The 64,681-nt window shown below is 36.4% G+C and overlaps 2 protein-coding genes across 3 annotated transcripts; one reads left to right on the top strand and one right to left on the bottom strand.

Moving 5' to 3' along the window:
* The first annotated feature begins 7,856 nt into the window (after positions 1-7,856).
* LOC105048870 (fimbrin-2) lies at positions 7,857-36,920 on the top strand. The gene is made up of 14 exons (XM_010928340.4): positions 7,857-8,450; positions 8,537-8,713; positions 8,803-9,032; positions 9,122-9,293; positions 11,337-11,375; positions 11,607-11,675; positions 11,793-11,909; positions 32,299-32,513; positions 33,601-33,756; positions 33,832-34,031; positions 34,203-34,360; positions 34,704-34,800; positions 36,237-36,328; positions 36,447-36,920. Exons 1-14 carry the CDS (start codon positions 8,364-8,366, stop codon positions 36,627-36,629), a joined length of 1,992 nt encoding a protein of 663 aa, XP_010926642.2. The 5' UTR covers positions 7,857-8,363; the 3' UTR covers positions 36,630-36,920.
* A 1,165-nt stretch (positions 36,921-38,085) lies between these two features.
* On the bottom strand, positions 38,086-40,503 carry LOC105048871 (rho GDP-dissociation inhibitor 1). Of its 2 annotated transcripts, XM_019851736.3 has the most exons (6): positions 40,061-40,503; positions 39,857-39,923; positions 38,784-39,002; positions 38,486-38,610; positions 38,281-38,400; positions 38,086-38,187 (listed from the first exon to the last, which is right to left on the bottom strand). In XM_019851736.3, exons 1-5 carry the CDS (start codon positions 40,328-40,330, stop codon positions 38,320-38,322), a joined length of 762 nt encoding a protein of 253 aa, XP_019707295.2. In that variant the 5' UTR covers positions 40,331-40,503; the 3' UTR covers positions 38,086-38,187; positions 38,281-38,319. The 2 variants fall into 2 exon arrangements, with proteins under 2 accessions (XP_019707295.2, XP_010926646.2); XM_010928344.4 differs by having other exon boundaries at positions 38,086-38,400.
* Positions 40,504-64,681: the final 24,178 nt, after the last annotated feature.

The raw sequence follows: 64,681 nt of genomic DNA, 5'->3' as shown, positions 1-64,681 counted from the left end.
TTTTTTTGGTGAACTTAAGAAATTTTGATTGTTAGATCAGAGTGCGCAGCGGAAGCATGATAATCTGGATTATTTTGAGTAAGTCAGGAATGTTGACCCTTTGAGTTAAAGAATTATGATAGATGATATGGTTTGATACAAGAAATTTATTGATATTAGAAAGAATAATATTTTAAAATTTTGAATTATTTTAGATATCCTAATGTGATTTTTAAAAGTAGTGCTTCTACCTACTATGCTACAAAAATATTTAGCATCCTGATTTTAGGATGAGTGGACCCTTGATTTTTGATTTTAGATTCAGAATATTTTGAGATAAAATTTTTTTTATCCTAGAATTAAATTTTATAATTCTCTATTTATTAGGAAGAATTTGAGATTGTTTATTGAATAATAATTTTGATCTTAGATTATTATACTCAAATATTTATCTCTAAGGTATAATAAAATTTGAAGTTTGGACTCTTTTGATCATTATTATTTCTCTGACTGAATAGAAAAGATTGAGGTTATCTATTGATATTGATGATTATTCTATAAAAGATAGATTGGAGTTATTTATAATTTAATTTGATAATGAATCGATTAATTAAGAGTTGTTAATGTTTAGATAAAGAAAATTGGTATACTTACTTATAATAGAGATATTGATTTTGATTATAAGAAAAATCTAGTTTTGATTTAGATCAATTTTTGAGTTATTGATTTTTATTATGGAATGACTTAATGATAAAATTTGCTTCAAGAATTAGAATATTTAAGAGTTTGAGGGTTTGAGTAAGAAAATTTCGATGACTAGAAATAGTGATATTGATTCAATCAACAATAGTGATATTGATCTTTATGAAATGACTTAATGATGAAGTTGTATCGAGAATTAAAATATCAAAAATTCAAGAATGAGATTGAAATGATAAATCTTCAATCTTTGAAAGTACGAATAAGAGAAAATATTTTTGAATTTTGATTGATTGGGATGTCATCATATGATTCACATAAGTATGTTTTTCTTATCTTATGATGGGTTGAAATTAAAAGTAGATAATATTTAAAAAAAATGATGAATGATGATGATGAATGAAATTCTTATGCAAGAATAGAGACATTGATTTTTCTTCTACCTACAAGAGATGGATTTAATTTTAATTTGAGTCGTGAGATATTGAACATGATTTTTATAAGAAATGAGATCATAATTTCGAAATCTGAAATATTGAAAATTTTTGAGATTTGATCTTGATAAATAAGAAAATGAATGGTTTCGTTTCAGATTAATATTTGATGTATTGATTTTTTCCTTATAAAATAATTTAAGAATGAATTTTATATCAAGAATTAGAATATTGAAAAACTTGTGGATGAGATTCAAGTAAGAAACTTTGAAGACTCAAATAAGAAAAATTTCGGAGATGAAATTTCTTTTAGAGGGAAAGAATGTGATGGTCCGATCCGAGTAAACAATCCCAGCCCACCAAAGCCCAAACAAAAAAAAAAAAAACAGAGGAGAAGACTCCCAAAGGGAGTCTTCTTCCTCCGTTCACCGGCTCCCAATCGGAGTCGGAAAAGAGCCCCTCTGGCTCTATTTAAGGAGGAGATCCCTCCTCTCTCCCTTCCACCAAAGACCAGAGATCCAGTCAGCGGCAATCGTCGGAAAACCACCGCGGAGACCCGTCCCTATGCCCGTCCAATTGCTCGTTGGAAAAGTCTCGCCGGCGTCGGAGGTAAGCCTCCTCCCCTTCCTCTCTTCTTCCCTTTCCTTCCCATGCCTGTGTGCACGCTCGCCGGCGACCGGAGTTGCCGAATTTTGTTACGGAAGAAATCTTTATTTTTATCATTTTTCTTTGATTTTCCGATGTCGGTGGTCACCGCCGACCACCGGTTTGGTCCCTCCGGGCCATGGGATCGTCGGCCCTTGTCGCCGGCCACCGCCATGCCGGCTACGGCCCTTGGTCGGCCGAGCAAAGGAGGGGATCACCTCGTCCCCTGTTTCGGCCCAAGTTAAAATTGAGAAGAAGAAAAGAAGAAGAAGAAGAAGGAAAAGAAAAGAAAAAGAAAAAGAAAAAGAAAAGAAAAAGAAAAGAAGAAGAAAGAAAAGAAAAGAAAAAGAAGAAGAAGAAAGAAGAAAAGAAAAGAAGAAAAAAAAGAAAAGAAAAAGAATAAAAAAGAAAAGAAAAGAAAAAAAAAGAAGAAGAAAAATAAAATAATAATAATATAATAATAATAAATAGGATTTTCTCTCCTCTCTCTTTCATGAAGAAAAAGAAAAAAAAAGAAAGAAAAGAAGAAAAAAAATAAAATTAATTAATTAATAAAAAATAATATAAATAATAAAATATGAGAAAGAGAGTTTCTCTCTCTTTCTTCTCTTTTTTCAGCCTGAACTAGTATTTTTTCCTCTAAAATTGAACTTTTTCTCTCTACTTTCTCTCTCTAAAATTCTCTCTCTAGATTATTTCTCTCTTCTAAGATTTTTTAGAATTTTGAGAAGAATGATGATGAATTTAAATGATCCTATGATGGATTTTTGATCTGGATCATCGGACGGTACACCGACACCCACTTTGATCATATTAGGTATTTTTAAGATTCTATTTTTTATGATTTTATTGAATTATCCATATGATAATCTTAGCATGATTTGATCCAATCGATCGAATTTGTAGAATCATATCGTCTGAGGAGTTCAAGATGAATTTTCTCTCTCTAAAGCTATTTCTCTCTCTATCGATTTTTTTCTCTTGATTGATTTATCAATGAAAGTTTCTTTTAATATTTCTGATCTAATGAAGAATTCTGATCTATGATTGTCAGACAGCGTACTGGCATCCACCTTGATCAGACCATGAATCTTTAGATTTGATCATTCATGATTCCGATCTAGTCATGACTTGATTTGATCATATTGATTTCATCAATCGAGATATTGGATCAATCGTAATATTGGATTGTGTCATCTGATCAATTCGAATTGTACCTCATGAATTCTCTCTCTTCTGATTTTTTTTCTCCACTTGATTTTATGAAATCGATGAAGAAACCTCGGTCCTATCACTTCTTATCCAATTTGATCTGATAGTCAAACTTTGGATCGTTTAGGTCCTAATTAAATTTTGATTAGATGAAATTAGATGATCGGACTCAATCTAAATTGTTGAAATATGATATTCAAATTTTTTCTAATTATTGAAATTGATTTTGTATAGGATTGTGGATGTTTGATCATGGGATATCGCGATATGATCTACGAATAAAATTTTTGAAAAAAAAATTATAGAATTATGTGGATTTATTGGAATGCGTTCGAGGTAAGTAATATTTTATTTTTTCTAGATTTATCGATAAATTATAATATATTTTTCTGACATGATTTGTGAAACGATGCATGAATTGGATGAATGGTATTTTGTTATAAAAATATGTTATTTGAAATGTTATGATGAAGCATGATTGAATATATTAATTTCATGATGCATTATAATGATTGATTTCGATACTACATGATTATATATTTTATTATCGAAATTAGAATATGAAATATGATTTATGAAGAATTATGATATAAGAAACATTATAAATTGACAACCTGACTATGTAAAGGACCCTGCCAATGGGGGTATATACGTTGGCAATTGATTTATCCTGAGGGTTTACGTCGCCAGAGAGACCAGCGATAAACCACCAGAGAGACCAGCAGTTCCGAAGGACTTTGCTGCCAGATGATTCGCAGCTCATCGCAAGAAGATACGCGGTGTTATGACCCTGCCACAGAAAAAATATGGTCATAGCTCATGGTTGACGAAAAGAATTTAAGAACGAAAGAAATTAAAATTTGAAAAGAAACTTGAATTTTCGAAAAAGAAATGAATTTGGCATGAATTATGTTGCATAATTGAAATTAATTTTGAATTGATGAACTCTATATGCTTATTTTCTATAAATGATTATTTACTTAAATACCTGATGAAATCTGTTGAAAAGTAATCATTGCTTACTGGGCTGTCTAGCTCATTACCTCCTATTTTACTGTTTTTACAGATATTAAGGAATTAAGATGATACAAGATATGAATGGAAGAATGATCAGAAGCAGAATTCTATACTTTTATTTTCGGTTGAAAGTCTTATTGAATTTGATGTAAGGACTATGAATCATTGTTGAATTTATTGAGATATTAAAGAAGAAATTTAGATCGTTATATTTTGGATTTAAATTATTGTCTAATTATTTTACTGTTGTTTTAGGATAGTATGATAAGATGTCTTGTATGCTTATGGAAAGAGTTTTCTATGAGTATGCGGTGGTTGCCATGACCCTCGATTTACAATCTTGGGTCGGAGGCATGACAATATTGATTCAGAGTTTCTTTTTTCCATGATCGCTTGATTTGCCTTTTTTTTTAAAAAAAAAAATCTTGATTTGTCTTTTTTTAAAAAAAATGATAATATGACCCATGCGGTGATTCTTTGATTCCGTTTTGCCTTTCAGGTATTAATCGAGATTGCGTTAATGGAGGTATTGCATTAAAGACATGAGTCATTAACAAATAAAAAGATGATGGTGTGTTTGCATTTATTAGGGCCAAGCATGGGTGTTGGGTGAAAGAAAAATTTCATCCAATCGAATCTAATTAAATTAAAAAAAAATTAACTACTACCGACCATTTATCATATATAAATCATTTGAAATCATAGTGAATGATTTGTAGTAGATTTGGATAGGCCCTATTGATTTGGGCTTTAATGTTGACTAAGTGTTGATTTTAAGTTCAATATTGACCCACTTAAGTTTATTTATTTTTTTTATCAATTTAATATAAAAAAAAATATAAATCTTATAAGTTACAAATTTTAGATTTATTTTTGAACTTGTATAAAATAAAATAGAAAAAGAAAAGTTTTACTCATCTGAAAGTAACCATATCTGAAAGCTTTCACTTCATAATTGTCTCAAATTGATGTGCTTCCATCAACATTCAACATTAATATTTTTATGAATCCAAATAAGTGATGGGGTATTTTTTAGAATAAAGTATTGAAGTCTAAATGATGCCGTCCCAAAATAAAAATAAGTTTATGAAATACTATATCAGTCGAGTTCAGTTTCATATGAATTAAAACTGTAGGAATCGAATCTGATCGTTAATAATCGACTTTTTACAAATCCCAATCCAATTTCACACCTGATTTATGTTTTAATTTCAACCAACCGAAACCGATGTCTATTGGGTTGAATTAGGTGGGTTTCTTTAGGTTTCGATTATTTGCTCAGCCCTAGCCCTTTAATTACAAAGCTCAGTTGGAATCAAGATGAATTTTAGTTTCAAGGACCAACTACACTTTGCTTCTGAATCTAGTTTTCATAAGAAAATAAATACCTTGCTGTTATCATTCGATCTTTGTTTGGTGGAGGATTTCTTGATGAAGGACTTTCTTCTTGCTATAGGTGAATCAATAGAAAAATTATATGGAAAAGATGGAGGTAGCTCATGGAGAGTATCACTTGAATGCAGGTATTAATTCCTTCCATACTCTATGCTGTCAAATTTGGTTGATATTGTGTTCATGTTCATATTGATTTTGGTGATTGAATTCTATTGCTTGAGCTTTTAGTGAAATGTTTTGCAACTAGAGAAGAGAGACTTACATGAATGCAGAATTGAGTTTGAGCCAAGATTAGTTTTGGTTTCAAGCACATATCACAATTGGCTTTTAAATCTGATTTTCAGAAGAAAACAAATCCTTGCTATTATTGTTTGATCTATATATTGTGGGGGATTTCATGATATGGGGACATGTGATGTGGGTCCTTTTGTTTGCTATAAGTGCATGGGATTGATCATAAATAAATCAGTAGAGAAATTAAATCGAGAAAGATAGAGGTGGCTCCTATAGGGCCGATCATGATATAAGTATTAATCCTTTCAATCTTCCCTACCAGTAGATTTTAAAATTGTGATTGGTTGATGTTGCATTTGTGTTAATGATAATTTAGTGATTATGTTCTAATTTTATAGTTTTAAGTAAAAAAAAAAATAAAACTAGAGAACAAAGAATGCACGCACGTTGAATTTGAATGAAACATAATTCGATAATGTAAAAGAAAACTTGTCAGCAAGCGATAATGTCTAATAGTCAAGTTGGTATAGAATTGATGATAATAATATTGCTCAAATTTGATCAGATTAGCTTCTCGAAAAGTATATATGACCAATTACCATGCTAATACGATTATCTATCAAGAAATATATAAATTACAATATAATTTTGGACCTTTATGAGATATTATGATAAATTTTGTATGTATTTATAATTATTTATTGAGAAAACATGTACTTATAATATAAAGGTAATATGTCATAATACATATACCCTTTTCAAAGTACAAATTAAATTATTATGTTGATATCGATTGCTTTATGTTAAGATCAATATGATATGTAAATCCAAACTCTTAAACAGATACAAGCCCGGATACCGTCCAGGCGAGCTAGTTTTCTTTTATTATAATTGATAAACTTATTGGATGCTCTACAAGTCCACTATTATCTATTATGCTAAGAGACTTTGGGAATGAACTATTTGATTGTGAAGATAAGGATTTTTAGGCCTGCATGTCCGATAGGTTGAGCCTAATTGGATATTCATATGTTGCATAGGTTGTGTAGTTGGGTTGAGGGTTTAAACCTTTTCATCGTCTAGGTATTGTTAACCACATATCACATATTGAAATCATAATAAGGGATGGTAAGACCTTTTACTCATAAAATATAAAGGCATTGTTTCCAAGATGTCGAGCATGCCTAGTTTCATAGATGTTCAAATTGGTCACATTAAATTAGTTAATCAAGATTTTGAAGATTCCTACTCATAATGCTGCCCATATTGAATACCTTTGCCAACATACCTGATTATACCACTCCCACACATGCGTGATACTTCTATTTTTTTTTGCCGGGTTTCTACAAGAAAGTGTCCCTACAATGTTAAAAGATTATGATCCTGTGACCCATGGTGACATCACTTGCTTTCTTGGTAGCATTTGGCACATGAGAAGTACTTGCAAACTAAGCCACAGGGAGACATACAATTGATATCAATCCCATATCCATCATCTACCCAAATTTATTATGCTCTACGGTACCTTTTGTACTCCAATGTCTAGCCCAACTGATCGTTATCAGAATTAGCATCCATTTAGCCTGGGTCCCTACTAATCCTATTCATAGTTAAGTAATAAATAAAACAGTAAATAAGATTTATATTTATTTCAGGATCATTTGGTCATGGAAAAAAATTTTCTCCACAGAAAACATTTCACAAGAAGATACTTCTGCAATATTATTTTTTCAAAATAAAATTTTAATATATTTATTTGATTATAAAAAATAATTTATTAAAAAATAATTTATATTTGATTGAGCACTTATTTTTCTGAGAACACGATATAGAATATTATTATATCCTTAATAATATAAGACCATACATTTTACTCTTAAATCTTATATAAATAATAATATTATATTAATATAAATTTATATTGATATTAATAAAAATATTATAATAATATAAATATTAAAATATAATAAATATTATAATATTAATATAATATCATATTATTATTATTATTTAGTATTTCATCCTAACTATCCATAATATTTTATAAAATATTATCGTAGATTGTAAAAAAATATTTTAGACAAGAAGAAAGTATCATTTTTTATTCATAAAAAATATCAAAACCATCTTTCCATGAATTTTTACTTCTATACGAAAGATAATTTTTATAAATTTTTTTTTTTCAATCCCGCTTCCCTTGAAACTCTAAGAAATATGAGTCCAGGAACTGCTTTTTCTTCCCTCCACCTCTCGAACCAAATGAGTCTTGGTTAAACTATTAGCTGTCCCTATCCCCACAAAACTAAACTCAAATATTCCATCCATAACAGTTTCCAAATTCGAAGTTTAGTCCCAAACCTTATCAATTAAACTGTTTCTCCCAGATTTCCTTCTTGTTTTCCACCGGGCTACGATGGATTGCAGCTTTTAATAGTAACGGCTTCAATTTTAAATCCTCACAAGCCTCACCCTCTACGCTTCCGTGATACTACTTTCCGTTACGCTCCCCTCTTCTCTCTCTTCTCCAACTGCAAACTTAGCTGACCTCTGAGCTGCAACCAGCCCCACCCTCTCTCGCTCTCTATCACTTTTTCTCCAACTCCATCTCCATCTCCCTTCACTCCATTGCATTGCTCCATGAAGACTGAAGGGATCAAGAAAAGGAGAAGGACCACATTTACCAACCCAAGTCCAGCAAAAGAGAAGCACAAGAAAGCCCCGAAAGCCAACAGCTAAAGAAGATAAAGAATGGCCGGTTTCGTAGGAGTTGTGGTCTCCGATCCCTGGCTCCAGAACCAGTTCACCCAGGTCGAGCTCCGCTCCCTCAAATCCCAGGTAACCAAGAAACCAACTTCCCCCCCTCCTTTCTTCCTCTCTTTCGATTGTTAACCACATTCTTCTCATGGGACGATCCCTCGTAGTTCCTCTCGATGAGGGATCATGGCTCTGGCGGCGGTTTGAAGCTCCGTGACCTGGCCGCCGCGATGTCGGAGCTCAAGATCGGCGGTGACGGCCTCACGGAGACCCAGAAGAGCTCTTTCGTCCAAGAATCCTTCCCCAACCTCGACGACAATGTCGACTTCGAGCTCTTTCTTCGGGTTCGGTACCACCCGTTCTTTCTTTCTTCCTCAGGTGGAAGACTTGTTTCGGTGTTCGGTAATTTGTGTTTTTGGGGATTGTTTTGAAGGTTTATTTGAAGATGCAAGGGCAGATTGGGGCGAGGAGGTCGTCGTCGGCGGCGTTCCTCAAGGTCGCCACCACCACTCTGCTTCATACGATCAGTGAGTCGGAGAAGGCTGCCTACGTTGCTCACATCAATAGCTATCTGGAAGGAGATGGGTCGTTGGGAAGGTATCTACCGATCGATCCAATGACGGATGATCTCTTTGAGAAATCCAAGGATGGTGTGCTTCTATGGTGAGGGACTGCTGCTTCACCTTCTGCTTTTCTGGTTAAAACTTGTTGAGCAGCGTGTGAAGCTAAGGATTGGTGCTGTGTGTGTGAAGCAAACTCATTAATGTGGCTGTCCCTGGGACCATCGATGAGCGGGCGATCAATACGAAGAGGGTGCTGAACCCGTGGGAGAAGAACGAGAACCATACGCTGTGCCTCAACTCGGCCAAGGCCATCGGATGTACCGTGGTCAATATTGGGACACAGGACCTTGCTGAGGGGAGGGTGAGTATACCTGTTTCTTATTCGTTAATGCTGGTGGAACAGCTAAAGATATCTTTTTAGAGTTATTATATGAAATATTTTAGAAGAATGAAGATTAATGTATTTTCTAGCTTGATTTGAATGTGCTTTGGAGCATGTGAATACCATTCCGGGAGTTATTGGTTCCATTCGACTTTGTTTTGGTAAATTGTTTCTTGTGATAAAGTCTAATCTGGGTTATTTTATAATTTTGCATCTTTGTTTTTGATATGTTTGCTTTCTTCTGTTTTCATATTTGCATGTAGACGAGAGCCTCCTTTGTCATTCTTGAGGGTATTAGCCTGTGGATGTTATCATACTGTAGCCTAGGGGTTAGAATATTTTGATATGCATGCAAACTCTATTTCTGTGTGTGTGTGTTGGTTGTCTACAAGATTTTAAGATTCTGAGCTATTTATGGAATGCGTTTTGATTTACTTTTTTTCCCAGTGAAAGGCTGAACTTCTGCTTTGCTTTTCATGAGAACAAGTTGGCCTGTTTGCATTTTTTGCTGTTGTTGAAATGATTGCAGCTGAAAGAACGGGTGCTTTGTCCATTTATTTAGAGATTTTGTCATGAAAAGAAGAACAATCCTGACCTTCTCAAAAGACAATTTTACTCGAAAAGATACTTGATTTGGCTTCTACTTAACTTTTATGTGCAAGTGAAGCAGTGGTATTATGCATCTCAACTACCAATAAATTTGTGTTTTTACTGCATGGTGTTGGTATTTTGAATCTTAATTTATACATGGTTCAGCTGCATTGTTTGTTGAAAAGCTTGGGTTGAGTACATGTAATATGTGACCTCCTTAGTCCAGTTATATTGTTTGTTATTAATCACTTTTCATCTTATTTGCAAATATCTTTAATGTCTGATGGAGGTGGGCCATCTTCTCTGGCATTCCTTGTACACTATCTCTTAAACAAATGCATGCATGTGCACATGAATGTACCTGAAATGGTCTTGAGGACAGATAGGCTTAAATACCTAGAGTGCAAATATCACCAAATATGAACCCTTGAACCTCTGAGTAAGACCATTTTGTCATGGCAAACTGGAACTGATATAGGTTGGTGGTGTATGAGGATCAGGTGTGTTGCCAAACCTGAGCACATCTGAGGCTGGACTTTATTGGTTACCAGGGTTCCTACAAAAAATGGGTTCCAACCCTCACTCGTGGATCATACATAACTAAAATGTAACAAACCAAGTCTTCTGCCTTAGGAGGAGGAGAACTTGAACTTCTCTCTCATTTATTTCTGTATCCCTTGCTTGCAAATGCTTAAGTAGTCTTCCTTTATAGACTAAAGTAAAGGCAAACTGAATTGTTTCATCTTTATTTCAAAACAACAAAAATATAAAAGAATGCAACTTTTAACTTGTTTCAGGTTTAAAATTCCCATTTATTATGCTAGATGCATCTCAAACTCCAATGCTAACGCCTAGGTTTTAGCTCCAAATAAGGTCATTATAATAAAGATTTCAGATTTTGAAGCATTTATTCCATATAACTCCCATGGTGTGATCAGTGTTTAGCTGGGATTGACCTTTTTTTTTTTCCGAGAGAGAGAAAAGGGATGGACTGAGGTTGTAACCTAAATGATGACTGTTGGATGCAATTTGATCTCCTAGTCTTTCCATCCCAGATACATCAAAAACATGGTATTAGATGAACGGACTTCTGACAGTTCCATCAATGTTGAAATTGACTTGGCTGGTATACATCAATATGCTCCATGCTCATGCTCTGGATTCCACTGCATTTAGTTTCTGTCCTGTGGATGCTTTGTGATCTCTTGTTGAAATGATGATCATTAGGTCTGTTTTGCTGATAATATTATAATCAAGTTGGACTATATTGTACATACATGGAATGATCTTAAGTGAAATTCTTTTGATTATGGGTCTCCAGCTCTATACACAAATGCTTAAAGAGACTTTCTTTTCACTTGTAGACTTGTGGTACATCTTTTCTGAAAATTGTTTCTGCCATCTTTACTTACCACTCACATACACTTGCAGCCTCATCTGGTTCTTGGATTGATATCTCAAATTATTAAGGTATGTCTGGTGATCTCAGAAGACTTTAATTCTATCTTGAATATTCAAAATTCCAAAAGGCAGTGCTTGTATTTACAGTCTCAAATTCCTGTCTCATTCAAAAAAAGATTAAAATAATTAATATATATATTAGAAAAGCAGAACTGTTTGGTTGTTGAGATTTTCTTTCAATATTTTATTATATTATTGGAAAAAGGATTTAACCATGTGTTTATCATAATGCCACTACAGATACAACTTCTGGCAGATGTTAACCTGAAGAAAACTCCTCAATTAGTAGAATTGGTTGATGACAGCAAGGTGTGTCACAACATCTTATTCATAGTAATAATTTCCTTTCAGAAATTTTGATTGGCTTTCTTAATTAAAGTTTCAAAAAATTTGCATCAAGTGCCTTGAATTCTCTTGGTTTTACAGGACGTTGAAGAGCTGATGAGTCTACCACCAGAGAAGATATTACTGAGATGGATGAACTTTCAGCTGAAGAAAAGTAGCTTTAAGAGACAGATAACAAATTTCTCATCAGATGTAAAGGTAGGTTCATGTGACTATTAAAGTTAAATAATTCTAAATATATTTTGCATATTTCAACTTTGAATTTCATAACCAGTAATCCTTTTTATTTTTTCAAAATGTTGTATGTTATATAATTTCTTTTTAGTCTGCAACAGAACTATCTGAAAAACATGGTGAATATCAACCTACCAACTTTTCATGAATTTTGTTCAGGAAATTCATAAAGCATATGTTCACTATTAAATTAATTTGTCTTCACTGCCAAAAGTATATTTGCTTTTCAATTCTTTGATTTTTTGGTAAATAAATTCTTAGCTTTATCCAATATAATTTATGTTGTTCCTATATCGCTTTTAATGTGTTGCTAGTTATCAACTAAAACTGTTAATCATGATTGAAACATCTAAAAGCACGCATGGTCCCAAAATTATGTATTATGCGACCGATTGGTAGATGGGTAAGAATCCAGCTATATATTCTAGGGTTGCGACCATTTTAGATGCTATGGATCATGAATTCACAATTGAAATGTCCCGGTGTACATATGCTTATGCGCAGATACGCCCATAAGTGCTTCATGCATATATTTGAGCTTGCACATATGTTTCTCCAGTTTTGATCGAATCAATGTTGAAGGTTCCAAATGAAATATACAATGTTAGCATGTTTGAATGATGTTTAGAGTGCTTAGAAGCTAAAAACTTGTGTTTTTCAGAGGTCTCCTTGCTTATGTACCAAATTCTTCTAAAATTTTCTAGTTTTAATGGCGATACAATGTTTTATTTTTGTTTAATGGTTAGTAACATCCAAAATTGTTGTATTTTGGCTTGTATTTGCTTTAAGATGCCTATACTAAGATCAGCATTTTGGATTCTTAATTTAAAAACCTACAACAGTTTTAGAACACTAACTCTATTAATGTTGTCTAGTTTAAGATGACTTGATATATAGTCAAGTAACCTCCAAACATTCATTTCCTAGTTTCAAGGAATTTCAGATGTATTTTGTCACGCCCCAAATCCGAGACATAACACAGCCATGCTACCGAGGGATGGGGCCCACGATAACACGAAGACAAAATTCATCTTCTTAAATATAATAATAGGTGCATCATAAATAAATGTAATAATAAAGTTCAATTCAAATATTTAATTAAACCAAAACTGGTTCAGAGCATCTAAATCCAAAGGTAAAAAAAATAATCCAAGCCTCAAAATTCATAATAGCTACAATCCATAAACATAAACTGAATTCCTAGTACAAAATTTTCAAGCTTGCTTTGTTGATCCTCAAGCCTGGATTCCTTTTCACCAGTCCTAGCCTTATTTCTCTGTACATGAAAAAGAAAACAAAAAGAATATGAGCTACACTAGCTTAGTAAGTAGACTTCCGCTTCCTTACCGGATCAAGCATAAATTTTCTATGATAATGCATCATTTAGCCAAGATTTGCTGAACCGGTACCATCGCCATTTGGCCGGCCGACGGTATGGTTCGGTATGGTTTCATACCATACCGAACCGACGACCTGAACCGGAAGAAGAAAGTGAGAAATTGAGAGAAATAGAGAGAGAGAGAAAGAGGGAGGGGAAGGAGCGGCGGGGCCGCCGGACGGTCTCCGACTGGCCGCCGTGGCCGTCGGAGGGCGCTGTCCACGCGCGCGGTGCCGCAGGCGTGAAACAGGGGCATCGGATGCCCCTGTTTCGCAAATTTTTTTAAAAACGTGGTTTTAAGTGAAGTCGGCAAACGATTTGCCGGCTTCACGATTTTTATTTTTTTTAAAAAAATTCTTAAGTCGCAATCCAGTTGCCGACTTCATAAGTTTAAAACAAAAAAAAAAAATCGAAACAGACGACGTCTCTTTCGAAAAAGAAGGGGGCGGAGCCGCGGAGGGGCTCCGCCTGCTCGACCGTCCTCAGGCCATCGGCGTCGGCTCGCCGGCCATCGGGAGCCTCGCAACGGAGGTGTCGTGTCACGCTCCAAACCCGGGACATAACACGGCCATGCTACCGAGGGATGGACCCACGATAACACGAAGCCAAAATTCATCTTCTTAAATATAATAACAGGTGTATCTCAAATAAATGTAATAATAAAGTTCAATTCAATTATTTAATTAAACCAAAACTGGTTCAGAGCATCTAAATCCAAAGATGAAATAATCAAAGTCTTAAAATTCATAATGACTACAATCCATAAACATAAACTGAATTCCTAGTGCAAAATTTCCAAGCTTGCTTTGCTGATCCCCAAGCCTGGATTCCCTTTTCTTCGGTCCTAGCCTTATTTCTCTGTACATGAAAAAGAAAACAAAAAGAATATGAGCTACACTAGCTCAGTAAGTAGACTTCTGCTTCCTTACCGGATCAAGCATAAGTTTTCTATGATAATGCATCATTTAGCAAATAACAATTATTGCAAAAATAAATATTTCATAGAGCATATAATAAAACAAGTTATAAGCTCATCATGCATGCATAAATCATGTATATTTCACAATTATGAATCGTAAATCATTTTCATCATGTATTCATGTCATGTTTCAAAACATTGCTCACAGATATTCGTGCTAAGGTCACTATTATACCCGTGACAGGGCCATGTTTCTTAATCACAGAGTTCTTAATTCATGTGCCAACTTTATACCCCTGGCAGGGCCATATTTCATGTGGATGCTAGCTCCGGATGTCGACCTTCCCGTAGGGATTCATTCATAGCCATCTGAGAGTCTTTGAAATCATTATATCTTTTCCTTAAAGCATACATATACATAGATGGAAAAATAATGAAATTCATACTTCATAATCATGCTATTTTCATAAGACATATTCATGAAATCAATGATCGTAATAAAACATGCTTTTTCATATCACATATACCGATCCTTATTTTATGAAAATTTATGATTTCATCAATATCAATTCTTTGCATAAAAATATGATCATTTTAAAAAAAATAAATAAGGAGCATAAGATCTACTTACCTCGATCGTCCTGGACCTTTTAATCTTCTTAAAAGAATCAGACAGTCCTAATTAAAATATTAAATCATTAATAAATTTATATTTTTAATAAAATTACATAATATAAAGAAATGACCGATTTGATGATCAGTCCAATAAATCTCTCCCTTCGGCTCTAACTCGATTTAAGGTCATAGGTCCCTAGAAGTGAAGAAGATAGCCTAATAAGGGATTCATAGGATTTCTTGGAGAGAGATTTTTTTTTTAGAGAGAGAAAGAAAGTAGAGAGAGAACGAATCCAATTCTAGAGAGAGAAAGACTTTAGAGAGGGATGAGCGAAACTCTCTCTTTTTTTTTTAAATTCTTATTATTTTATATATTTTTCTTTTCTTTTCTTTTTTTTCTTCTTTTCTTTTCTTTATTATTATTATTATTATTATTATTATTTGACTATATATTTTTTTTTTTTTTTCTTTTTCTTCTTTTTTTTTTTTTTTTTTCTTTTTCCTTTTCTTTTTCTTTTTCTTTTCCTTTTTCTTTTCTTTTTCTTTTTCTTTTCCTTTTTCTTTTCTTTTTCTTTTCCTTCCCGTGGCCTTCTTTGGCCGGAACAGGGGACCTAAAGGTCCCCGTTCCCCACGTCGGCCGATCACGGCCACCCCTTGCCCGGCGGTGGCCGGCGGCAAGGGCGGCCTTCCCCCGAGTTCGGAGGACCTGTATCGGCGGTCGGTGATGACCGTCGGTGCCGGAAAATCGAGAAAAGAGGCCGGACAGAGGTTCTCTTTTCCAACAAAATCCGGCGACACCCATCGCCGGCAATCGTGCCCACAGGCACAGGAAAGAAGGGAGAGAAGAGAGGGAGAGGAAGGAGACCTTACCACAACCTCCGGTGACCCCCACCGGCGTGAAATCACGGCGAGCACAGGTCGAGGGCCGCGGCTTCAAACGAGAAAATCGGAGAAAAATCTCCGGTAATCGTCGTGACTGAAGGGTCTACCCATAGAGGAGAGGGGGGTTCTTATAGAGTTCGTCCTAGGGTCTTTTAATGGCCCTAGGACTCCGATTTTTGATCGAAAACGGGGGAAGAGGGAGACTTCGATCGGGAGTCTTCCTGCTCTGTTTTTGTTTTTGTTTTTTTTTTTTTTTACAGGGCTTAGTGGGCCGGGCTTTCACATTCTACCCCCTTAAAAAAAAATTTCGTCCTCGAAATTTAACATACCTTCATTTTCAAATAAGTGTGGATATTTCGTCTTCATATCGTCTTCAAGCTCCCAAGTAGCCTCTCTCTCTTCATGATTACTCCAATGAATCTTTACGTATGGAATGGTACGCCGTCTTAGAACTTGCTCTTTTCGGTCAATAATTCACAGAGGAAATTCTTCATAGGTTAGATCTTCATGAACTTGCAATGGCTCATACTTTATCACACTGTTTGGATCAGGTACAAACTTCCTCAGTAGTGAAATATGAAAGTCATTGTGCACTTTGGATAAATCTGGTGGTAAGGCTAGTTCGTATGCAACATCTCCTACTCGATTTAAAATTTCAAAAGGTCCAATATATCGCGGACTCAGCTTGCCATGTCTCCCGAACCTCATGACACCCTTAGTAGGTGATACTTTTAGAAAAACATGATTACCGACCTGAAATTCTAATTCTCTTTTTTTTCTATCTGCCCAACTCTTTTGTCTATCCTGTGCTGCCTTGAGTCTTCTCTTGATTAGATAAATTTTGTCTCTGGCATCTTGAACTAACTCGGGACCAATTAATTTCTTTTCACCCACTTCATCCCAATACAGAGGGGATCTACACTTTCTTCCATATAGGGCTTCATAGGGTGCCATCTGGATACTAGAATGAAAACTGTTATTATATGCAAATTCAATCAATGCCACATGATTATCCCAATGTCCTCCGAAGTCAAAAGCACAAGCTCTTAACATATCTTCCAGAGTTTGAATTGTCCTTTCAGATTGGCCATCGGTCTGAGGATGGAATGCAGTACTAAGCCTCAATTCTGTTCCCAAGGCATCTTGAAAACTTTTCCAAAATCTAGATACAAATCGTGGGTCTCGATCAGATACAATACTTATTGGAACACCATGCAGACGTACAATTCCATCAATATACATCTGGGCTAACTTATCAAGCGGAGTGCCAACTCGAAAAGGTAGAAAGTGAGCTGATTTAGTAAGCCGATCAACAATCACCCACACTGCATCATTTTTTCTTGTTGTCCTTGGAAGTCCAGTAACGAAATCCATCGTGATATGTTTCCATTTCCATTCTGGTATCTCTAATGGTCTTAGCAGACCAGCAGGTCTTTGATGTTCGGCTTTCACTTGTTGGCATACCAAGCATTGAGATACAAACCGAGCTATCTCCTGCTTCATTCCATTCCACCAGAAGAGTTGTTTTAAATCTCTATACATCTTTGTACTACCGGGATGAAAAGAGAAACGGGATTTATGGGCTTCTTCCAAAATTTTTCTTTTTAGTTCATGATCACCTGGTATACATAATCTGTTCCCAAAATAAAGAGTTCCATCTGTATGGAGTCTAAACTCAGTTCGTAATCCTTTCTCCATGTCCTTCTTAATCTGACATACATGAATATCACTTTGTTGAGCCGTTTTATCTGTTCGATCAATGCTGGTTGTACCATTAAATTTGCTAACACATTCTTAACATCAGAACAAGTCACTTCAATTTGCAAATTTTAAGATCCCTAAGAATTTGTTGCTGAAAGGATAGCAGAGTCATCACATTCGCTGAAGACTTCCTACTAAGTGCATCTGCCACCACATTAGCTTTTCCAGGGTGATATTTAATATTTAGATCATAATCTTTTAATAGTTCAAGCCACCTTCTTTGCCTCATATTCAGCTCTTTTTGAGTAAATAAGTATTTCAAGCTTTTATGATCAGTAAAGATTTTACATGATTCTCCATATAAATAGTGTCGCCAAATTTTTAAAGCAAAAATAATAGCTGCTAACTCCAAATCATGGGTCGGATAATTCTGCTCATAGGCTTTTAATTGTCGAGAAGCATAAGCTATGACCTTATCATTCTGCATCAACACACAACCTAATCCTTTCTTAGAAGCATCACTATAAAGGACAAATCCTCCTTCATTAGATGGTAGGGTAAGAACTGGGGCAGATATCAATCGTTGCTTCAAATCTTGAAAACTCTGCTCACATTCACTGCTCCATTCAAATTTTATTCGTTTCTGAGTTAAGCGAGTCAGAGGAATTGCAATTTGAGAAAATCTTTTGACGAATCTTCTATAATAACCAGCTAAGCCTAAGAAGCTTCTAACTTCCGTCACATTAGTCGGACGAGGCCAATTTACCACGGCTTCTATCTTCTTTGGATCGACTGAGATTCCTTCCTTAGATATTACATGGCCGAGGAAGAAAACACTATCCAACCAGAATTCACACTTGCTAAGCTTGGCGAAGAGCTTCTCTTTTCTCAAGGTCTGAAATACGATCCTCAGATGTCTCTCATGTTCCTCAATATTTTTAGAATACACTAGGATATCATCAATAAAAACAACAACGAATTGATCCAGATACGGCTTGAAAATCCTGTTCATCATATCCATAAAAGCAGCCGGTGCATTGGTTAGTCCAAAAGGCATTACTAAAAATTCATAATGGCCATACCTGGTTCTAAATGCAGTCTTAGGTACATCTTCATCTCTAATTCTTAGTTGATGATAGCCTGATCGTAAGTCAATTTTGGAGAAAACTTGAGCACCCTGAAGTTGATCAAATAAGTCATCTATTCGTGGAAGAGGATATTTGTTCTTTATGGTTACCTTGTTCAACTCCCGATAGTTAATGCATAATCGCATGCTTCCATCTTTCTTTTTCACAAATAACACAGGAGCTCCCCAGGGTGATGTACTTGGCCGGACAAACTTTTTATTCAAAAGTTCTTGCAATTGATCCTTTAATTCTCGTAATTCTACGGGAGCCATCCGGTAAGGAGGTTTCGAAATAGGTCCGGTTCCTGGGGTGATATCAATTTTAAATTCAACTTCACGCTCTGGGGGCAATCCGGGTAGTTCATCTGGAAAAATATCAGAAAATTCTTTGACAATTGGGATATCATCCAGCTTTATCTTTTCCTTCTCGACGTCTATTACATGGGCCAAAAATGCTTTGCATCCTTTCCTTAAAGCTTTTCTTGCGTTCATGATTGAGATAATACCCAAAGATTGTTTGGATTCCGTATTATGGACTTCGCCTTGAAAGAAGAATTGCGATTCATCCGGAATTTGAAATACCACTCTTTTTTCAAAACAATCAATATGTGCATGGTATGAAGATAACCAGTTCATCCCAAGAATAACATCAAAATCATACATATTTAGCTGAATCAAATCTGCTGCTAATTCTTTTTCTTCTATTTGGATTATGCAATTCTTGAAAATAATGTCAGCAACAACAATATTTTTAAAAGGTGTGCTAACATATAATGGTTCATTTAGTTTTCCAGGCACACAATTCAAAGAAGTAGCAAACTTGAGAGATAAAAGAGTGTGAAGAGCCAGAATCGAATAACACACGAGCATAAATAGAATTGATTGGGATAATACCTGTCACCACTTGATCATTTGCATTGGCCTCCTGCTGGTTTAAAGTAAACACTCGTGCGTTTCCTTTTTGTTTTTGATCAACTGGTTTGCTAGATCTAGAGTCATCTCTTTTCTTATTTGGGCAATCACGAGCCATATGTCCTTTTTCACCACATAAGAAGCATGCTCCAATCCTTTGAGACAAGGTCCATTGTGATTTTTTCCACAGTAGGAGCAGGATGAAGATTCTTTCTTCTTATCAGAGTTATTATTTTTGAAATTTTTCTGCTGATCCTTTAGATTTCCTGCTGATCTCGGTCTCTTCTTATCTCCTCTTTCTAGTTCTGCTCTTTTCAATTCAGATTCCACTTTCAAAGCTCGCTCCAGTACGTCCTTGTAGTTATTGAAAATATGAGAAAACAGACGGGATCGAATTCCATATCTTAGACCTTGTTCAAATATGTTAGCTTTACTCCTTTCGAATTCCATAAGTTGGGGGCAGAAGCGGCCTAGCTCATTAAACTTGTTAGCATATTCTAGCACCGTCATATCATCCTTTTGCTTTAAGGCTAGAAACTCATTTTCTTTTACCAATCTCATTGTCCCGGAAAGTACTGATCATAAAATATCTCTTTGAATTCTTCCCAAGTGAGCTGATCATCATTGTTCCCATAGGCAGCTTTTATTGCAGTCCACCAAAACTCGGCATTTCCTTTTAACATAGGAATGGCTAATCGGACCTTCACATTCTCAGGGTATTGCAGGGCATCAAACATCTTTTTCATCTCTCGAATCCATGTCTCTGTAGCCATAGGATCAGATCCACCCTCAAATAGAGGTGGGTTGAGCCTTCTGAATCTCTCGTAGTATGACTCCATAGATAATGTCGGTCGAGGAGCAGTCTGTGCTTGCTGCTGAATAAGCTGAGCCACCACTTGACATACACCAGCAATGTCCGCCTGTGTGGCCGGTGCGTCAGGAGCCCGCTCAGCTGGTTGATTGTCAGCTCCTCGTGACGTCAGTCTTGCTCCTTTGCTCCTCTTGTCCTAGCGGCCATATTTGCCAAAGTCTCGCCCTCCCTATCGCTCATCGCTTCCTATTCAAATGCCAATCATTATTACGTTATTTTTAACAGAGTTACAGTACAGTTAATAATTTAAGTCAGAGTCTAACTATGCGTAACCTAGCTACTCACTGTTAGGTTTTAAGTTCTATCCTTGATTAAACCTATTGCTCTGATACCATAAAATGGCACGCCCCAAACCCGGGACATAACACGGCCATGCTACCGAGGGGGACCCACGATAACACGAAGCCAAAATTCATCTTCTTAAATATAATAACAGGTGTATCTCAAATAAATGTAATAATAAAGTTCAATTCAATTATTTAATTAAACCAAAACTGGTTCAAAGCATCTAAATCCAAAGATGAAATAATCAAAGTCTTAAAATTCATAATGACTACAATCCATAAACATAAACTGAATTCCTAGTGCAAAATTTTCAAGCTTGCTTTGCTGATCCCCAAGCCTGGATTCCCTTTTCTTCGGTCCTAGCCTTATTTCTCTGTACATGAAAAAGAAAACAAAAAGAATATGAGCTACACTAGCTCAGTAAGTAGACTTCCGCTTCCTTACCGAATCAAGCATAAGTTTTCTATGATAATGCATCATTTAGCAAATAACAATTATTGAAAAATAAATATTTCATAGAGCATATAATAAAACAAGTTATAAGCTCATCATGTATGCATAAATCATGTATATTTCACAATTATGAATCGTAAATCATTTTCATCATGTATTCATGTCATGTTTCAAAACATTGCTCACAGATATTCGTGCTAAGGTTACTATTATACCCGTGACAGGGCCATGTTTCTTAATCGACAGAGTTCTTAATTTATGTGCCAACTTTATACCCGCTGGCAGGGCCATGTTTCATGTGGATGCTAGCTCCGGATGTCGACCTTCCCGTAGGGATTCATTCATAGCCATCTGAGAGCCTTTGAAATCATTATATCTTTTTCTTAAAGCATACATATACATAGATGGAAAAATAATGAAATTCATACTTCATAATCATGCTATTTTCATAAGACATATTCATGAAATCAATGATCGTAATAAAACATACTTTTTCATATCACATATGCCGATCCTTATTTTATAAAAATTATGATTTCATCAATATCAATTCTTTGCATAAAAATATGATCATTTTAAAAAAAATAAATAAGGAGCATAAGATCTACTTACCTCGATCATCCTGGACCTTTTAATCTTCCTTAAAAGAATCAGACAGTCCTAATTAAAATATTAAATCATTAATAAATTTCATATTTTTAATAAAATTACATAATATAAAGAAATGACCGATTTGATGATCAGTCCAATAAATCTCTCCCTTCGGCTTTAACCCGATTTAAGGTCATAGGTCCCTAGAAGTGAAGAAGATAGCCTAATAAGAGATTCATAGGATTTCTTGGAGAGAGAAATTTTTTTTAGAGAGAGAAAGTAGAGAGAGAATGAATCCAATTCTAGAGAGAGAAAGACTTTAGAGAGGGATGAGCGAAACTTTCTCTCTTTTTTTTTTTTAATTCTTATTATTTTATATATTTTTCTTTTCTTTTCTTTTCTTTTTTTATTATTATTATTATTATTATTATTTGACTATATATTTTTCTTTTTCTTCTTCTTCTTCTTTTCTTTTTTTTTTTCTTTTTCCTTTTCTTTTTCTTTTTCTTTTCCTTTTTCTTTTCTTTTTCTTTTTCTTTTCCTTTTTCTTTTCTTTTTCTTTTTCTTTTCCTTCCCGTGGCTTCTTTGGCCGGAACAAGGGACCTAAAGGTCCCCGTTCCCCACGTCGGCCGATCACGGCCACCCTTTGCCCGCGGTGGCCGGGGGCAAGGGCGGCCTTCCCCCAGTTCGGAGGGCCTGTACCGGCGGTCGGTGATGACCGTCGGTGCCGGAAAATCAGAGAAAAGAGGCCGGACAGAGGTTCTCTTTTCCAACAAAATCCGGCGACACCCGTCGCCGGCAATCGTGCCCACAGGCACAGGAAAGAAGGGAGAGAAGAGAGGGAGAGGAAGGAGACCTTACCACAACCTCCGGTGACCCCCACCGGCGTGAAATCGCGGCGAGCACAGGTCGAGGGGCCGCGGCTTCAAACGAGAAAATCGGAGAAAAATCTCCGGTAATCGTCGTGACTGAAGGGTCTACCCATAGAGGAGAGGGGGGATTCTTATAGAGTTCGTCCTAGGGTCTTTTAATGGCCCTAGGACTCCGATTTTTGATTGGAAACGGGGGAAGAGGAAGACTCCGATCGGGAGTCTTCCTGCTCTGTTTTTGTTTTTGTTTTTTTTTTTTTTTACAGGGTTTAGTGGGCCGGGCTTTCACACGTCGTCTGTTGCCTCCGTAGGAGTCTGGGCCGTGTCTCAGTCCCAGTGTGGCTGATCATCCTCTCGGACCAGCTACTGATCATCGCCTTGGTAAGCTATTGCCTCACCAACTAGCTAATCAGACGCGAGCCCCTCGGGCTCCTTCCTTCTTTTGCTCCTCAGCCTACGGGGTATTAGCAACCGTTTCCAGTTGTTGTTTCCTCCCAAGGGCAGGTTCTTACGCGTTACTCGGTAGGTTCTCCACCCCCCCTTCGAGCGCTCTCTCTCTCTTTTTGCTCTCTTGAAAGCCCTATCGGGCAATACAGGGCTCGAAAGCTCTCCGACGGTCGCAGCCGGCCACTGCCGGCCTCCGGCGGCTCCCACCTCCCTCTCTTCCCTCTCCTCTCTCTCTTTCTCACTTTCCGTTCTTTATTCATCGTACCGCCGGTGTACCGATTTTACCGGCCGAATCGTGCCGGTTTCCCGCGGTCCGGTACGAGATGGGGTGTACCGGTCGGTTCGGCACGGTATGGCAAACCATGCATTTAGTAAATAACAATTATTGTAAAAATAAATATTTCATAGAGCATATAATAAAATAAGTTATAAGCTCATCATGCATGTATAAATCATATATATTTCACAATCATGAATCATAAATCATTTTTGTCATGTATTCGTGTCATGTTTCAAAAAAATTGCTCACCGATGTTCGTGCTAAGGTCACTATTATACCTGTGACAGGACCATATTTCTTAATCGACAGAGTTCTTAATTCATGTGCCAACTTTATACCCGCTGGCAGGGCCATGTTTTGTGTGAATGCTAGCTCCGGATGTCGACCTTCCCGAAGAAATTTATTTATAGCCATCTGAGAGTCTTTTTAAAATCATTATATCTTTTTCTTAAAACATACATATACATAGATGGAAAACAATAAAATTTTATGCTTCATAATCATGCAACTTTTTATAAAATACATTCATGCAATCAATGCTTATAATAAAACATGCTTTTTCATATCACATATGCTGATCCCTATTTTACGAAAAATATGACTTCATCAATAAGAGATCATATGCATGAAAATCATGAAGATTTAAAAATAAATAAGGAGCGTAAGATTTACTTACCTCGATCGCCCTAGACCTTTTAATCTTTCTTAAATGAATCAGACAATCCTATTTAAAATATTAAATCATCATTAAATTTTATTTCATATATTTAATAAAATTACATAATATAAGAAGATGACTGACTTGATGATCAGTCCAATAAATCCCCCCCTTCGGCTCTAAATCGATTCAAGGTCATAGGTCTCTAGGAGTGGAAAAGATGGCCTAATAGGAGATCCATAGGGCTTCTTAGTGAGAGAAATGAGGAGAGAAAAAATTTAGAGAGAGAAAATAGAGAGAAAGTCCAATTCTAGAGAGAGAAAGCAATGGTTTAGACTTAAGAGGGAGAGATGAGAGAAACTTTCTCTCATATTTTTTTTTCCTCTCTCTCTCTCTTTTTTCTTTTTCTTTTCTTTTTCTTTTTCTTTCCTTCTTCCCGTGGCCTTCTTTGACCGAAACAGGGGACCTAGAGGTCCCTTGCCTTTGACCGGCCGATCACGGCCATACCCTGCACGGCGGTGGCTGACGGCAAGAGGCGACCCTCCCGAGCTCGGAGAGGCCATGGTCGGCGGTCGGCGGTGACCGTCGGTGCCATAAAAATCAGGAAAAAGAAGAGGCCGAACAGGGATTTTCTTCTCCGACGAAATCCGACGACACCTGTCGCCGGTAGTCGTGCCCACAGGCCCGGAAAAGAAGGGAGATGTTGGAAAATGAGCTGTATTACCCTAATTAGATATTCTAATTAGGGATAGTGGTGACTCTGGATTATAATATATTCCCTAATTAGATTCTTTAATTAGGAAAAATCAAGGTGGCAATGGGTTGTGCTATTTCCTTGTAAAAAGACTAAATATTGTATATAATGAAGACTACTCTACCCCATTTGAAGATAATAAAAAATAATCTCTCTTTTCCTCCTTTCCTCCACGTTCAACATGGTATCAGAGCACCAGGTCCTAATCCATGAATTTTTTGATTCCTAATCCCTCCTTCTAATCCTTTCCCTCATCTCCTTCCCACTCGTTCTAATCCTTTCCCACTTGTTCCTCAACTCCACCACCCAGACATCACCCTGCCCTCATCTCCGTCCCCTCATCTCTATCCGGCACCACCCTGTCCCCTCATCTCCACCGACCAATCCCGCCACCGCTGCCGTCTCCGTCCAATCCTGTAACCACCGCCGTCGTCTTGCTGCCACCACCAACACCATCTTCTTCTTCTCCGATCTCATCGATCCACCACCGTATTCTTCTTCTTCGCTTCGCCATCTCATTGCTGACGCCGCCGCGCCTTCTGACGCCGCCGCCGCGCCTTCTATCGCCGCCGCTGCCTCCTTCTTCTTCTTCTTCTTCTTTGTTACCGAACGTCTTCTACTTCTTCTTCGCTGCTGCAACCGCCTCAGAGCCGCCACGGTTCCATCAACGTCGCCGCCCCGCCACGCCATCTCGCTGTGCAAACTCATCGTGCAATGCCATGAATTCCAGTGAACGGGGGAAACCCCTCTGCCGTGGTATCAAAATTTCTGCCATGGTATCAAGATTCCTTTCCATCCTTTCCACTTGATTTCTTTTTTTCCTTCCAAAAAAAAAAAAAATGAGGATGATTATGCTTCAGTGATTTTTTTGTGAGAAAAATGTCAGGCGGTTTCACTAAGGAGGAGTTGGAGAAGACAATAAGTGAGGTGGTGACTCGTTCCTCTACTTCTCGATCTGGGATGGATAATCCTTCTCTTCAGATCAGTTCTGTTCGATTGGACGGACCCCTCACTTATCTTTTATGGGCCAGAAATGTGCGGCTGTTCATTAAAGCCCGTGGTTTGGAGGGTTTTCTTACCGAAGCTAAACCACAGCCACCAATAGGAGACACTGCTTTTGTACAGTGGGAGTCAGAGAACTCACTCGTGATGGCCTGGTTAATCAACTCCATGGTGCCCTCAGTTGCTCAGGGCATGTCATTCTTTGAAACCGCTCAAGAAATTTGGGAGGCTGCTGTTCGAACTTATTCACAATATGGCAACACAACCCAAGCTTTTGAGCTCAAACGCAGATACGTGCACTCAAACAGGGCAATTTTTCTGTCACCGATTACATGGCAGAATTTCAACGTTTATGGTCAGAGCTGGATTTTTATCGTCCCTTCAAAGCTAGTTGCGCTAGTGATGCTGCTGAGTTCAAAAAATTTACAGATGAGGAGCGAATCTTTGATTTTCTTGGTGGCCTCAATGAAGAATTTGATCCAATTAAAGTTCAAATTTTGGGTCGAAGTCTGATCTGCCTTCTCTCAATCAAGTCTTCTCACTAATTCTAAGTGAGGAAACCCATCGACGTGTGATGATTGCCTCCTCTAATGAAACAGTCCGTTCTGCGATGATCGCTCAGCCCCAATCACAGCCACGCAACAGAAGTGATCGAGATACGCGGGTATGCTCTTATTGCAACAAAACTGGGCACATCCATGATACATGCTGGCAGTTACATGGTCGTCCTTAATCTATCCAAGGTCATGGTAGAGGAGGTCGACGAGGAGGTGGGCGCTCTGGAGGAACAAATGGCCGTGGTCAAGCCAATTTTTCTGAAGTCCTCAATACTACATCTGTTTCAGCATCTCTGTCTACTACGGCTTCGTCTACTTCTGCTACTCCATCTACTACTGTTGGAGGTTCTTTGTCTGTGGAGAAACTTCAGAATCTACGTCAAATTTTGACCAAGCTGAACACTTCTAGCACTACCTCTTCATCTGCTACGGGTTTGCTTAGCAATTCTTCTTTCAATTTTGTACAAATTAGTTCTTATACTTCCAATAATAGTAGTGCACTTACTGCTTTAGATACTTCCAAATATTGGATCCTAGACTCAGGAGCTACTAGTCACATGACAGGACAATCCAAATCTTTTGTGTCATATTTACCTTGCTCTGATCAGGATAAAGTACATATAGCTGATGGATCCTTCTCTACTGTATCAGAAAAAGGAACTGTCAACTGTACACCAACCATAACACTGTCCTCAGTTTTACATGTTCCTAGTTTCCCACTAATCTTCTCTCTATAAGCTCCATTACAGCTGCTTTAAATTGCAAAGTAATTTTTTTCCTACCTATTGTGTTCTCCAGGAGCTGACAACGGGGGAGATGATTGGGTATGGTAGAATGCATGATGGGTTGTACTATCTGACTGAAAGAGGACAGAAAGATAATCTGAAAACTGGCTTGGTTGTATCTTGTTCTTCTGAGAATGCTGTGCATAAACTTCAGTTACAACATCGTAGGCGTGGGCATTTATCTTTCTCTGTGTTAGCAAGACTCTTTCCTAATTTATATAATATTTGTGACAAGCATACATTGATTTGTGATGCATGTGAGTTTGCTAAACACACACAAACTACTTATCCTATTTCTGGCACTCGAAGTAGTAAAATCTTTGATATTGTTCATTCGGATGTGTGGGGGCCGTGTAGCACTATTTCTTTTTCTGGACATCGATACTTTGTGACATTTATTGACTGTCATAGTAGAGTAACCTGGGTTTACCTACTAAAGACAAAGGATGAGGTTTTCAGGTGTTTCAAAGAATTTCATAAATTTGTAAATACTCAGTTTAATACAACAATCAAAACTCTGAGATCTGATAATGGCACTGAGTATATTAATAGAGAATTTCGTGAGTATTTAGCTACTCATGAGATTGTCCATCAGACTACATGTGTTGATACGCCTGCTCAGAATGGAGTGGCTGAACGTAAGAATCGACATTTATTGGAAGTAGCTCGGTCTTTGTCCTTCACTATGAAAGTTTCTAAGTACCTGTGGGGTGAGGCAGTTCTTACTGCAGCTTTTCTTATTAATCGGATGCCTCTTCGAGCTTTGAACTATCGCACACCACTTGAGTGCCTACAAGGAGTATCTTCTTTTGTTGTACCTCTTCGGATATTTGGGTGTGTATGCTTTGTCCGAGATCATCGATCTACTATTGGTAAACTTGATCCTCGACTCTCAAATATATTTTTGTTGGCTATTCTGCTACTCAGAAAGGATACAAATGCTATTATCCTTCCGAACGGCGTATATTGGTCAGTATGGATGTGACATTCCGAGAATCTGAGATATTTTTTAGCAGTGATACCATGGATATGTCCACCAATCAACCTAATATTGTATCCGACTTTCTCTTCTCTCCTCGTGTTTCATCTGATTACACCAATCGTGAGGGGGAGTCTGACCAAGAGTATGGCTCAGAGTATGGAGAGCACAAGCAATCAAATAGTAATCGACAGGGGGAGCAGCAGTCTTCTCCACTTGTCACTGAGTCTGATATGCATTCTCCTACTATCCAACAGTCTCCTTCACTTGTCATTGAGCCTAATATGCATTCTCCTACTACCCAACAGTCTCCTTCAGAGTCGGCTCCGGTATCTTCCTCCTCCCACAATAATGATGGTAATATTTCTTTAACTGATTTACATCTTCCTATTGCTCATAGAAAAGCCTCTCGTCCACATGTTATTCCTTCTCGTTATCGTTATGATATTGCTAACTTTGTTTCCTATAAGTCTCTTTCACCTTCATATAGAACTTTTATTGCATCTCTAGCTTCTATCTCTATTCCCTCGCACTGGAAGAATGCTATAGCAGATCCAAAATGGAAGGAGGCAATGCTTGAAGAGATGAAGGCCTTGGCCAAGAATAATACATGGGAGATTGTTCCACTACCTGCTGAAAAACAAGTCGTTGGCTGCAAATGGATTTTTACGGTGAAACAAACTCCAGATGGGACTGTTGATTGCTATAAAGCACGATTGGTAGCAAAAGGTTATACTCAGACATACGGAATAGACTATGACGAAACCTTTGCTCCAGTTGCAAAAATTAACTCTGTGAGGACTCTTATTTCTTGTGTTGCTAATCTTGGCTGGAGTTTTTCTCAACTGGATGTCAAAAATGCCTTTTTACATGGAGATCTTCAGGAGGAGGTGTACATGAAAATTCCTCCAGGCTTCTCTAATACTGAAACTGCTGGAAAGGTGTGTCGGCTACGTCGATCACTTTATGGCTTGAAACAGTCACCTCGGGCTTGGTTTGATCGATTCCGACGTGCAGTACTAGAAATGGGTTATCAACAAAGTAATGCTGATCATACCATGTTTTTTCAACATAACAGTGGAAAGGTTGCAATTCTGATAGTGTATGTTGATGACATAATTCTGACAGGCGATAATCTTTCAGAAATTAATCGTCTAAAGATTCATTTAGCTCAGTCATTTGAAGTCAAAGATCTTGGACCTTTAAGATACTTTCTTGGGATTGAAGTTGCTAGATCATCTCATGGTATTTTTCTTTCCCAACGAAAGTATGTACTTGACTTACTAACAGAAACAGGCATGGTGGGTTGTAGACCTGCAGCTACTCCGATTGAGCAGAATCATCGTCTTATGACTGACGGTGGTACTCCAGTTGATCGAGAAAGGTATCAACGCTTAGTAGGACGACTGATTTATCTTTCTCATACTCGTCTTGATATCACTTTTGCTGTTAGTATTGTAAGCAATATATGCATGATCCTCGTAAAAGACATCAGGAAGCTGTCTATCGAATTATACAATATCTTAAAGGATGTCCTGGACGTGGACTTATGTTTTCTCGTCATGGATACCTTAAGATTGAGGGATATACTGATGCTGACTGGGCTGGAGCCTTGGATGATAGAAAGTCTACCTCAGGTTATTGTACTTTCTTGGGTGGTAATCTTGTGACATAGCGCAGTAAGAAGCAGAATGTGGTCGCTCGTTCCAGTGCTGAGGCTGAATATCGGGCCTTAGCTCAAGGGGTCTGTGAAGTCATATGGTTAAAGCAACTTATGACTGAATTGCGTCTTTCTCGGACCTCTCCTATGACTCTCTTCTGTGACAATAAGGCAGCCATTAATATTGCTAATAATCCTGTTCAACATGATCGGACAAAGCATATTGAGATTGATCGACATTTTATTAAAGAAAAACTAGATCAAGTGTTATTTGCCTTACATTTATCAAATCCTTCGAACAACTAGCTGATATTTATACAAAAGGGCTTAGTACTCCAGTCTTTTCATATATCTGTAACAAGATGAGACTGCATGATATCTTCGCCCCATCTTGAGGGGGAGTGTTGGAAAATGAGCTGTATTACCCTAATTAGATATTCTAATTAGGGATAGTGGTGACTCTGGATTATAATATATTCCCTAATTAGATTCTTTAATTAGGAAAAATCAAGGTGGCAATGGGTTGTGCTATTTCCTTGTAAAAAGACTAAATATTGTATATAATGGGGATACTCTACCCCATTTGAAGATAATAAAAAATAATCTCTCTTTTCCTCCTTTCCTCCACGTTCAACAGGAGAGGAGAGAGGAAGAGGAAGGAGGGACTACCTCGAGCTCCGGTGACCACGCCGGCGAGAAATCGTAGTGAGCACGAGTTGAGGTGCCGCGGTTTCAATCGGAGAAATCGGGGAGAAAGAGAGGGAGGAAGACCGGTGGGGGGGTTCTTAGGAAGGGGGAAGGCCTTTTTATAGAGAGCCCTAGGACCTCTGGTGGTCCTAGGACTCCTCCGATCCCATCGAGGCTCATCGGAGAAGAAGACTCCTATCGGGAATCTTCTTCCCGATTTCTCTCTTTTTTTTTTTTTTTGATGGGCTTCTGGGCTGGGCTTAAGGCCCAAAGACCGATTATTACATATTTCATATTTGACAATCTAGATTGTCATTTTGGGACTTCCAATGTTGATACTTGTCTGACCAAATTGCCCTCAAATATGTCTGTTAAAATCCTATCTAAAAATCTAGGCATTTATGTAAATGGACCCAAGAGTATATAAGCATCACAAGAATTCTTAACCTATCCAATGTGAGACTATTATTCCTCAACATCCCCTCTCATGTGTAGAGCCCAAGGAGTAGAACCTAAAATGAGGGGTGACACATGGATTAGTAAGTGAAAGCATGGAGGTATCAGCAAATAAGAAGGATTGGTAGCTCTGATACCATGTTAAGATCCTATATAAAGACTTGGCATTTAGATGAATGGGTCTAAGAGTATATAAGCACCACAAGTCTTTAACCTATCCAATATAGGACTATTATTTCTCTACCTGTCTGACAGGTGGTAAAGATCACTCCTTTTCTATACTATGAGGAATAATGTCCCACATTGGATAGGTTAAGAACTCTTGTGGTACTTATATACTCTTCCATCTAAACACCTAGGCTTTTAGATATGATTTTAACATGGTATTAGAGCCTGTTGAGTAATAATAGTCTCATAACGGATAGATTAGGGACTCTTGTGGTGCTTATATACTCTTGGATGAATCCATCTAAATGCCCGGATTTTTAGATAGGACCTTGACGTGGTATTAGAGCCCACCAATCCTTCTTGCTTGCCGAAACCTCCATGCTCTCACTTACTAATCCACATGTTGCTCCTTGTTCCAGATTCCATCCATTGAGATCTACATGTTAGAGGGGGTTTGGAGGAATAAGAGTCCCATATCGGATGGATTGAGGACTTTAATGGTGCTTATATACTCTTGGCCCTATCCATCTAAATGCTCAGGTTTTAGATAGCTAGGAAATATTTGAACCCATATCAAATAGCACTTAAATAAAAGAATCAGTAGTTTTGGAAGTTTTTACTGATTCATTGAGTAGTTATAAAATAGAAAGTTTTCAAACCAAACACATAATATTTGATGTAATTAGAGGTTTAGAAATACCTGGTGCTAATGTGTTGTTAGAGACACACAAATTGTTGGAGATCCATTTAATTTGACTTCTGTTATCATGTTTAATTTAGAAGAGGGCTGCTTCTGTTGGCTAGCAAGAGTAGCTAACTGCAGCTGTGATTCATTTTGCTTTTCACCTCAGTAGGCCAGTAGTGTAGTTTGTCGGACTGTAGTTTCTACCGGTTTTTAGATAGTGTTCTGTCATGTTTTCTTTTAGCTTGACTTGTGGGCTTCCCATCTGCGCATGAATTTTGTGAGGCCCATCTTCAACTATATTCAACCTATATTAGAAGTGTACTGGGTGTAGTGATGAAACCATAACCTGAAATCTCCTTTTGTTTCATCTGCCAAAAAAATGTTTCCTTTTTTCTCTAAACATGTTTTGACTATCTTTATGTGACTTGGATATATTAAAAGTCTTGTTTCATGTCCAGATATATCTATGCTATTTTCTTAGTGTGGAATTTCAGACATGCATATTCTTTGGTGGGATTGTTCATTTCAGTAATTGAAGATAAACTATACAGTCAACTGCATCCACTGTTTAGACTTTCTAAACTGAACAACCCATGGCTCATTCATAATGTTTGATATCTGTTGCTACTTCAGGATGGAGAGGCCTATGCATGTTTACTGAATGTTCTAGCACCTGAACACAGTAGTAAGCCATCAGCAATGACAGTGAAAAATCCTCTACAAAGAGCAAAATTAGTTCTTGAACATGCAGATAACATGGGTTGCAAAAGATATCTGACCCCAAAAGACATTGTTGAAGGTTCACCAAATCTTAACCTTGCTTTCGTTGCACATATTTTTCAGAAAAGGTGAGGGTCATGGTGAATTTCTGAGCTATTTCAATCTTTTGAGCTAATATGTTGATTATAGGTATTGTTTAAAGGAAATAGTCGTTGACCAACCACCTTCATCAAGGAAAAGTGGCATGCATTTCAGACAGTTGATTTTTGTGAAGACCTTGTCTTGAAATTTGTAACAATATTTTTGCAATGCTTTTGGAGGTTTTTGTTTTCTTCTTGAAACTATTGTATGTTTAATTGAGCAATATTATAGTGGGATATCATACTACAATAAATGAGTTATTCAGGACAACTGGGAAGGGCCTACATGTGCATACTGGACCTAGAGGGTTAGGAAAAAGATAGGGCCTATGTCAACAAATTGCATTGCTGTCCACCATAAAGAACAAGACTGGAAAAGGCATTTTTGACCATTATAAGGGTCAAAAAATTCTATTGCAGCTGTATAGTAAAGGTAAACTCCTATGTAGGGGAGCTCAGGTTGATTGGATGATTGGTAATGGTTCCTAGGGGACTTGTAAGTATTGCAGATTTCTTGGGCTGATTTTGGATAGAATCATTGCATAATTGAAAATAGGAGATCAGAAAATGAGCATTAGTTCACCGAATCAGTAAGCAATAATATCTAAACTAGAATAGGATTCAAAAGGGTGGCATTTGGCAATATGATTTGAGAGGGCAAGAAAGGCATGAGGAGGGAACAGAAGAAAAGCTTAGACAGAGAGTGAAAGGGGCCAAACTTGGCCAAGACTTTCCTTTCAATTAAATAAATGTTTAACAATCTTTATTATTCTTTTCTCTAAACAGTTTCCTATTTCTTGTGGCCACAATAATCAATTGCTTGCTACTTAAAAGAGGATCGAACTTACAATGCTTTGCAGCTTTATGCCAGTGCTTGGCATTCACTGGCATGGCAGCATGCCAATTGCCAAACAGGCATACAGCTGATACCTTGCGAGTTGTGCTAGCTAGGCAATGGCATGCTACATATCATGCCATGCCTGTTGGTGCTTACTTTCATGATTTCTATGAGATGTATAGATATGCATATACTTACATGTATGGATGCTGAGGAATATTTACTTGTTGGCTGTAGGAATGGGCTATCATCACAGATGAAACAAAACTCGTTTTTAGAAGCAATGTCCAATGATATACAAGTTTCCAGGGAAGAAAGAGCATTTCGATTATGGATAAATAGCCTTGGAATCTCAACATACATCAATAATGTTTTTGAAGATCTTAGAAATGGGTAGGCTCTTCGTATTTCCTGTTTTTTCTTTGCTATTTGATATTTATGCTGATAAATATTGCTGTAACTCTGCAGATGGGTCCTTCTAGAAGCCATTGACAAGGTAGCTCCAGGAGTAGTCTGTTGGAAGGTTGCAAACAAGCCTCCAATTAAAATGCCTTTCAGAAAAGTAGAAAACTGTAATCAAGTTGTGAAAATAGGGAAACAGTTAAAATTTTCACTGGTTAATGTTGCTGGGAATGATATTGTTCAAGGAAATAAGAAACTCATTTTGGGTGAGTTTAGAATGTTGACTACAAAGCTATCTGTGTTTTTTTTACTTTTCCAATTACATTGGGGATACTTGACTTTCAGAATTAAGCTCTCTTTAGTGGTGTATTGGCAGCTTAATCATAAATTATCAATTCAAATTTCTGTTGTTCAGAAAAATCTCATTCTTTTTTCAGCTTTTTTATGGCAATTGATGCGGTACAATATCCTCCAACTTTTAAAGAATTTGAGATTTCATTCTCATGAGAAGGAGATAACGGATGTAGATATATTGAACTGGGCTAATGATAAAGTGAAGAGTTCAGGAAGGTACTCCCATATGGAGAGTTTTAAGGTATTGATGTTTCTACATTTCATTATTGCAAAGATGATCTGTTACATGATTCCTTCAAAGTCTTAACCATAACATTTGCTGTCGTGCCAGTAGACCTATTTAGAAAATACACAATATGAAGAATTATTTTTTTAAAAAAAATTATATTTAGAAAATACATATGAAGAATTATTTTTAAAAAAAGTACATATTCTATCATGCTGTTAGTATTGTAGATGCTCTCTCAAATAGACATGTTCCATTCTTTAGTCATTAATTCTTTTTGCTTCATTCCCAATAAGAAAAAAAAGCAAGTGCTTGTGGAAAACTTTGATAATGCAACATGGTTTTCTCATGCATACAGGATAAAACTCTTTCAAGTGGCATTTTCTTCCTTGACTTGCTTGGTTCTGCGGAACCTCGAGTTGTGAACTGGAGCCTTGTTACTCATGGAGAAAATGGTAAACTCGGACATCCACAATGTTGTTTAAGCTGTTCCATTTTCTTTTGTTGCACCTTAAAATGTAGGTTTTCATCATGGATACTTTAATTTATTTGCAATTATTTGGTACCATAATATCATGTTGTTTATCAGATTATTCTGTTTTTCCTATAAAAAACCTATAAATGTTCCTATGTGAAAAGATAAACTATATACATATGAGTAAATGGGGGCACCTTTTGTAATAAGCTAATGTTGTGGATATATTTAAGTCCTCAAACAGTGCCTTCATATCTGGACCATGTGTCCTACCCAAGAACACCATGCACTTTCCTAGGTACAGGACAAAGAGCATGTTCTCCAGATTTGTCACATCCGTGTGATAGTGATTAGACATCTCTAGATGGTAACACCTGAACCATCTGACAAATGTCTATTTCAAGCTATTTCGTTGCTTATTTGTGGACATTAATTATTAACATGTATGGGCTCAAGTTCATGCCTGCGTGCATATATAAGAATGGACTTACCATGACTAAAGAGGATTCTTATTGTCTTTGAGAGCGTGTTTAATTGGGGGAGCTGGGGCATGGAATGGGAATGGGTGACTCTCATTCTAATCATTTGGTTGGGGAGAATCCCATTCCGATTCTGAGGCTGAAAGAAATGGCCCAATCCTCCTAAAACCCAATCCTGACTCTCCCCTAAGAATTCAAATCTTCATTCCGATTCTGATTTCAATCATGAACCAAATGCTTCGAGAGATATGGCCATTCTGATTCTCATTCCAATCCATTTTGATTCCGATTCTGATTATGAATCGAAGAGCCCCCCAGTGCATATGTTTGTATTTGGCTACTTATGTGCATTACAATCGTTGGCTTTCAAGCACAATACGTGAAGGATTGTATCTGAACAATTTATTATGATCTTCGGGATATGTATATGTATATTGTACGTAGGTATATATATGTATATGGGTCTAGCAGTGGGTGAGTGTATGTGTGTGTCTAGCAAATGCGGCATACCTCTTGAAGATGAACACTCTAGGATATGTATTATAATATATCATGATTAGTAACATCTGAGATGAGTAACAATTAGTATAATCATGAGATCATTTAGAGGAGAAGAAAAAATAAATCCATATGATTTCCTTCCCAGAAAAGACCCAGACATGACATTATTGCTGCTCGAGTTCTTATCACATATCATCGCCTATGAATTTATTAGGAGAAAATTCCTGTTCTATCTATGCAGTCACATGATTTGCTCTGCTGCCTGTATCCATCTAGTTGCTGAGCACTGATAAAGGAGTTTAGTTTTGAAGTTAGAACTTTAAAAAAGTGGACTCACTGTTGCACCTTTAGTGGACCGTTATGTTAGTGCGACGTGGTCATTGCATTCTTAGTATAGCTGAAAATTAATGGGTTAACAATTGAAAGCAATGTGCAGATGAAGAGAAAAAGATGAATGCCTCTTATATAATCTCAGTAGCAAGGAAGCTTGGTTGCTCCATATTTTTGCTGCCCGAAGATATACTAGAGGTAATCGATTGATTGAAATTAAAGAACTGAAAATGAGTTACTTTTGAAAGGTGCTGTATTCCCTGAGTTGCTGTTTCCTGTATTCTTTTGCATAATCCTTGATGGTATACTTTGTCAGGTGAATCAGAAGATGATGCTTACACTGACAGCAAGCATCATGTACTGGCACTTGAAAAGGCCAACTGAAGACAGATCTGTGGAATTGGATGGTCAAAATGGGAGTTCATCTGAAACTATCTCAAACTCTACTCTAGATGATTCTGCATCTGAGTCCTCAACAGATGATAATGGAACCAGATAGGTGTGCAGTAACCACAGACAGCTGACAATCTAATTGAACTACTAATATGTATTGTTTCTTTTCTTCTTTCTACCTGTTTTTTGAATCTTTGAGATAACAGGATGTGTTGGATATTGTCGTGACTTATTCTCAGATTTAGATTGGGACCAGTTTTTGTAGGTTCTCATTGTTTGGTAGGACAGTGATGGGTGTGTGGAGTGCCCAATCAAACAAAAATAGGTGATTGTAAATACCGACTAAAGTTGTTTCCTAATTCAAATTGAAGTTGTTTCTTTACCAAAATATCTCTAGTTATTATACAGTTTCCTCGGTATCTCAGGGGATGCGATGCCACAAAAATTGAAGTTGTTTCTTTACCAAAATTTCTCTAGTCGTCATAGTGCATCCAAAGTATCTCGGGGTATGCAACACTACATGTCCCTCGGTGTGAAAATATGCATCCTATTCAAATTAGTCACCTCAACTAAAAGTGAAGGCTTTTTTTAGCCAAGACTCTTTGCTTCCACCGCAGCTGACCTTTACAGGAGCATTTCTTGTGGTCACAAAGAAAGCAGACATCACATGATAACAGGAAGCGAGGAATGTAGAGGCGGATCAAGCTGGTGCTTTCGATGCTGTGGACGGGAGTCAAGTTGATATGGTATGGCTATAGTGCAGGACTCTTGGAACCGAGCTTGTGATATTTTGGTCCTATGAGGTCTAAGAAATTTGTAACGTCAGAGATACAAATGATCGATTACAAGCCCAAATAGCTGGGACCCGTTATGGATTTTGAGGTTTTCGTAATTTGTTTTTGGTTCGGGATGCTTCCGTTCTCTGTGTCAAAATGTTGGTTTACTGGTGGGATGTAAGGGATTTCAGAAGAGGATAGAACTTGGTGAAAGAATTTTTCTAAAGAAAGGTAGGTTCGCGGTGCTTAGTCTTGGGAAAATAAAATTGATGATTTGTCTGATATTTTCAAGTCTATTTGTCTCCTACTTTGATCAGTGAAATGTAAAAGATCTTGGTTGAAAAGGCAGGAAGCATCACGAAGCTGGAGGAGCACGAGCAAGATTTTAATTGAGATGCAACAATGGATTCAATGGTTTCCTCAATACTACCTGCTTATGGATACTTTAGTACGTTCAATTCCTCTGTTTGCGAGGATTTGTCTTCAGGTTTTTAGTTATACAGCACGTAATCAACACCTGAAGGAGATCAACCGATCACCATGCATGTTAGAGAATCTTATATGCCTCGCGGGACATATCAGAACTGGCAATGATTGTGAAAATCAAAATTATAAGATTATAGAAGTTAGGAACTTATGGTGCATCGAGGTGGAAGTGAAATTCCTATCTTGAGGCTTCCATCCAAAATATTTAGAAAAAAACAACCAAATAGATCTGTGAAACAAGACAAGGAGAGTAAGAAAATAAAATAATTATCAAAAAGAAATCTATATTAAAGGTTGAGAGAGAGAGAGAGAGGGAAATAGAGAAGATTTGAGCATGGGACCATAATAGTTCAGTACATGGATCACTCAATTTACTTCTTGTGGAGTCTGTCATTTGTTCAACTGCAATTATGCAAAAAAAAACATATAAAATTCTCTCACCTAAGCTTGCTAGACAAAAGATCAATTTGAATTCACTTATGGATGGAATCATACAACATCTTTACTCAATCATCAGTAAAATTAGTAATTTGCTCAAGAAGTCACCGGCCAGTCCTTTCTAATCTCAAAATAGTAACTCATGTCCAGATAGACCTTTCCATCATCATCCACAAACTGGAACAATGAGAGACACAAAATCATAATCAATGCATTTTTTAAAAATATATAAAAAAAAAAATGTACTTGTATTAAAATTTACCTTTGTCCTAGCAGAATAAGATCCCCTTGCAAACATTCCAGTAGGGGTGGTCTCTTCTTCCAATTCGTATGTGTAAGGTTCCTTCTGAGGACTGAAAGTTCCCAACATAACTTTTGTGTTCTCCACTGTCAAAAGATTAAACATACTACTTAAACAGGGAAATTAATGAGCAATGCACGTAAAACAACTTAAGAAGATGTCGGCAGGTAAAGTTATCAAGAAAATGAATGAATTCAATCAAATTTAGAGATCTGCTCTAGTTAGTTCTAGCAGAAGAAACAGAGAGAATCTATTGTACCTCTTACTCCAGTCTTCCACACTGTGTTTGTGTATCTGAGCCCAGAGACAATGTTGTTGGAGACGGTAAAAGAGAACTTGAGACGGTAGCGGCTGCCATCTTTGAGGCCAAATGCAAAGCCCTTTGCATCAGGGATGAAAGGAATTGGTAAAACAACATTCGGACGATCAGGAGTCAGGATAGTAAGGTCAAGGATGTTTACTTCTGGATCTGGATTCTCTGTAAAGATCCCAGAGAAGAGCTTTTCAGCAATATATATATGTATATATATATATATATATATATATAAAACAAGAAGCAGAGCTAGTTTTGTTGAATACATCTCATGTCAAACAAACTAAATTTTCCATTGCCAAACTTAAAAATATATATGAACATATTGAGTCATTGTGACACATAAAAACTTCTAGATAGTATTCCTGCCCTGTATTTTCTTATTTTTTATTTTTTTTGAAGAAATAAGTTTGGAGCCAAGAAGCCAGGGGTGAAAACGGGAGTAGGAGCAATGAAGAGTGAAATCAAAGGAGCAACAAAATATTTGTTGTTAGGAAGCATGTTAGACAACATGGTTTGGGATAATTGCTTCCAAGGTTCAGCATGCCTTGCTGAAGATTATAATTACAAAAGAGGGATGCAAGAATGGAGACTAATTAGAGTCACCAAAATAATTATATTAGCAGCAAACAAGATTTCCTGGAAATAGGTTCATAATTCACGTGGCCTAACCAAAAGATCAAAAGTTATAAAATGGAAACCACAGAATCAATGAATTATAAGGTAAATCAAAGACATCTAACATCAGAATATTAACTTATTTTTTTGAAAGACACATTAGAATACTAATGAAATACCTAAATTAAGAGGTATACAATTCATCGTTTCAAAATAACTATCCCATGTAACAATGGAAAATCATTATCTAGAATCAAGATGGGAAGACAAAAAGAAAAAACAAGTTTTTTTTTTTAAAAAAAAAAAGCTCAAGGCATTCACTTATTAGGCTGGCATATAATGAGAGTGATGAAATAATTAAGAACTAAATAAAAAGAAAGATGATTTCCAAGAAGGAATACCTCCAACATCATTAAGATCAACACTTCCAAGCAGCTGTTCCTTCCACCTCCTCAAGCTCTCATCATCCTGTCAACCACATTCCCCATTCCCATCACCCCCAGCTGTATTAGGAAAAGATAAATCCAGCCAACAAGAATCTAAAAACGCTATCTCTACTTTTCCTTAACCAAATCTAAGAACACCAAGAGTGTCAACCGAACCACCTTATCCATCTCCAGCTGTTCCTTGAGCGGGACCTGGGGACCCAGTTGCACTGCTCTCTTATCCTCATCGTCGTCATCCTCATCGCCGATCTCATCGTCGTTGTCGGTCGAGGCGACCGAAGTGCAGCTGAATTTCCTGCTCAGCTTTTCATCTGCATCACCATCCGTATTCTCCACCTCCTCTTGCTTCTTGTTCTCTTCTTCCTCCATTTCCAGGGTGGCAAAGTCAATGTCCTTGGAGCCTGAGGGAGCTCCCAGAGCGACAGACATGAGCTCTCCTTGTTCTTCTTCGGGAGAAGGAGAAAGAAGAGGGGAGGAAGAAGAGGTCTTTATTGTTTGAAGCCTACAACTTGGATTGCGCCAGATGGTAAAGACCTGGTTTTTGTTTGTTTGGAGAGCTCTATTTTTTGGGAGGGAGGCCGTTGGGATTTTTTGACTAAAATAGGATTGAGAGCTGCTAATTTTAAGGGGCACGGGTGGTGGGAGGAGCCCCACCACCTGGCTAGCGTTATGTGGATGCCTATTCCCCGCACCTCTTAGTTTAGATACAAGTGTAATTAAATCCCTATGTGTCATTATATGTATAGATTATGATATAGGTCATCTTCATAGCTATTATGAAACTGTTATGGTCACATAATGGCCATGGCTTGAAACAATTGTGGATCATAATAATAATACATATTATATGCAACCTTTATTTAATAAAAATTAATATTTTTGGATTGTTCAATGTTGTGCATAATGGTGTCTGGTGGCCATTGTAATGAAAGAATGATGGTATCATGAATAACTTATGTTACATCATACTATTTGTCTTAGGATATAATAAATTAAAATGGATTCCAGAGGCAGTTATAATGTCGAAGTAATTGTCATGCTCGCTAGATCCATATATATGCTTGCATTGTAATGGAAGTGATACTTGGTCTTTATGAAATGCAAAATTCAATCATTGTAGGATAAAGGTGCACTATTTCAGAAAGATGTTGATGTGGAATGGTGGATGAAGTTTGATATGAGCGACTTTTTATCGATCGCCATGTCTCTTGAAACAGTAAGAAAATGACTGAAATAGATCTATGAATTTAATCAACCACAATTCTTGTGTGTGGTTTTTGCATCAATTCCATTTTGGAAGTGTTTAGGGCTCAAAAACCGCCTACATACCAAGGGTGTCTTGATGAAAAATGGTTGGCAAATGAACCCATTTTGCCTGCTTTCTGTAGCTAATCCTGAGAGCATTAATCATCTCTTCCTTCACTGCCCTTTCACGTGAATAGCCATTGCAGATCTTTAAGGATTGTTTGTATATCAGAGGAAGGTCTGGAACTCTTCTCTCACATTGAATTGTATGGAGAAAGAAATTAATGAGAGCAATGCTAGAGTTTTTTTAAACAAAAAAAAAAGGGGCAAAAAAACTCTATATCTTCTGTCTTTTTCCCTGTATTAAGTCTATTTACATTGTGGAAGAATGTTTTTACTGAGAAAGTGTTGGAGAGGAAAAAATGATTTAGACTGTAAGTTGAAGCCTTTACCTTCACCTGCCTCAATTAAGAGTTCTTTTCATGTTCCCTTTTGGAAGAAGATAACCAAATAAAACCTTATTTGGATTTGAAACTTCTGATTAAAGCAAATGCTAGATAGTATATAAGACTTCCACTTTGGAGGTTTTCTTCACAAAAATAGCAATTCTTGGTAAAATGCTTCTGTATTGCATTATTAACTGGCTAGATCAATTTTTTGGTCTGTCTTATTCAAAAGCGACAAAGAACTCAAGAGGTTTTTTGACCTTTAATTAGAACTCACTGCAGAAGATTGTGGGCGACAGATAAGTTGGACAAAACATTTCCTTAATGATATTAAGACTCTATTAAGAAAAAGTTTTGCCCTCTGTCCAAGGCTTTATATCATCTTTTCTTGTAAGCTACCATCTTGGTAGAACTCTTAATTATGATTCAATGAAGTGGGCCAAATAGCTTTAGCTCCTAGTGTTGCTACCCTAGTTCTCCACATGACCCCATCAACAACTGCAGAAGAGCACATCAACAATTATAATTTTCTTGTCGTTGCTCGACATTGTCATTTGTCTAGAGGCATCCTTCACCATGAACGCTTTATGAGATGTATCATATGCTAAGCCCCAGCAAGAATTTGCTTCGCTGGATTAGGGGACTATGAATGCTCAGCTACTTGCGTAATTCTCACCTAACATCCTATTTCCATGCTCTGTGTCTAGTCTGCTTCTCCACACATAGGTCATGATGAGGAGCACCTCAAAATTCTTCTTGGTTTTTGAATTCTTTGGATAGCAATTATTTATATTATTAGTGGTAAATCCAATTGCTGCAACAGATATAGATTGGAGGCTTAGTGTTTTCATTCAGGCGGACTTCTTGTAATTCTCTTGTATCCAAAACTTGGGCTCGGTCTTTGGAGCTACTTTGCCTTCAGGATCGGATTTAGTTTTCCAAGTGTAATCTGTATTCTGTTAGACTTAAGATTCACTGTCTCAAAATCAGAACTTATATAGATAAAATCTCGCTATAGTATTAGTATGTTTGATACTGATTGGATGCGCTGATATTTGATATATTATGCATAATTTGATATTGATATGGTATGGTATATATCTATATCTTTAAATTTGATGGAGAATTAAGGATGCATTTGATTATATTTTTTTATTTTTAATTTTTAAAAAATATTTTTTATTTTTTTATTATTAAATAAAAATAAAAAAATAAAAAATATATTTGGTACGTTGCTATAAAGCAAAAAGCAACGTTTGAGGATGACAGGTGAAGAGCTCAACGAAAAAAAAAATCGAGAAGAAAAAAAAGATGGAGAGGTAAAGAGCTCGACGAGGAGAAGCATTCGGACTCTTTACTTTTTGGTTTGACATTTTAGACGTGAAAAATAAAAAAAATAAAAAATAAATTTTAAAAAATATTTATTTTATATATAAAATAATTATTTTGATTATTTTATTTTATTTTTATTTTTTATAATATTATAAATATTATTTTTTAATATTTATTTTTTAAAAATTAAAAATAAAAAATATTTTTTTAATGATTAATTAAACACACCCTAAATTAATGTGGTATTTGAAAGTAGTATATATTGGTGATTTTTAAAGCAGGAGAACCGACAGATTTGATTAGGCCAAAGCATTCATGACGCTCGTGAAAGTCCAAAGAATGTCCTTTTGCTCCTCTCTTTCATGTGACTAGCTTATTTAATGTGATTTTTTTTTTTTTTTTTTTTTTTTGGGTACTGGGCATGAATCCCGTGATCATTTATAACGCTCTGGCATTCCTGAACCAGAAATTTACTGTAATATCTGGCACTTTTTATGATGCTTTTGGTTATTGTATTTAATAAGTTCTTAATGGATGAATGGCATTTGTAAAAATCACCTTGGCAATTGGCTTAGCAACTGGTTGGTTTGACTTTCCAAGGTCTGTTTGACTTTCTTTTTTTTTTTTGTTTTTTTGGTAAAGATTAAGGTCCGTTTTTAGTGATTGGATTCGGTCTGTGTCAGGAATAGAAATTCTCGTGATGCAGATTAAGTTCATCCGACATCAAATATTGCAAAGGACAGTGAAAAATTTAGTACCATTAAAATGGACTTGGCCCACAAGCCGGCCTGATCCAATTCTATAAATAGGATAAGTTGGGCTGCTATATGAATAGTTCAAATAACAATGAATCTGTTTGGTCCACCCTACATCAGCCCAAGGCTAATATGGATTGGACCGGACTAGCCCAGATGGATCATGAAAATTTAAAAAAAAAATCTTAAAAAAAATCCTATTAATTTTTTAATCCCTAGGAGGACCCTATTAGTTTTTTAATCCTGAGCCCCCTGTCCTACATCGCGGCCACCGCCACAGAGCAGCAGGACGATCCCCCTCTTCCCTTCCGCTGACGGACGCCCCTCCATCCAATCTCTGGACGATCCCCTCCTCCTCCAGGCCCTCCTCCCTTCCGCTGACGGATGCCCTCCATCCAACCTCCTCCGGCCCCTCCTCCCTTCCACCGACGGATGCTCCTCCATCAACTTCCAGGCATCCCTCTCCTCCTCCGACCCCTCCTCTCTTCCATCACGAACGTCCCTCCATCCAACCTCAGGCGATCTCCCTCCTCCTCCTTGTTGCCGGTGTGCTATCTCTAAGTCAAATCTACCGCAGCTCCTCCTCAGGCTCTCTCAATCTCTCTCCAACTCGCTTCAAGCTCCAGGATCAGAGTCCAGGCCCTCTCTCCCTCTCGGGCTCGCTGGGTATGATCTGCTCCAGCTCTCTCTCCGACTCTCCATCTCGGCTCTCGGGCCAGTTTACTCTTCTCTTCGATATTAAATTGATATTAAATTATTAATTAAATAATTATTTCATTATCATGATAGACTGAATCAATGATGGTATCTTTTTGTTTATTATATTTTATAATTTTTATGTAGGATTTTTGAAAAATCATAAAATCTTAGTTGTCAGAAATTCTAATCAAAATAAAATTGAATCTAATATTTCTAGATCAATGAATAAGAAGCAGAAAATAGTAAATCTGATGTTTGAATTTTTTCACAAAAATTGGTAAAGCAAAAGATGGAATTGAAAGAGCAACATATAATGGTTACAAGCATGAGTATAAAGTTGTCCTAAATCTGATGGTTCAAATTATGGAACTTCACATTTGCATCGTCATTTGTAAAGTTGTAAAATGGTTGAATATCATAATATGGGAGAAATGATCATGGATCAAGTAGAAAAATAAGGTCTAGAAAAATAGATCAAATGATTTCTCGTGAAATACTTGCAGAAGCTATCATTAAACATGACTTGCCTTATAATTTTATTGAATATGATAAGATTAGAGCTTGAGCAAAGTATATAAATTCAGATGTAGTGATAAATTCTAGAAATACTACTGTGGTTGATGTTCAAAAAATTTATTTGAGAGAGAAAGAAAAGCTTAAACAAGCTATGCTAAGATTCTAATATAGTGTGTTTGACTTCTGATATATAGACAGCATGCACTACTGAGGGTTATATTTATTTAACTGCTCACTTTGTTGATGAAAATTGAAAACTAAATAGTAAAATTCTCAATTTTGCTCACATGAAACCTTTCTACACTGGAGTTGAATTGGCTTCAACTATATTTGATTGCTTGAAAAAATAAGGTATAGAAAAAAAAATTTCTATTACCTTAGATAATGCTTCATCTAATGACAATATGGTAGATATTTTGAAAGATCATCTATGTTTGCAAAATAGCTTATTGTATAATGGAGAATTTATTCACGTGCATTGCTTTACTCACATACTGAATCTCATTGTTCAAAAAGGCTTGAAGATGGCTAGTGAATCTCTGTATAAAATTAGAGAGAGTATCAAATATATGAGGGGATTAGATAGGAGGATGAAAAAATTTCAAGAATATGTTAAGCAAATGGGTCTGGATGTAGGAATTGGTTTAAAATTAGATATATCAACCAGATAGAATTCAACATATTTGATGCTTGATAGTACACTTAAATATGAAAAGGCTTTTGCTAGTCTCCAATTGGTTAATAGAAATTTCAAATATTGTCCAATAGACGATGAATGGAGGAGAGAAGAAAAAATATATGAATTCTTGGAACTATTTTATGAGACTACTAATAAGATCTCTGGCTCATCTTATCCGATCTCCAATAAATATTTTTTGCAAGTTTGAAAAATTGAATGTATGTTGAATGATAATTTGTATTGTGAAGATGGGATTATCGAGGACATGACTCAAAGAATGAAAGAAAAGTTTGAAAAATATTGAAAAGAGTATAATGTAGTACTTGCATTTGGAGCTATTCTTGACCCACGCATGAAGTTTGAATTTTTAGAATTTTGTTACTCAAAGATTGATCCTTCTATTGCTGAAGAGAAAAGAGATTTTGTGAAGATGAAATTGTACAAGCTCTATGAACAATATGCAAGCAAGTCCAGTGCATCATCAAGTGCAAGTCCAAGTGATTCTCAATCCAATATCTTGCCTAGGCTAAGTGGAGAAGCTAAAACCAAAGATACAAAAGTTTTTAGTATAAGTTTTGAACATTCTTTAAAATTTATTGTTTTGAAATTTTAATTCCTTTTCAGCTATATGTTATTTAATATCTGATATCTCATCAGTTTCTCTTTTTTTGTTGTGAATGTGTTTAAAATTTTTTAGGAGTTCAAAAAATATAGGAGTGCAACTAAATCTAATGATGGCAAATCTAAATTGGATCTTTATTTGGAAGAGCAAATACTTGATTATGACTACTTTAGTAATTTGGATGTACTCAAGTATTGGAGGAATATTACACAATATCCTGATATTTCAGTTATGATGTAGCAGCCCGGTTATCTGGGCCTGTAGCCCAGACGGCCCAACAACACAAAAAAAAAATAAAAAAATAAAAAAATAATAGAGAAGGAGGAAGACTCCTAGCCGGAGTCTTCTTCCTTCACGATTCCGGCAAAATCGGACTCAAAGAGTCCGGCTAGGGTAGGAAACCTCCACTATAAGATCCCCCAACCTTCCTTTAGGAATTTACAACAAAAATTTCGAAGTAATCAAGGGATTTGAGGGATTTTTTTCTCAAAGATTTCCGTGGTGGTTGATCGGAAGAAAAAGAGGTCGCCGGAGCTGTTCTTGGCCGCCGGAACAAGGTATGTTCCTTCCTCCTTCCTTTCGATTTAGTCTCTCCGGCCATGGGGTGCTCGGAAGACCGGCGAGGTGCCGGTTCGGGCTCGAACAGGGGTACCCTGTTCGTGTGATTCTTTTCTTCCTTCTCTGCCGCCAGCAATGAGGGTGGCACTGCCGCCGACCTGGTGACATCGCCGGCGTCGGGACGCTGCCGGGGAAGGTGGCCGGAAGTGCTCCCTTGGTCGGGATGAAGGGACAAGTTCGATTGGGGGGCTCGGGTTCTTGCTTTCGAACAGGGGGAAGAGAAGAAGAAGAAGTCTCTTCTCTCTTCTCCAAATAAAAAAAATATATATAATAATAAAATAAAATAATAACAATAATAATATATGTATATATATATACGCATATATTAAATAAATAAAAATAATGAATAAAAATGAAAAATATATAAATATATATATATAAAAGGGGGGACATGGGTATGAGTTAGATAACCTCAATATATATATAAAATTTATTTGGTTAAATTAATTTATTTTTGTTTGATAGGAGAACAGTCTAACGATCAGGGAGACAACGAGTAGGGCTTGATTTTCGGACTATAAGGTTGTGAATTTGAATTCTCAATTATCGAGGTAAAAATCCTGTACATGATCATTGCTAAATTTATGTTATTTATTTATTAGTTTTATATGTTGAATTTGCAATATTGAAATTATAATCGATGAATTTTCTATGCTTGAGACACTTAGATATGGTTTATATGAATATTTTTTTTTTATATGAGTATATCATGAAAGAATTTTTATGATTGATGGTATGAATCTTATGGACATGATTTATCAACTTATTCATTCTGTAATTTGAAATAATTCGATAAAATTCAGAATTGAATGAAAAGGGTATGTTTTGGACTAACCTCGACATATGAATCAGCCGGCCAGGAGCTTATGCCTGGGACAGCCCCCACTGGCTTACAGGTGGATCAGCCGGCCAGGAGCTCATGCCTGGGACAGCCCGTCAGGAGCTTATGCCTGGGACAGCCTCTCACGGGCTTTCGTACGTGGGACAGCCGGCCAGGAGCTCATCCTGGGACAGCCTTGAAAGGCTTTTATGAAAAAAAAATAATTGGATTGGAAAGAGATTGAGGTATGGTCTGGGTTAGTCCAAAGCCAAAAAAGGATAAAACATTGACAGATCGAAAATGTGAGAAGATATAATATTTAATATGAAATTTAACAATGAATGAAGATTTTCACTTGGTGATGTATGATGATACATATGCATATTTGTGACATTATTCCAGTTATTGTATACCTAGGAGTTTTCTCAATTTCATTGGTTTTAGAAATATTAATTCTATTTACTGGCTTGATGTACATGTGCAGTGATTCTTACTGAGCTGGAGAAGCTCATATTTCTTCTTTTTTTTTTTTTTTCAGACTCACAGAATGCTTAGATTGGATGGCTTGGGAGAGAGCAAATGAGAACTGAAGCCTTTAGTAATTTAGTTAGTTTAAATTCTCTGATGCCAAAGAACATTTGAATAATTGTATTGAACAAGTTTGCATTCGATTTGAAATTGTGACATCGGTTGATTGATTTGGTACTTAATTGGTTATTTAAAATTTTGAAGTGTTAAATTTTAGGCCTTATATGATCCTAGGGTGCTGCTCTAGGGTTTGTGTGGCCGTGTCATGTGCCCAACTCAGGTGCTGGGTTTGGGGCGTGACAGAGTGGTATCAGAGCCTAGGTTTAGGAATCCTAAGGTTTATTTTAGAGAGAGAGTATATGGGTAGACTTTTAGATGGAAATTGACTAATATGAAATATTATTCTTAAATTCTTGACTAAAGTGAAACTGTGTAGGTTGTCATGGCAAGAGGGACTGAGCGTGGGCGAAATCGGAGACCTACTCGTTTTGCGGATGGCTCTAGTGCTTGGGAGCCAGCTACACTACAAGAAAATGCTCCACCCTCATCGGATGATGAAGCACCACAACAAGAACATCTTACTGAGCCTGCAGAGGTCACTCCCGGGGAAGAAACTCCAGGAGAACCTGAAATTCAACCTGGGGAACAAATTACTGCAGCTCAGTTAATGCAAGTGCTGGTTCAACAACAAGTGGCTGCAAGGGAAGATATGAGGAGGATATTGGAGGTGCAACAGGGACAACAACAACAGATCATACAATAAATATTTCAGGAGCGACAGTCCCAGCAGCAATAAAGAGCTGAAAATCAGTATGAACGTCAGATCAATTTATTAGACTTCAAAAAATATGCACCACCTGCATTCTCAGGGACCTCAGATCCTATGGAAGCTGAAAGCTGGCTAAAAGCAATAGAGAAAGTTTTCCATGCTTTGAGATGTCCTGCTGAAGACAAGGTCACTTTTGCCACGTTTATGTTACAAGGTGAGGCAGCCGATTGGTGGGAGATGGAAATTGGAAAGCTAGGGCCAAATGATGTATCTTTTACATAGGAAGAATTTAGAAAAGTTTTCTATGAGAAGTATTTTCCCCAGAGTATCCGACTCCAGAAATTTCGAGAGTTCGATCGTCTGGTGCAGGGCCACATGACAGTTGCTCAATATGCAGCCAAATTTGAAGAATTGTCGAGATATGCCCCTGCATTGATAGCTGAGGAAAATGTTCGAGCCAAAAAATTTGAGAGTGGATTAAGGGATAGAATCCAACAGTTGGTGACTGTTTTTGAGCTGCCCACTTATAAAGAAGTCGTAAACAAATGCTTAATAATAGAAAAAGGACTCAATGATGCTCAGGTAGCAAGAGAGAAAAGTTTGAAGAAAAGGGGTCGAGTAATTGATTCTCAAGGTCAAAGTAGCAGAGCCTTCAAACCAAAGACCCCAAAACCAAGCCAGACTGCCGTTGAAAGTAAAACTCAATCTCAGGGGAGCATTATTTGTTATAGATGTGGAGGACCCCATCTTAAACGAGATTGCACATGGCTTGGGGGACAATGCTATAAATGTGGACGAGATGGCCACAAAGCAGTTGTATGCCGCAATGGAGGAGAATCACAGAGACAGCAGATGCCTCAAAATTATCAGAATACCTCCGCAAATCGAGCACCCCAAGATGTATAAAGACAAGATGCGGGACAACAAAAATCAAAGACCTATGGACGAGTCTATGCACTTACACAACAGGATGCAAATGCTTCTAACTCAGTGGTGACAGGTACTGAATCGATCTCCTAAAAGTTCTTTTACATATATGTCATGAAATATTTTATGCTTAGATATATAAGGACATATAGCCATGAATGATAAGTGAATATCTGACAGGTATGATTAAAATTGCATCCAACAATGTCTATGCTCTATTTGATCCTGGAGCTACCCACTCTTTTATAGCAACTAGTTTTATTAAGAAGACTAAAGAGATGTCTCCTACACCTTTAGAAAATAATCTCTGTGTCTGTACACCAAGTGGAGAGGTGATCTTGGTAAATTCAATTTGCAAAGATTGTGTACTAAGTATCGAGGATAGGGAGATGAAAGCAGACTTATTAGTCTTAGAGATGAAGGACTTTGATCTAATCTTGGGGATGGATTGGTTAGCAGCATATCATGCTACAGTTGACTGCTTCCAAAAGACAATAATGTTTCAAATTTCAGATCAGCCAGAGTTTAGTTTTAAGAGTACTAAACCCTTCTTTCACCAGAAGTTCATCTCAGCTATTCATGCTTAGAAATTTCTTAGAAAAGGATGTGAAGGATTTCTAGCCACTGTATTAGAAACTCAGAATGAGAAACTCAAGTTAGAGGATATCCCTATTGTGAAAGAATTTTTTGATGTTTTTTCAGATGACCTGCCTGGACTACCTCCTGATCGAGAGATTGAATTTTTTATTGATTTGATTCCTGGTACGAGTTCAGTTTCTAAAGCCCCTTATCGAATGGCTCCAGCAGAATTGAAGGAATTACAAAAGCAATTACAAGAGTTGTTAGACAAAGGATTCATTAGACCTAGTGTGTCACCTTGGGGAGCTCCAGTACTTTTTGTAAAGAAGAAAGATGGTAGCCTTCGGCTTTGCATAGATTATCGAGAATTAAACAAGGTAACGGTGCGAAACAAATATCCTTTACCACGAATCGATGACTTGTTTGATCAGTTGCAAGGGGCTCAGGTCTTCTCAAAAATTGATCTTCGTTCTGGTTACCATCAGTTGAAGATACAGCCGGGAGACATATCAAAAACAGCCTTTCGGACTAGATATGGGCATTATGAGTTTTTGGTCATGCCATTTGGTCTGACCAATGCACCGACAGCCTTTATGGATCTTATGAATCGAGTATTTGCATCATACTTGGATCGATTTGTAGTTGTATTTATTGATGACATTTTGATTTACTCGAAAAGCTCACTCGAACATGAAGAACATCTAAGGATGGTATTACAAACTTTGAGGGAAAAGAAGCTGTATGCAAAGCTGCAAAAATGTGAATTTTGGATAAATAGTGTTACTTTTCTTGGGCATGTTATCTCCAAGGAGGGTATCTCAGTTGACCCAAAGAAAGTGGAGGCAGTAGTTGACTGGAGCCGACCTACTAACGTATCAGAGATACGCAGCTTTTTGGGATTAGCTGGCTATTATCGAAGGTTTGTGGAAGGTTTCTCTAGTATTGCTATGCCTCTATCTCGTCTAACACAGAAACAAGTAAAATTTGAATGGACAGACGAATGCGAGCAAAGCTTTCAAGAGTTAAAAAGACGATTGATGACTGCTCCAATCTTAACCATTCCATCTGGGACAGAGGGTTTCACTATCTATAGCGATGCTTCTCGTAAAGGTCTCGGTTGTGTTTTGATGCAAAAAAGAAAGGTGATAGCTTATGCCTCTCGACAACTGAAGTTATATGAGCGGAATTATCCTACTCATGACCTAGAATTAGCAGCTGTAGTTTTTGCTTTAAAAATATGGAGGCATTACTTATATGGGGAGCATTGCGAGATTTTCACAGATCATAAAAGTTTAAAATATATCTTTACTCAGAAGGAGTTAAATATGAGACAAAGAAGGTGGCTGGAACTGCTGAAGGACTATGACGTGACAATAAATTATCATCCCGAAAAAGCAAATGTTGTAGCCGATGCTCTAAGTAGAAAATTTTTTGATGAATTGGCTGCTCTAATTACCTCACAAAAATCTATATTGCTGGATTTGGAGAAATCAGGAATTGAAATACGACCACATGATTCTCAAGTTCAGCTTGCAAATCTTGTACTACAGCCTACTTTGATTGAAAAGATTAAAGCAGCTCAAAAGGAGGATTTAGAGTTACAAAAGGTCATAAACGCAGTGGAATCCGGTATACAGACAAAATTTTGGATACATGAGGATGGGTCATTGAGATTTGATAACAGACTATGTGTTCTCAAGATTTCAGGATTAAGAGACGAGATCCTAGAGGAAGCTCACTGTTCAGCTTACACTATGCATCCTGGAAGCACAAAAATGTATCAAGATTTGAAAAGAAATTTTTGATGGTCTGGTATGAAAAGGGATATTGCACAATTTGTAGCCCAATGTTTGGTATGTCAACAAGTAAAAGCTGAACATCAAAGACCAGCAGGACCACTGCAGTCTCTTCTTATTCCTCAGTGGAAATGGGAGCATATTACTATAGATTTTGTGACTGGATTACCTAAAACGTTTCGAAATAATAATGCTGTATGGGTAATTGTTGATCGATTGACGAAATCAGCACATTTCTTACCCTTTCGGATTGGTCTCTCCTTAGAAAGATTGGCAGGTTTGTATATAGAGTAGATTGTACGACTGCATGGAGTATCAGTTACTATTGTGTAAGATCGAGATAGTAGATTTGTTTCGCAGTTTTGGAAGAATCTTCATAAAGCTCTTGGAATCAAGTTAAATTTTAGTACAGCTTTTCATCCTCAAACTGACGGACAATCAGAATGAACCATACAGATCCTAGAGGATATGTTAAGAGCTTGTGTCATGGACCTAGGCGGAGCATGGGATAATCACTTATCATTGATTGAGTTCGCTTACAATAATAGTTACCAAGCAAGCATTCAGATGGCTCCTTTCGAGGTATTATATGGAAGAAAATGTAGATCGCCCATTTGTTGGGATGAGGTAGGGGAAAGAAAACTGTTGGGACCAGAAATAGTGCAGCAGACAGTGGAAAAAGTATACATGATCCAGGAACGACTTCGTATGGCTCAAAGCAGGCAAAAGAGTTATGCTGACAATAGAAGAAGGGAGCTGGAATTTCAGGTGGGCGATCATGTTTTTCTGAGAGTTTCTCCCACTAAAGGTGTAATGAGATTTGGAGTTCGTGGTAAGTTGAGTCCAAGGTATATTGGCCCTTTTGAAATTTTAGATAGGATTGGAGAGGTTGCATATCGATTAGCATTACCGCCGGCTTTATCTGGTGTTCATGATGTGTTCCATGTATCGATGTTGAGGAAGTATATTCCAGATCCAAGTCATGTGGTGAGTTATGAACCTTTGCGTCTTCAGAAGGATATGACTTATGAAGAATATCCAGTACGGATTGTTGACAAGAAAGATCAAGTGTTACGACATCGAATTATTTCTTATGTGAAGATCCAATGGAGCAATCATAGCGAGAGAGAGGCTACATGGGAACTCGAGACAGAAATGAAGATCAAGTATCCACAACTTTTTGAAAACTCAGGTATGTAAATTTCGAGGATGAAATTTTTTAAGGGGGGGAGATTGTAGCAGCCCGGTTATCTGGGCCTGTAGCCCAGACGGCCCAACAACACAAAAAAAAAAAATAAAGAAGGAGGAAGACTCCTAGCCGGAGTCTTCTTCCTTTACGATTCCGGCAAAATCGGACTCAAAGAGTCCGGCTAGGGTAGGAAACCTCCACTATAAGATCCCCCAACCTTCCTTTAGGAATTTACAACAAAAATTTCAAAGTAATCAAGGGATTTGAGGGATTTTTTCTCAAAGATTTCCGTGGTGGTTGATCGGAAGAAAAAGGGGTCGCCGGAGCTGTTCTTGGCCGTCGGAACAAGGTATGTTCCTTCCTCCTTCCTTTCGATTTAGTCTCTCCGGCCATGGGGTGCTCGGAAGATCGGTGAGGTGCCGGTTCGGGCTCGAACAGGGGTACCCTGTTCGTGTGATTCTTTTCTTCCTTCTCTGCCGCCAGCAACGAGGGTGGCACTGCCGCCGACCTGGTGACATCGCTGGCGTCGGGACGCTGCCGGGGAAGGTGGCCGGAAGTGCTCCCTTGGTCGGGATGAAGGGACAAGTTCGGTTAGGGGGCTCAGGTTCTTGCTTTCGAACAGGGGGAAGAGAAGAAGAAGAAGTCTCTTCTCTCTTCTCCAAATAAAAAAAAAATATAATAATAAAATAAAATAATAACAATAATAATATATGTATATATATATACGCATATATTAAATAAATAAAAATAATGAATAAAAATGAAAAATATATAAATATATATATATAAAAGGGGGGACATGGGTATGAGTTAGATAACCTCAATATATATATAAAATTTATTTGGTTAAATTAATTTATTTTTGTTTGATAGGAGAACAGTCTAACGATCAGGGAGACAACGAGTAGGGCTTGATTTTCGGACTATAAGGTTGTGAATTTGAATTCTCAATTATCGAGGTAAGAATCCTGTACATGATCATCGCTAAATTTATGTTATTTATTTATTAATTTTATATGTTGAATTTGCAATATTGAAATTATAATCGATGAATTTTCTATGCTTGAGACATTGAGATATGGTTTATATGAATATTTATTTTTTATATGAGTATATCATGAAAGAATTTTTATGATTGATGGTATGAATCTTATGGACATGATTTATCAACTTATTCATTCTGTAATTTGAAATAATTCGATAAAATTCAGAATTGAATGAAAAGGGTATGTTTTGGACTAACCTCAACATATGAATCAGCCGGCCAGGAGCTTATGCCTGGGACAGCCCCCACTGGCTTACAGGTGGATCAGCCGGCCAGGAGCTCATGCCTGGGACAACCCGCCAAGAGCTTATGCCTGGGACAGCCTCTCACGGGCTTTCGTACGTGGGACAGCCGGCCAGGAGCTCATCCTGGGACAGCCTTGAAAGGCTTTTATGAAAAAAAAATAATTGGATTGGAAAGAGATTGAGGTATGGTCTGGGTTAGTCCAAAGCCAAAAAGGGATAAAACATTGACAGATCGAAAATGTGAGAAGATATAATATTTAATATGAAATTTAACAATGAATGAAGATTTTCACTTGGTGATGTATGATGATACATATGCATATTTGTGACATTATTCCAGTTATTGTATACCTAGGAGTTTTCTCAATTTCATTGGTTTTAGAAATATTAATTCTATTTACTGGCTTGATGTACATGTGCAGTGATTCTTACTGAGCTGGAGAAGCTCATATTTCTTCTTATTTTTTTTTTTCAGACTCACAGGATGCTTAGATTGGATGGCTTGGGCGAGAGCAAATGAGAACTGAAGCCTTTAGTAATTTAGTTAGTTTAAATTCTCTGATGCCAAAGAACATTTGAATAATTGTATTGAACAAGTTTGCATTCGATTTGAAATTGTGACATTGGTTGATTGATTTGGTACTTAATTAGTTATTTAAAATTTTGAAGTGTTAAATTTTAGGCCTTACATGATCCTAGGGTGCTGCTCTAGGGTTTGTGTGGCCGTGTCATGTGCCCAACTCAGGTGCTGGGTTTGGGGCGTGACATATGACATGTGATGTGCTAAGCATTCTAATTACTATAGTAGCATCTGAAAATGTCTTTAGTATTGGAGGTCATGTTCTGAACAAGTATAGAAACTCTCTCCTTTCTGAAAATATCCAAACTCTTATTTGCATGCGAAATTGATTGCATGGCTTTGCTTCAAATGGTATTTTTTTTTATATTCTTTGGATTTATTTTAATGTCTTGACTAATGATTGATTTTTATTTTTTAATGGGATTGATTGTCTAATTCTTTTATTATTATGAATTTTAAATGAAGATGATAGCCTTGAGACAAGTGTATCAAAAGCAGATTCAAATATTGTGCAGCTTGAGAAAGAGGCCAATGAAGATAGTGAAATATAATTTATTGTGGACATTGAATTTTAGTATGTTACATGGTTTGATGTGATGAATTATTAAATTGGTGATGTTTGAAACTTTTAATTTTTATTTTATTAATATTTTGATTGAATTTTAGATATTTGAATTGATGATGTTTTAACTTTCAATTGAGGATATGTTGATTTTTTTATCAGATTATTGATTTTTACTTGAAATTGCAAGCAGATAAAATACTCAACATATGTTGGTTTTTACTTGATAGTGTTATCAATGCATAGACTATGTTAGTTGGTTCTTTGCTTCAAGTAGGCTATGAAAAATGAATTGAGCTAGGAAATATCAGTATTCAAAAACTTTATGTAACAAAAGAAGAAAAGACAGGGAGTCATCAATAATCACGGGCAATTAGCTTTCTTGTCACTTGAATATGTAACTTTCATTTTTTTCATAAAACAACAGGACAATCTCTATTTAACTGAAATTCTACAAGCAATTCACGCATCAAAGATCAGGAGCAGTCAAGTTTTGAATATTTTTTTTTCACTTTTTACTCTTCAGTCATTTGAGGTTCAAGGTCCATGGGTTGGCCCGGCCCTTATGGGCCAGGCTAAAGGGCTAAAGGGCTGGGCCAGCTATATTGTGTCCCATTTTTTGGCTGAGCCGTTTAGGCCCTTATGGGCTGGGCCGGGCCAATCCATTTTGACAGTACTAGGAAAATTATGAAGCCAGCGAATTCCAATAAAATCTTACTTTTTATCTCAAAATACCTTTTTTTATTGGAGTGGGAACTAGCGGGCTGGGGTTTGGATCAAGTTGAACTCATATATTAACACTTTGTGAGCTTGACTCGAGTCTGACCTGATCAACCACTAGGTTAGAGATTCTTGATCCGAACCCAACCTGCAACCAACCCACTGACCTGTTTCATTGATCGAGACCCATTTGATTTTGATTTTTTTTTACCGCATGCACAAATTATTTTAACGGATCATTCTGAGGCTTTCTACCATACTCTATCATAAATATATATTTTTCTATAATAAATAACCATCAAAGTGGCTGCGACAAAAAAAAAAGAGAGGAGAGGGAAACCAATTTATCAAAGAGGATCACTTTCTCTTGATGGGATGTCTTTCTTTTCATCCATATCAGGTATACTTATGCATCTGTGAGAAATTTTTGTTCAGGATCCTATATTCATGATGTTCTTTTGAAAATAGAAATTTTTGTTTAAGATCCTGGATTCATGATGTTCTTTTGAATATGAAGCATATATATTGATGCTTAATTTTGCTAACATTTTGGTATCAGAACCAGGTTTAAAACAAAAATTTTCTCTATTAAAGTTGCTTAAGAAATCTTACTTCATGTCTTCTTCTTTTATGATATGGTGGAGAGAGAGAGAAAATGTAATAAGGACCATCGGAGGTAGGTGAACCATCGAAGGGAAGCAGGCCGTCGGAGGCAGACAGTCGCCACTACCATTAAGTCGCCACTGCATGGGCATGGTTGGGCAACCATATGTAAGGGCATGGCATCGCCGCTACATCTCGTGTGATTAGTTGCCTGCATGAGCATGACTCGACGTCACCTGCCGTTTGGCTATCACTGATGTCGCGAGCTTGTCTCGCCAACATCGGGCCTGCACTGGTGGGCTGTCCACCCACCAATGGCCGATGCTGAAGGAGAAGCTTGAGGATGAAAGTCATGTCCCCAGATGAAGCGACTTGATGTTTCGGGAGTCGGAAAGCGTCAGGATTTTCGAAGTGTCAAATTTGAAAAAAAAAAAAAGAAAAAAAGAAAGAAAGGGGTTTGACAGTCTATAAGTTAATATCCAGATTTTAAGAAGTCTTTTGGAACAATTGAAATCTGAAAAATGCCTATGGATTTACCATTCAGAAAATAGCTTATGTTGCTTGTTTAATTAAATTATGTTGATATTTTGGTGAAATTTTGGCATTGTTATATTATTGTTGTATCATGAAAATGTCTATTAACTTTGAAATGTCAATTATTATTTACATGCATGATCTTATTTTTACATATAGTTTGTTAGTCACCAAAGTGGCCAAACTAGAATGCTTAAAAAAACTAACATGCAAAAAATGATCATTTATCTATGATTTTAATGAAATGTCTATTAGTGAAAAATAAGTGAATAAATTGACATTCACTAGTCATTGGAACTTTAGAATTCACCCAAAGGTAAATCAATTATTCTATGAATAGTGAGCATGATAGAGATAAATTAGTATTCTTTGGTCAAATATATATTTGTATATCCAAAGATAACATGTATGTTTGATTGAGAATGTTTAATTGCCTAATAAACATCAATAACGGTATTTAAATTATGACAGTATGTTGTAGTATCTATCCAAAGAAAAACTATAATATATTTTTATTGTTGTTTGTCTGAATCCATAATGAAATTATTTTAATTTTTAATATTTATATATTACTTTTACAGCTATTTCTCTTCATTCGTATGCTTCATCCATTACCATATCAATGGTTTGAACTCTCTGAATAGTGCGAACAAATCAATTTTCACTTAGGTGAGTTGGATCTTGACTTAGCACTATTGAAAAATAAACCTACTACTCTTGCAGATACAAGTAGTGAGGAAGAGAAGTCACACCATAAAGTATGGGAACGGTCTAACAGATTAAGCCTTATGTTCATGCGAATGACTCTTGCCAACAACATTAAAAGTACTATTCTATAAATAGAAAGTGCAAAGAAATATTTACAGATAAATCACTTGCTGGTATACTAATGGCAGAACTCACGACCATGAAGTTGAATGGGTCACAAAGTATGCAAGAGCATGTCATCGAGATGATTAACATTGCAACAAGGTTAAAGACTTTGAGGATGGCAGTGGAAGACTCTTTCTTACTGTAGTTCATCCTGAACTCACTACCTTCTGAGTTAACACTATTAAGGATGGAGCGTCAGTGAATTGTCCAATATGCTTACTCAGGAGGAAATAAGATTAAAAAGCAAGGAAGTCATTCTATTAACCTCGTGAGACAAGAAGTTGATAAAGGACTCAAGATGAAAACCAACAAATTTAAGAAAAAAAAGAAAATACCTACTAAGATTCCTTAGGTAGGACACTATCACAAAGTATGACACTATCTGAAAAATTGCGAGAAACGTAAGGCTTGATTTGAAAAAAAAGATAATTCTAATGTTTTTGTATGTTTCGAATCAAACTTAACTGAAATTCCTTATAATATGTGGTCGCTTGATTTTGGTGCTACTACTCATGTATCTAATATAATGCAAGAATTTCTAACGATCCAAACCACAAACCCAACTAAGAACTTTTTATTCATGGGGAATCATATGAAGGTTCCAATTGAAGGTGTAGGGACTTATCATTTGATCTTGGATATTGGTAATCACCTAAATCTATTATAGATAGTTTATGCACCTTTAGTATCTAGGAACCTAGTTTCTCTTTTAAAACTTGATGTTTTTGGATTTAATTTTAAGTTTGGATATGGCTGTTTCAATTTTTATAAGAATAATTTTTTTATTGGTTTTGGTGCCTTTATTGATGGTTTATGTAAATTGAAACTTGACAATATTTTTGTAGAATCTCTACTTACTATTCATCATAATATTAAAATTAAGTGTAATTTGTCAAATGAAAATTCTACTTACCTATGGCATAAGCATTTGGGCCATATATCCAAAGAAAGATAGAGGGATTAATAAAGAATGAAATTTTTTCAAATTTAGATTTTACTGATCTATTATATGTGTGGATTGCATTAAGAAAAAGCAAATCGGACGTAATAAGAAAGGTGCCACAAGAAGTATTCAGCTTCTTGAAATTATACACACTGATGTATGTGGACCTTTTGATGTTTCATCTTTTAGTGGAGAAAAGTATTTTATCACTTGTATCGATGATTTTTCACATTATGGCTATGTCTATTTGCTTAATGAAAAATCTCAAGCAATGGACGCCCTTGAGGTGTTTGTGAATGAGGTTGAAAGATAATTAGATAAAAAGATGAAAATCATAAGGTCTAATAGAGATGGTGAATACTATGAGAAACATAATTAATCAGGACAATGTCCAAATCCATTTGCAAAATTCCTCAAAAGACATGACATATATATATAGTATACTATACCAAGCATACCTCAATAAAATAGTGTGGCAGAAAGGTGTAATCGGACATTAATGGATATGGTTAGGAGTATAATGAGTAATTCCTTACTATCCAAATCATTATGGATTTATGCTCTCAAAACCACTATGTATTTATTAAATAAGGTTTCTAGTAAGGCAGTTTCAAAAAAATTTTTTGAGCTATGGACTAGAAAGAAATCTAGTTTAAGGCATCTCCATGTTTGGGTTTGCCCAGTGGAAGCAAGAACTTATAATCCACATGAAAGAAAATTTGAGTCTCGAATGATTAGTGGTTACTTTATTGGTTATCCAAAGAAATCTAAAGGGTATAAGTTTTATTATCCAAACCATAGTCTGAGAATTGTTGAAACCAATAATGCAAAATTCATTGAAAATTGTGAAGTTAGTGGGAGTGACATAATGTAGACTAAAGAAAGTTAGGATAGATATTTTATTACCCATAAGCATTCCTTCATCCACAACTATCCCAAATGTTGTGCGAGAAATTGAATAATGTTCAAACAACACTGAACAACATTTGGATGAGGAAATACCCCATAAAGAAACTAACTCACAAATATTTGACGTATATAAAGCACAAGGAATACCTTTACGAAGATCTCAAAGAGATTGAAGATCGGCTATTTTGGATGATTATGTGGTTTACTCATAGGAGTCAGGTTTTGATATTGGAATTAACAAAAATTCGATTTCATTTTCACAAGCCATAAATGGATTGATGCCATAAAAGATGAATTGAAATCTATAGAACATAATAAAGTCTAGGATCTTATCGAATTGCCATAAGGTTCTAAATAAGTTAGGTGTAAATGGATCTTCAAGACCAAGCATGACTCAAATGGCAATATCAAATGATATAAAACTAGACTTATTGTCAAGGGTTATACTCAGAAAGGAGGCATTGATTATAGAGAGATTTTTTTGCGATCTCAAAGAAAGACTCGCTAAGAATTATTATGGCATTGGTGGCTCGCTATAATTTAGAGTTATACTAAATGGATATGAAAACAATCTTTCTTAATGGAGACCTTGAGGAAAATATTTATATAGATCAACCTGAAGGTCAGATAGTGTGCAAATTAAAGAAGTCAATATATGGACTTAAACAAGCTTCTCAACAATGGTACATCAAGTTCAATGATACTATAACATCTTTTGGATTTAAGAAAAATATCATTGATCGGTATATATACCAAAAGATCAGTTGGAGTAAGTTTATATTCTTAGTTCTATATACTGACGATATTTTGCTTACTGCTAATGATTTAATGACATTGTATGAGATGAAAGATTTTCTGTTGAAAAATTTTGAAATGAAAGATATGGAAGAGGTATCCTATGTGATAAAAATTGAAATATTCCATGATAGATCATAAGGTTTTTTAGGATTGTCTCGAAAAGATATATTGAAAGAATTCTAGAAAAAATTAATATGGACAAATGTTTAGTGGAAATTATTTTAATACAAAAAAGGGACAAATTCAGTCTCATGCAATATTCAAAAAATGATGTAGAACGTAAAGTAATGGAATCAATTCCTTATGCTTCAGTTGTGGGTAGTTTAATGTATATGCAAACTTGCACAAGACCGGATGTTAGCTTTGAGTTGGAATGTTAGGCAGGTATCAAAGTAATCTTGAAATAAATCATTAGAAAGCTGTAAAGAAAGTTTTGAGGTACCTAGAAGGAACAAAGAATTACATACTCATATATAGGAGATGCGATCATTTAGAAATGATTGGATACTCGGATTCAAATTTTGCTGGATGCATTGACAGCAAAAAATTCATATTTGATTATTTTTTTATATTTGTTGGAGGAACAGTATCGTGAAAAAGTACCAGATAGTATATCATTGCTTCATCTACTATAGAAGCAAAGTTTGTAGCATGTTTTGAAGCCACAATCTAGGCATTATGGCTGTGGAACTTTATTTTAGGATTTGAGATTGTCGACACCATTACCAAACTACTGAAAAATTATTGTAATAATTCTATAGCAATATTTTCCTCCAAGAATGACAAAAAAGGTGCCAAACATATGAAATTAATATATTTTGCCATTAAGGAGGAGGTTCAGAAATAAATAGTGTCTATTGAACATATTAGAACTGATCTCGTGACAGCAGATCCATTGACAAAAGGTTTATAGCCAAAGACATTTAAAGAATATGTACATAGAATAGGTCTTGATTGTATTAATAAATAATTTATTAATGATGATTTTGACACTTTGAGCTCAATAATATGTTTCTAATATACATAATGAATTTTCTGTTTCTCATAATGGTATACACATAAATTGTATCTTGAGTTAGTTGTAATAGAAAAGTCTCTGTGAGACATTACTGTGGACCATAATGAAAAAAAAAAAAAAAAATATATATATATATATATATATATATATATATATATATATATATATATATATTATAGACCTAGTGTGTTGAGTTACAAGTATTGTGATATGTAGAAGGAAGTATACTGCATAAATAGTATATGACCATTATAACTCATATTTAGCGATTTACCATACTAAGGTAATTATGATGAACATGAAGAGATAGATTTATTTTTTTAAGTGCTTCTAATGTGTATACTATTAAATCTTAATGTTATTTGATTACCGGGTCAAGTGGAAGAATGTTAGATTATGGTCCGATTATGTGACCCAATTTATAAAAATAACAATCATTTGAATTCAGATTTAATCTTAACAAACAAATCCCATCTATTTCATTCGATTATTTGATGGACGTACCATATTAAAGAAAAAGATATATATTCATAAGTTGGTCCTCTTCTTGCCCATTAAGGTAACAGCCACCATAACCATCAAAGCAGCTGCGACAGAAAGAAAAGGGAGGGGGGAGAGAAACCAATTTATCAAAAAGAATCACTTTCTCTTGATGGGATATCTTCTTTCTCTTCCACATCAGATATGCTTTCTAACGCTTTTGTGAGAAATTTTTGTTCAAGATCCTAGATTCATAATATTCTTTTGAAGATAGAAATTTTTGTTTAAGATCCTAGATTCATGATGTTCTTTTGAAGACGAAGCATGCATGTTGATGCTTAATTTTGCTAACACAAACTATTTATCATTAAGTAGATACTAGCTTATAACCCTAAGTAATGTATGAGATGCCAAAGCTAGCTTCTTCTCATCGGCTAGAGTCAACACTTCTTTAACTGGTATATTATCAAAGACTTATACTGCAATAACATAAATCTTCCTCAATTGGATCAGTCACATATATTATCAAACACTTAGTTAGATTTAGAATTATCCATCTATTTTTCAATAATCTCATGTAATGGTATGAGTTGTTTTTGTAGTGAAATGGGTGATGCCCTAGCAGTTGTATTTTTTTTCTCTCTTGAAGGACATTCCAGAATTGAGTCTCTAGTGGTGCATCTCCAAGTTTTGCCAGAAACTTGAGATTAAAGGTTTATCATGTTTGTCGAGACCAGAAATATAAGAAGTAAATACAATTTTCATTGAAATAGAAATACAAGGATCCCCGTCTTCTAGAAACTATTATTGTAGTTCTATCAAATGTTTTCGTGAAGACTTGTGAAAGAGAAATATTTCTCACAATATTTTTAAACATACTTTTATTTACTCATGTTTAACTTGCCTATAACTAATTTAAGATTCAGATATCTTCAGATTAAAGCTTGCCAGAGATGATGTATAAGAGGGAAAATGGACCAAAAATTTGATAAAAGCTAATAGAAAAAAGATAGGTGGCACACTTAAAGTTAGAAAAGCAAACTTCAAACATAAGCATTCTTTAAATAGGCAACCACCAGGAAAAGAACTAAATGGAATATGGTGCCTAAGTTTCTCTTTTCAAAAAATAATAGCCATACTTTGTTGCTATTTTCCAATGGTGACATAACATTTAGAAAGCTTATAACAACACCTTAGAACTTTGATAAAAACAAAACAATCCCATGTTTTGCTCACACAGAGACAATTTTAAAAACTTTTCCAAGATGACTGTAATTTTTTCAGGCTTATTTCCAGCATTCATAAAAGTTCATGGAGAAAAATCTCAAGCTTGAAAAATTATCGGCCTTGGACTTATCTTCCAAAAACCTTCAGGCAATGCCTCGAACAAATTAAAGATAGAAGGCAAGAGACTATGCATCCCTACAAATGCTGGGTGTTTGTCATCTTATATACTTACAGTTTATCTGTGTTACACTCTTGGCATCAAGTTTGGAAAATCATCTTAATTATCCAAGCCATCTCTTTCATTAAAAATTACTTTTTTTATTATACTCGTTGGTGTATTGCAAATGGAGAAGGTCTGAATGCATGTCCTGGGCATACGGATCACCCGTCTCGGGAGCACAGGCCATGCATCTATGCCGGTTGGAAGGCCCACCTAGCACGTCTAGGACTCACATACCATTTCGTTCGGTTGCACATCTTGTGCAGAATGGCCGAGCCCCTACTGCACCATGCACGCTAGTGCCACACTGCTTGAGGAACAGTAGCACCCCCATAAACTCCACTGACTCCTACTTGGAGACGATCAGCTGATGGTGAATTGGCATCGCAACGCCGCCTCCATCGCCCCACCCCTATCCATTCGAAGGTCAGTCCCCTGCCCCGCCCATCCATTTTTCCCCATGGATCTTCCAAAAAGAAAAGGAAGCAAAACGAAAAAAGAAT

The sequence above is a fragment of the Elaeis guineensis genome, chromosome 7, assembly GCF_000442705.2.
Source record: "Elaeis guineensis isolate ETL-2024a chromosome 7, EG11, whole genome shotgun sequence".
NCBI lineage: Eukaryota > Viridiplantae > Streptophyta > Magnoliopsida > Arecales > Arecaceae > Elaeis > Elaeis guineensis.
Note: the sequence above shows the minus strand (reverse complement) of the source record. Positions and strands in the feature narration are given on the sequence as shown.

Excerpts from the sequence above, each read along its gene's own strand:
- LOC105048870 (XM_010928340.4), top strand. The coding sequence starts at position 8,364 with ATGGCCGGTTTCGTAGGAGTTGTGGTCTCCGATCCCTGGCTCCAGAAC. Across the intron at positions 9,294-11,336 it reads AGGACCTTGCTGAGGGGAGG|CCTCATCTGGTTCTTGGATT; the intron begins GTGAGTATACCT and ends ATACACTTGCAG. Across the intron at positions 34,361-34,703 it reads CCCATATGGAGAGTTTTAAG|GATAAAACTCTTTCAAGTGG; the intron begins GTATTGATGTTT and ends TCATGCATACAG.
- LOC105048871 (XM_010928344.4), bottom strand. The coding sequence starts at position 40,330 with ATGTCTGTCGCTCTGGGAGCTCCCTCAGGCTCCAAGGACATTGACTTT. Across the intron at positions 39,924-40,060 it reads AACAGCTGGAGATGGATAAG|GATGATGAGAGCTTGAGGAG; the intron begins GTGGTTCGGTTG and ends TGTGGTTGACAG. Across the intron at positions 38,611-38,783 it reads GTGGAAGACTGGAGTAAGAG|TGGAGAACACAAAAGTTATG; the intron begins GTACAATAGATT and ends ATCTTTTGACAG.